The sequence below is a fragment of the Zalophus californianus genome, chromosome X, assembly GCF_009762305.2.
Source record: "Zalophus californianus isolate mZalCal1 chromosome X, mZalCal1.pri.v2, whole genome shotgun sequence".
In the NCBI taxonomy this organism is placed as follows: domain Eukaryota; kingdom Metazoa; phylum Chordata; class Mammalia; order Carnivora; family Otariidae; genus Zalophus; species Zalophus californianus.
In genome coordinates, this window is record NC_045612.1 from 55,904,394 (window position 1) to 55,976,482 (window position 72,089).

Genomic DNA, 72,089 nt, shown 5'->3' on the forward strand with positions numbered 1-72,089 from the left:
GAATAACAGCTGACCTGTCCACAGAGACCTGGCAAGCCAGCAAAGGCTGGCAGGACATAATCAGGGCACTAAATGAAAGGAACATGCAGCCAGAATACTTTACCCAGCAAGATCATCATTCAGAATGGATGGAGAGAAAAGGAGCTTTCAGGACAGGCAGAAACTGAAAGAATATGTGACAACCAAGCCAGCCCTACAAGAAATATTAAAGGGGATTCTGTAAACAAAGAGAAACCCCAAGAGTCACATAGACCAGACAGAAACAGAAAATCTATAGAAACAAGGACCTTACAGGAAATACAATGGCATTAAATTTATATATTTCAATAGTTACTCTCCATGGGAATGGGATGAATGCTCCCACCAAGAGACACAGGGTATCATATTGGATAAAAAAGTAGGACCCATGCATATGCTGTCTACAAGAGACTCATTTTGGAACTAAAGACAACACCAGATTGAAGATAAGGGGTAGAAATTTTCATATCAGACAAATTAGATTTTAAACCAAAAACTGTAGTAAGAGATGTAGAGGGACACTATATATTACTTAAAGGGTCCATCCAACAAAAGGAGCTAAGAATTGTAAATATCTAAGCCCCGAACATGGGAGAAGCCAATTATATAAACCAGTTAATAACCAAAAAAAAAAAAAAAAAAAACATTTGGATAATAATACATTAATAGTAGGAGACCTCAACACTTTACTCACAGCAATGGACAGATCATATAAGCAGAAGACAAAGAAACAAGAGCTTTGAATAACACATTGGACCAGATGGACTTCGTAGATATATACAGAACATTCTCTCCTAAAACAACAGTATATTCATTCTTCTCGAGTGCAAATGGAACTTTCTCCAGAAAAGACAAGATACTGGGTCATAAATAAGGTCTCAGCAGATACCAAAAGATTGAGATTATCCCCTGCATATTTTCAGACCACAATGCTGTGAAACTGGAACTCAACCACAAGAAGAAATTTGGAAGGAACGCAAACACGTGGAAGTTAAAGAGCATCTTGCTAAAGAATGATTGGGTCAACCAGGAAATTAAAGAACTTAAACAATTCATGGAAAATAATGAGAATGAAAACATGTTGAACCAAAACTTATGGGATACTGCAAAGGCAGTCCTAAGGGGGAAATACAGAGCCATCCAAGCCTCTTCCAAAAAATTAGAAAAATCCCAAATGCAGAAGCTTACCTTACACCTAAACAACCTGGAGAAAGAACAGCAAATAAAACCTAAACCAAGTAAGAGACGAGAAATAATAAAGATTAGGGCAGAAATAAATGAAATAGAAACCAGAAAAACAGTAGAACAGATCAACAAAACTAGAAGCTGGTTCTTCGAAGGACTTGATAAACTGCTGGCCAGATTATTCAAAAGAAAAGGGAAAGGACCCAAATTAATAAAAGCATGAATGAAAATGGAGAGATTACGACTAATACCAAGGAAATAGAAATAATTATAAGAAATTATTACCAGCAACTATATGCTAACAAATTAAACAATATAGAAGAAATGGACGCACTCCTGGAAACTTATAAACTACCAAGACTGAAACAGGAAGAAATAGACGATCTGAACAGACCAGGAAACAGCAAGGAAATTGAAGCAGTATGCAAAAACCTCCCAAAAAACAAGAGTCCAGGGCTGAATGGCTTCCCAGGAGAATTCTACCAAACATTTAAGGAAGAAATCATACCTATTCTCCTGAAGCTGTTTCAAAAAGTAGAAATAGAAGGAAAACTTCCAAACTCCTTCTATGAGGTCAGCATTACCCTGACACCAAAACCAGGCAAAGAACCCACAAAAAAGGAGAATTACAGACCAATATCTGTGACGAACATGGATGCCAAAATATTCAACAAGATTCTAGCTAATAGAATCCAACAGTACATAAAAATGATTATTAACCATGTCCAAGTGGGATTTATTCCTGGGATGAAAAGGTGGTTCAACATTCACAAATCAATCAACCTGATAGAATACATCAATAAAAGAAAAGACAAGAACCATATGATCCTCTCAATCGATGCAGAGAAAACATTTGACAAAATACAGCATTGTTTCCTGATTAAAACTCTTCAAAATACAGGGATAGAGGGAACATACCTCAATATCATAAAAGCCATCTATGTAAAGCTCCCAGCGAGTATCATTCTCAATGGGGAAAAGTTGCTTTTCCCTTAGGGTCAGGAACATGACAAGGATGCCCATTTTCAGCATTATTGTTCAACATAGTACTAGAAGTCCTAGCAACAGCAATCAGACAACAAAAAGTACTAGAAGTCCTAGCAACAGCAATCAGACAACAAAAAGAAATAAAAGGCATTCAAACTAGTAAAGAGGAAGTCAAACTCTCAAACATGATACTTTATGTGGAAAACCCCAAAAAAATTCCACCGCCAACTTATTAGAACTCATAGAGCAATTCAACAATGTGGCAGGATACAAAATCAAATGCACAGAAATCAGTTGCATTTCTATAAACTAACAATATCACTGAAGAAAGAGAAATTAAGGAATCAGTTCCATTTACAACAGCTCCAAAAACCATAAGATACCTAGGAATAAACCTAACCAAAGAGGTAAAGGAACTATACTCTAGAAACTACAGAATACTTAGGAAAGAAATTGAGGGAAGGGGGGAAGAGCAAGGTGGTGGAGGAATAGGAGACCTAAATTTCATGTGGTCCTAGGAATTCAGCTAGATAGTTATGAAACCATTAAGAACACCTACAAACTCAATAGGAGATCAAAGAAAAGAAGAGCAGAAATTCTAAGAACAGAAAAGTGACCACTTTCTGGAAGTTTCTGGTCTCTTCTGATTTGTTTAGCGTTTATTTTCCTGGGGTCGTCGTTACCCTGTTAGCATTTTGTTCTATCATTCATCTATTCTCCTCTGGACAAAATGACAAGACAGAAAAACTCATCTCAAAAGAAAAAAAAAAAGAACAAGAGGCAGTACCTACTACCAGGGACCTAATCAATATGAACATTAGTAAGATGTCAGAACTAGAGTTCAGAATGACCATTATAAAGATACTCGCTGTACTTGAAAAAAGCATGGAAGATATTAGAGAAACCCTTTCTGGAGAAATAAAAAAAACTAAAATCTAAACAAGTCAAAATCAAAAAGGCTATTAATGAGGTGCAATAAAAAATGGAGGCTCTAACGGCTAAGATAAATGAGGCAGAAGAGAGAATTGGTGATATAGAAGACCAAATGATGGGGAATTAAGAAGCTGAGAAAAAGAGAGATACACAACTACTGGATCATGAGGGGAGAATTTGGGAGGTAAGTGATGCCATGAAGCAAAACATTAGAATAATTGGGATCCCAGAAGAAGAAGAAGGAGAGAGAGGGGCAGAAGGTATATTGGAGCAAATTATAGCAGAGAACTTCACTAATGTGGGGAAGGAAAGAGGCATCAAAATCCAGGAGGCATAGAGAAGCCCCCTCAAAATCAATAAAAATAGGTCAACATCCGACATCTTATAGTAAAACTTACAAGTTTCAGAGACAAAGAGGAAATCCTGAAAGCAACTTGGGACAAGAGGTCCATAACCTACAATGGTAGAAACATTAGATTGGCAGCAGACATATCCACAGAAAACCAGCAGGTCAGAAAGGACTGGCATGATATATTCAGAGCACTAAATGAGAAAAATATGCAGACAAGAATACACTACCAAGCTAGGCTGTCATTGAAAATAGGAGCGATAAAAAGCTTCCAAGACAAACAAAAACTAAAACAATTTGCAAACTCAAAACCAGTCCTACAAGAAATATTGAAAGGGGTCCTCTAAGCAAAGAAAGACCCTAAATGTAACATAGACCAGAAAGGAACAGAGACAATATACAGTAACAGTCACCTCACAGGCAATACAATGGCATTAAATTCATATCTTTCATAGTTACCCTGAATGTAAATGTAAATGGGGTAAATGCCCCAATCAAAAGACACAGGCTATCAGATTGGATAAAAAAAAAAAAACAAAACAAAACACAAGACCCATCGATATGCTGTCTGCAATAGACTTTTTTTAGATGCAAAGACACTGCCAGATTTAGTGAGGGAGTGGAAAACGATTTAGCATGCTAATGGACATCAAAAGAAAGTTAGGGTGGCCATCCTTATATCGGACAAATTAGATTTTAAACCAAAGACTATAATTAAAGATGAGGAAGAACACTATATCATACTTAAAGGGTCTATCCAACAAGATGATCTAACAATTTTAAATATCTATGCCCCTAACATGGGAGCAGCCAATTATATAGGCCAATTAATAACAAAGTGAAAGAAACACATAGACAATAATACAATTATAGTAGGGGACATTAACACCCACCTCACTGAAATGGACAGATCATCTAAACAAAAGATCAACAAGGAAATAAAGACTTTAAATGACACACTGGACCAGATGGACTTCACAGATATATTCAGAACATTCCATCTCAAAGCAACAGGATACACATTCTTCTCTAGTGCCCATGGAACATTCTCTAGAATACATCACATCCTGGGTCACAAATCAGGTCTCAACTGGTAACAAAACATTGGGATCATTCCTTGCATATTTTCATACCACAATGCTTTGAAACTAGAACTCAATCATAGGAGGAAAGTTGGAAAGAACTCAAATACATGGAGGCTAAAGAGCATCCAACTAAAGAATGAATGGGTCAACTAGGAAATTAAAGAAGAATTAAAAAACTTCATGGAAACAAATGAAAATTAAAACACAACTGTTCAAAATCTTTGGGATACAGCAAAGGTGGTCCTAAGAGCAAAGTATATAGCAATACAAGCCTTTCTCAAGAAACAAGAAAGGTCTCAAGTACACAACCTAACCCTACACCTAAAGATGCTGGAGAAGAACAGCAAATAAAGCCTAAACCCAGCAGGAGAAGAGAAATTATAAAGATCAGAGCAGAAATCAATGAAATAGAAACCAAAAAAACAGTAGAACAGATCAACGAAATTAGGAGCTGGTTCTTTGAACTAATTACTAAGATTGATAAACCTCTGTCCAGACTTCTCAAAAAGAAAAGAGAAATGACCCAAATAAAATCATGAATGAAAGAGGAGAGATCACAACCAACACCAAAGAAATACAAACAATTATAAGAACATATTATGAGCAACTATATGCCAGCAAATTAGATAATCTGGAAGAAATGGATGAATTCCTAGAGATGTATCAACTACCAAAACTGAACCAAGAATAAATAGAAAACCTGAACGGACCCATAACCACTAAGGAAATTGAAACAGTAATCAAAAATCTCCCAAAAAACAAGAGCCCAGGGCCAGATGGCTTCCCAGGGGAATTCTACCAAACATTTAAAGAAGAATTAATACCTATTTTTCTGAAGCTGTTCCAAAAAATAGAAATGGAAGGAAAACATCCACACTCATTTTACAAGACCAGGATTACCTTGATCCCCAAACCAGACAAAGACCCCATCAAAAAGGTGAAATACAGACCAATATCCCCGATGAATATGGACTCAAAAATTCTCACCAAAATACTAGCCAATAGGATCCATCAGTACATTAAAAGAATTATTCACCACGACCAAGTGGGATTTATTCCAGGGCTGCAAGTTTGGTTCAACATCCGCAAATCAATCACTGTGATACAATACATTAATAAAAGAAAGAACAAGAACCATATGACCCTCTCAATAAATGCAGAAAAGGCATTTGACAAAGTACAGCATCCTTTCTTGAATAAAACTCTTCACAGTGTAGGGATAGAGGGTACATACCCCAATATCATAAAAGCCATCTATGAAAAACCTACAGCGAATATCATTCTCAATGGGAAAAAACTGAGAGCTTTCCCCCTAAGGTCAGGAATATGGCAGGGATGTCCATTATCACCACTGGTGGTCAACATAATACTAGAAGTCCTAGCCTCAGCAATCAGGCAACAAAAATACATAAAAGGCATCCGAATCAGAAAAGAAGAAGTGAAACTCTCTCTCTTTGCAAATGATATGATACTTTATGTGGAAAACCCAAAAAACTCCACCCTAAAACTGCTAGAACTCATAAAGGAATTCAGTAAAGTGGCAGGATGTAAAATCAATGGGCAGAAATCAGCTGCAAGTCTATACACCAACAACAAGACAGAAGAAAGAGAAATTAAGGACTTGATCCCATTTACAATTGCACCCAAAACCATAAGATACCTAGGAATAAATCTAACCAAAGAGGCCAAGTATTTGCACTCAGAAAACTATAGAATACTCATGAAAGAAATTGAAGAAGACACAAAATTGGAAAAACCTTCCATGCTCTTGGATTGGAAGAATAAATATTGTGAAAATATCTATGCTACCTAGAACAATCTACACATTTAATGTAATCCCTATCAAAATCACATCCACTTTTTTCAAAGAAATGGAACAAAAAATCCTAAAATTTGTGTGGAACCAGAAAAGACCCCAAATACCCAGAGGAATGTTGACAAAGAAAACCTAAGCTGGTGCCATCACAATTCTGGACTTCATGCTCTATTACAAAGCTCTAATCATCAAGACAGTAGGATACTTGTAGAAAAACAGACACATAAATCAATGGAACAGAATAGAGAGACCAGGAATGGACCCTCAACTCTATGGTCAGGTAATCTTTGAAAAAGTAGGAAAGAATATCCAATGGATAAAAGACAGTATCTTCAACAAATGGTGTTGGGAAAATTGGACAGGCACATGCAGAAGAATGAAACTGGGCAATTTCCTTACACCACACACACACAAAAAGACTCAAAATGGATGAAAGACCTAAGTGTGAGACAGGAACCCTTCAAAATCATAAAGGAGGACACAGGCAGCAACCTCTTCGACCTCAGCCGCAGCAACTTCCTCCTAGAAACATCATCAAAGGCAAGAAAAGCAAGGGCAAAAATGAACTATTGGGACTTCATCAAGATAAAGTTTTTGCACAGCAAAGGAAACTGTCAACAAAACTAATAGACAACCAACAGAATGGGAAAAGATATTTGCAAATGACACATCAGATAAAGGGTAGGATCCAAAATCTGTAAAGAAGTTGTTCAACTCAACACCCAAAGAACAAATAATCCAATCAAGAAATGGGCAGAAGATATGAACAGACATTTCTGCAAAGAACACATCCAAATGGTCAACAGACACATGAAAAAGTGCTCAAGAGCACTCGGCATCTGGAAAATCCAAATCGAAACCTCAGTGATTTACCACCTCACACCAGTCAGAATGGCCAAAATTAACAAGTCAGGAAATGACAGATGTTGGCGGGGATGCAGAGAAAGAGGAACCCTCCTACACTGTTGGTGGGAATGCAAGCTGGTGCAGCCACTCTGGAAAACAGTATAGGGGTTCATTAAAAAGTTGAAAATAGAGCTACCCTATGACCCAGCAATTGCACTATTGGGTATTTACTCCAAATATATAAATGTAGTTATCCAAAGGGGCAGAGGCACCCCAATGTTTACAGCAGCAATGTCCACAATAGCTAAACTATGAAAGGAGCCTAGATGTCCATCAACAGATGAGTGGATAAAAAGAAGTGGTATATATATAAAATGGAATATTATGCAGCCATCAAAAAGTGTAATCTTGCCATTTGCAATGGTGTGGAGGGAAGTAGAGGGTATTGTACTATGTGAAATAATTCAATCAGAGAAAGATAATTATCATATGATCTCACTGATATAAGGATTTTGAGAAACAAGACAGAGGATCATAGGGGAAGGGAGGGAATAATGAAACAAGACGAAACCAGAGATGGAGACATACCATAAGAGACTCTTAATCTCAGGAAACAAACTGAGGGTTGCTGGAGTGGAGGGGGTGGGAGGGATGGGGTGGCTGGGTGATGGACACTGGGGATGGTATATACTATGGTGAGCACTGTGAATTTTTTAAGACTGATGAATCATAGACCTGTACCCCTGAAACAAATAATATATTATATGTTAATAATAAAATTCACAAAAAGATTTAAAAAAGGGAGATAAATTGAGGAAGACACAAAGAGGTGGAAAAACTTTCCATGCTCATGGATTGGAAGAATAAACATTGTTAAAATGTCTATCCTGCTCAGAGCAATGTACACTTTCGATGCAATCCTTATGAAAATACCAATGGCATTTTTCAAAGTGCTGGAATAAAGAGTCCTAAAATTTTTATGGAACCAGAAAAGACCCCGAATTGCCAGGGGAATGTTGAATAAGAAAACAAAAGCTGGGGGCATCAGAATGCCTGAATTCATGCTATATTACAAAGCCATAGTCATCAAGAGAGTATGGTCTTGGCACAAAAACAGACACATAGATCAGTAGAACAGATTAGAAATCCCAGAAATGGACCCTCAACTCTATGGACATCTAATCTTTAACAAAGTAGGAAGGAATATCCAATGGAAAAACAACAGTCTTTTTAATAAATGGTGCTGGGAAAACTGGACAGCCACACAGAGAAGAATGAAACTAGACCGTTCTCTTACACCATACAAAAAGATAAATTCAAAATGGATGAATGACCTCAATGTGAGACAGGAATCCATCAAAATCCTGGAGGAGAACATCGGTGGTAACCTCTTCGACAACAGCCACAGCAACTTCTTTCAAGACACTTCTCTAAAGGCAAGGGAAACAAAAACCGAAATGAACTTTTGGGACTTCATAAAGATAAAAAGCTTTTGCACAGCAAGAAAATCAGTCAACAAAACCAAAAGATGACTGACTGAATAGGAGAAGATATTTGCAAATGACATATCAGATAAAGAGCTAGTATCCAAAATTCATAAAGAACTTAGCAAATCAATACCCAAAGAAGAAATAATCCAATCAAGAAATGGGCAGAACACATGAACAGACACTTGTCCAAAGAATACATACACATCACTAACAGACACATGAAAAAAATGTTCAACATCACTAGCCATCAGGGAAATCCAAATCAAAACCACAATGAGATACCACTTTACACCAGCTAGAATGGCAAAATTAACAATACAGGAAACAACAAGTGTTGGCGAGGTTGTGGAGAAGGCAGAACCCTCTTGTACTGTTGGTGGTAACGCAAGCTGGTGAAGCCAATCTGGAAAACTCTATGGAGGTTACTCAAGATGTTAAAAATAGAGCTACCCTATGACCCAGCGATTGCACTACTATATATTTACACCAAAGACACAGATATAGTAAAAAGAAGGGGCACATACACCCCAATGTTTATAGCAGCAATGTCCACAATAGCCAAACTGTGGAATAAACCGAGATGCCCTTTAACAGAGAGTGGTTAAAGAAGATGTGGTACACATATACAATGTTACATTACTCAGCCATCAGAAAGGATGAATATCCACAATTTGCATTGACATGGATGGAACTGGAGGGGATTATGCTAAGTGAAATAAGCCAAGCAGAGAAAGACAATTACCATATATGTTCACTCATATGTGGAACATAAAGAATAGAACAGAGGGCCACAGGGGAAGGGAGGGAAAACTGGGAAGAAATTAGAGTGGGAGACAAACCATGAGAGATTCTGGACTCTGGGAAACAAACTGAGAGTTACAGAAGGGAGGTGGGGGAAGAGATGGGTGACTGGTGATGGGTATTAATGTGAGCACGTGTTGGGATGAGCACTGGGTATTATACACAACTAATGAATCGTTGAACACTAAAAAATAATAAATAAATAAATAAAAAATAAAAAACAAACCCAGTGCTGGGAAAAGTAAAAACAATGTCAGTTATAATTTATTTTATTCAAAATGATAGAAACAGTCTGAATTTTGTTTAAAAAGGGGAATCAAATGTAAAAATCTGAATATATTTATTTTGCTATATACTGAAATAAACTATAGTTGTGAGTTTAAAAATTTGATAATCCATCACTTTAGTAAAGTTAGCAGTCAATTGGTTGTGTTTTGACTACTTTCTTTCTATGAAGCAATATTACCCTATCCTTCTGGGCACATGTTGTACACCTTCCATATCAGGGTGTGCGTGGAGTGGGTAGAGGGGGTGAGGGAATTCTGGAGTGGGAGAGGGATACAAGGTGGTTTGGGGTGAATGTGAGTCCAAGAGACCGCTTTTAATCTAGTTTTGACTAAGTTTTCTTACTGATTTAGAATTGGAAAAGCAAGAACAAGGGGATGGTGGCTTTGGGATGGGAAGAAGAGAATTTTTACCAACCAGTGGGATGATTTTTAATGTGGAGTCTTTTAGAACTGGTAATGGTGAGGAAAAATGGGTGAAGATTGCAAAACTATTTAGGGATCTATTTTATTCTCAAAAACCTGTGTTTTCAGGTGTTTTGCTTTGTTTTTGACTGAGATTAGTATTAGCTCATAACCCTTATTTCAGTGGGTCTAGGTTTAACTGGCCAAAAATTAAATGGATTAGGACTTGTTACAAAATAAAATGATGTGTTTTTTTTTACCAGCCATCTCCACCTTCCACGTCTTCAATCCCCACCCTTTTGGCCATTCTGCCTCTCCACCACACTCTGGGTTATAGGCTGGTTCTCAGGACATAGTTACAATCTCTAATTTGTCTTAAGATTTTTTGAAGAACTGTGTAAAGTCTTGAGATTTTACCCAGCTTGCAAGTTTACACATGAGACTGTCACAATGTAGTCTAGCATAATGACACAGACTCCTGGGTTATAAACAAGACATTATGAGTCATGGCCCAGCAGGCAGCTTCACTGACATCAGTCCCCTGGCCTCCAAGATCCAAGGTGAAGATATAGAGCAGACCAGGTGGGTGCTGCACACACAGTGGGTTTGTGTCACAGCTAAGTGACCCCAAACTTAGGAAACCCTCAGTATTTGAAAGGGGAATTCTAGAAAATCTCACCAACTTTGGCTCCAGAAATAGATATCATCTTTATTAATCTGTTAAGGAAACAAATCTACCCTCTGCCCTGAAGGGACCTCTATCTTTTAAGGCTGTTTGCAATACAAATGTCCTTGAAATGACAGTCCAGAACAAATATTGTCACAAAATGTGTAGAAAACCACAGAAAATTGCACCATGACAGTCTTAACTGCTTGAATCTATCTTGTTGTAAAAATAAAAATTAATTATGAATCAACTTTCCTTTTAGAACTAACATTCTATAATGTCCAGTCAGTGTAATAAGCAGATTTTTACCATCTGTACCTTTAAAAACCCTTTAATCTATTTTTTTAAGGATGGAGAGGGATTATAATTTCAAGTAAAAACCTAAAAACGTTAATGGTTAAAGGTTTTTTAAATTTTTTTATCAAAATAAGTTTTCAAATAGAGAGAAAAATGTTTTTTTGTACCAAAGGTAACATATCCCTCAAATATAAAATTTCCTTTTACTTGTATATTCAGGCAATGCTACCCAATAGGAATGTTATAGATCTGTACTATCCAATTCAATAGCTATTATCCAATAAAGTTAGTGACCACCCCAAATTTGGTGAGCGTGACCAGGCAACTGATTTTTTTATTTTCTTCAATTTTAATTAATTTTAAAGTATTAATTAAATTAAATTAATTGCATTAAAATAGTCACATATAGCCAGTGGCTGCTGTATCATAAAATCAGAGTTTAAGATGGGGAAAATATATATTTTTTGGTTATTAGTGTAATTCAGAGTCAATGACTTAGCTGATGTGGAAAAATTTACCATGGGACTTATCAGGACTAAGCCAAGAACCTGGAAAAGCAGAGAACTCCTGGAGTGAAGAGAATAGGGAAGTCTTAAAAGGTAAGTTATATTTTGGCTATTAGAAAACAGAGTATTTTGGTGACATAATGACATTTTGTCTTCTACCTTTCTTTTTTCTTTCCCTGATTGTTGATTGATTGATTGTTTTTTAATTATCAGAGTCTGTGTGGAAAAGGAATGAGAGTTTGAAGTAAACCCTGTGTTCTAATCCAGACCCAGTCACTCGTTATATGACCATAAACAAGTTACTTAATCTCTATGATCCTAAATGTACTAAATGAAAATATTACCTATAATACTTAGAGTTTAAAATTAAGATGATATATGAAAAACACCTAAACTGTACCATTTAATGCACATTTAATAATGGGAATTGTATTTTTTTTCATTTATTCTCTTCAGATAACTTTGTGCTAGACTGCCAGCAAGATGATTTGACTGGCCAAATCTATATTTTTGATAGTCTTAAAATGGCTGGGAGAGAAGGCAGGGACTAAGATAATTTGTGAATTAAATTGATTTGGGAATTTGTAAAAGGGTGCACTGACAAGGATGTCACACAAATTATCTAGCCCCAACTTTTTTAGAAATACACCTGCTGTTCACACCGTTCCACAGTATAAGTACACTGCGGGAGTTTGTGATCCTCAACAGCATCTTAATACACAGCCACAAGTTACCATGCAGCAGCCTGCTCTTCATGTACAAGGTCAGGAGCCTTTGACTGCTTCCATGTTGGCATCTGTCCCTTCTCAAGAGCAAAAGCAAATGTTGGGTGAACAGCTCTTTCATCTAATTCAAGCCATGCACCCTACTCTTGCTTGTAAAATCACTGGCATGTTGTTGGAGATTGATAATTCAGAACTTCTTCATATGCTTGAGTCTCCAGAGTCTCAGTTCTAAAGTTGTTGAAGCTGTAGCTGTATTACAAGCCCACCAAGCTAAAGAGGCTGCCCAGAAAGCAGTTAACAGTGCCACTGGTGTTCCAACTGTTTAAAATTGATCAATGACTATGAAAAGAAACTCGTGCTTCACCAAAGAAAAATATCTAAACATCAAAAAACTTAAACATTATGGAAAAAAATAACATTGCAAAATATAAAATAAATAAAAAAAGGAAAGGAAACTTTGAACCTTATGTACTGAGAAAATGGCAGGTCTAGCAAAAATAATGCTAGTCCTAGATTACTTATTGATTTAAAAACAACCACAAAAAAACCCCACAAAAAATAGTAAAATATAAAAACAAATTAATGTTTTATAGACCCTGGGAAAAAGAATTTTCAGCAAAGTACAAAAATTTAAAGCATTCCTTTCTTTAATTTTGTAATTCTTTACTGGGGAATAGCTCAGAATGTCACTTCTGTTTTAAATAACAGAATTGATAACTGAGCAAGGTAACGTAATTTGGATTATAAAATTCTTGCTTTAATAAAAATTCCCTAAACAGTGAAAAAAAAGAAATACACATAAACTGTAGAGTACACAAAAATCAACATGAAGGTTTTTTTAAAAAGTGGATTCTTGAGTTCTACCTCTAGAAGGGTCCAGTAATTTGCATTTGTAATAATCAAAAGTAATTTTAGGTGGATGGAAAATGAGCACCCTTTGATAAATCGTAAATTTCACTTCATTTTTTATTGAATTATTATTTATTAACAAAATAGGGTAACAATCTGTATTAATTCAGATTGCCAAGATTTAATGCATTTTGATTTAGTTGCCAGTGTACCTCTTCCCTGAGTTAATTTTTTTTGCATACAACTGTTTTGTTTAACTTTACTGTCAATATTCAAACCCATTTATGGTTATAGACATTGCTTACATACTTTATAGCTTTGCAGATATGAGAATTTGAGCTATTTGCCCTTGTTACAGATCACATGAAAGGCAATAATTAAGTGTAACCTTGGATTCATCAAATGATGAAAGCAATTAATGTTGAAATTATGAAAATTTCTGAGTGAGTTCTTGAAAAGAATATTGTCTTTCATTTAAAATATCAATTTGAATTCTCTTTATCCATCAATACTTACTATAGGAAGTACCATTTCTTTACTAAATCTGTGGACATGAGCAGGGATTTCCACACTATAGTAAGAAAAGTAGGGGCGCCTGGGTGGCTCAGTCGTTAAGCGTCTGCCTTCGGCTCAGGTCATGATCCCAGGGTCCTGGGATCGAGTCCCGCATCGGGCTCCCTGGTCAGCGGGAAGCCTGCTTCTCCCTCTCCCACTCCCCCTGCTTGTGTTCCCTCTCTCGCTGTCTCTCTATCTGTCAGATAAATAAATAAAATCTTAAAAAAAAAGAAAAGAAAAGTAAATATCTATTAAGCATGTCTTATTTGATAAGAATTTTTGTGAAGTGTTTTAATACATGTCTTCTCTATTCTTATTCACCTGGAGATACCAAAAGCCGCCCAATTTTGGAATAGTGATGAGAAGGTGGTGTGATTAATTATCCCTAAGTTGAACCTTGAGGGATGAGCGTATTTTATTAGTAGATATGGGACAGAAAAGCCATTGTGGATAGAAGGAATATAACACAAAGGTACAAAAGCATGAAAAGGTATATTGTGAATGTTTCCTCTATCCTTCTTGGTCTCTCTAACTCTTCTAATAATCAAATTAACATAAAACAGATTAATAGGAAAAAAAATTATTTACATACATACAAGGGCCCCATAAGAATAGACGTAAGGACAAGTTAGGAAATTGAGGCTTATGTGTAATTTTGAGCTAAGGAATGGTATAAAGGTGTAGGAGCTTCAAATGGGGTGGGGGAGGGTGAGTCACAGGAAGATAAGAAGAGCAGATGTTTGGTAATTAGATGTTTGTTCTGCCATAAATATAGGTCATTTAGATTTAAAAAAAAATGTTATCTCTTGGTAATAGTTCTCTTTCTGATCCAGTATCCCTATCTAAATTATTTTAGGTAATTAGGGCACCTAGGTGGCTCATTCATTAAGTGTCTGCCTTCGGCTCAGGTCATGATCTCAGAGTCCTGGGTTTGAGGCCCACATCTGGCCCTCTGCTCAGCAGGGAGCCTGCTTCTCCCTCTCCCACTCCCCCTGCTTGTGTTCCCTCTCTCACTGTGTCTTTCTCTGTCAAATGAATAAATAAAATATCTTTAAAAAATTATTTTAGGTAATTAAACAGAGGTAAAAGGTTTTCTTCAGTCTTCTGGGTCTTAATTGAATTCAGCTCAAAATAGACCATATGACAAAGTGGCACATTTTGGAAGAATTGTTTTGGACCCTGCAGTCCTGCCTTTGAAATTTCTCCAAGAAGCTTCACAGTCCAGAAGTTGGTAGATTATTCCATCTCATTAAACCAATCTCTTAGTACTGTGAATAGGTCAGTTCAGTTAAACAGGTGTATCTCATTTCAGGAGATGGTGATTCAGGTGGGCTCCCAAAGTTAGGCCTGTGATGCAAGCAATCAGATATTCAATAACAGGACACATTTTTAATGTTTTGAGGAAACTCCACTCTGTTTTCCAGAGTGGCTGTACCAGTATGCATTCCCACTAACAGTATAAGACTGTTCCCCTTTCTCCACAACCTTGCCAACATGTGTTGTTTCCTGTGTTGTTAATTTTAGCCATTCTGAAAGTTGTGAGGTGATACCACATTGTAGCTTTGATTTGTATTTCCCTGATTATGAGTGATGTTGAGTATCTTGTGTCTGTTAACCATCTGTATGTCTTCTTTGGAAAAAATGTCTATTCATGTCTTCTGTCCATTTCTTAACTGGATTATTTGTTTTGGGGTATTGAGTTTGATGAAATCTTTATAGATTTTGGATACTAACCCTTTATCAAGGTATGTAGTTTGCAAATATCTTCTCCCATTCCATAGATTGCCTTTTAGTGTTGTTGATTATTTCCTTCCCTGTGCAGAGCTTTTTATATTGATGAAATCCCAATAGTTCATTTTCGCTTTCGTTTCCCTTGATTTTGCAGATGTATCCATTAAGAAGTTGCTACATGTGATGTCAAAGAAGTTGCTGCCTGTATTCTCCTCTAGGATTTCGATGGTTGCCTATCTCATACTTAGGTCTTTCATCCATTTTGAATTTCTGTGTGTGTATAATGTAAGAAAGTGGTGAGAGTGGACATCCCTGTCTTGTTTCAGACATAGAGGAAAAGCTCTCAACTTTTCCCTATTGAGGATGATATTAGCTGTGGGTTTTGTATATGACCTTTATAATGTTGAGGTATATTCCATCTATCCTTACTTTGTTGAGGGATTTTATCAAGAATGGATGCTGTGTTTTGTGGAATGTTTTTTTCTGCATCTATTGAGAGGATCACATGGTTCTTATGTTTTTATTAATGTGGTGTTTCACGTTGATTGATTTGCAAATACTGAACCACTTTTTCAGCTCAGGAATAAATCCCACTTGATTGTGGTGAATAATTCCTTTAGTGTACTGTTGGATTCAATTTAATATTATTCTGTTGAGAATTTTTGCATCCATGTTCATCAGAGATATTGGCCTGTAATTTTATTTTTTAGTGGAATCTTTGGTTTTGGAATCAAGGTAATGTTGACCCTGTAGAATGAGTTTGGAAATTTTCCTTCCATTTCTATTTTTTGGAACAGCTTCAGCAGAATATTTATTAATTCTTTAAATGTGTGGTAGAATTCTTTGGGAGCCATTTGGCCCTGGACTTTTGTTTGTTGGAAGACTCTGGTTACTGCTTCAATTTCTTTGCTGCTTATCAGTCTGTTCAGATTTTCTATTTCTTCCTATTTCAGTTTTGGTAGTTTACATGTATCTAGGAATTCATCCATTTCTTCCAGATTGTCCAATTTTTTAGCATATATTTTTCCATAATATTTTCTGAGAATTATATTTCTCTGGTGTTGGTTGTGATCTCTCCCCTTTCATTCATGATCTTATATAAATAAAATAAATAAATATATAAATAAAATATATAATTTTATTTTTATATAAATAATATTTATACATAAATAAATAAACTATAAATAAAATAAATAAATAAAATGACCCAAATAATTGGGTCATTTCTCTTCACTTTTTGATATGTCTGGCTAGGGATTTATCAATTTTATTAATTCTTTCAAAGATCCAGCTCCTAGTTCCATAGATCGGTTCTACTATTTGTTGTTGCTGTTTCTACATGATTTATTTCCCCTTTAATTTTTGTTTTCCTTCCTTTGCAGACTTTAGACTTCATTTGTTGTTCTTTTTCTAGCTCCTTTAGGTATAATGTTAGGTTATGTATTTGATGTTGTTCTTGCTTCTTAAGGTAGGCCTGTATTGCTGTATAATTCTCTCTTATGACTGTTTTTACTGCATCCGTAGGTTTTGAACAGTCATGTTTTCATTTCCATTTGTTTCCTTGTATTTTTTTTTAATTTCTTCTTTAATTTCCTGTTTAACCCATTTGTTCATTAGTAGGATGTTCTTTTTAACCTCCACATATTTGTGCTATTTCCACATTTTTATTGTGGTTAACTTCAAGTTTAATAATGTTGTGGTCAGAAAATATACATGGTATGATCTTAATATTTTGTACTGTTGAGACCTGCCTGATTTGTGACCCAGTATGTGATCTATTCTGGAGAATGTCCCATGTGCACTTGAAAAGAATGTGTATACTGTTGCAGGGCTGGCTTGTTGGTTATGGAATCCTTTAGTTTTTGTTTGTCTGGGAAACAGTCTTATATCTCCTTCTATTCTGAATGGCAGCTTTGGTGGATAGGGTATTCTTGGCTGCATGTTTTTCCCATTAAGCTCATTGCATATATCATGCCACTGTCTTCTGGCCTGCCAAGATTCTGTGGAGAGATATGTTGCTAATCTTATGGATGTTCCCTTGTAAGTTAGGGATTTATTTTCTCTTGTTTATCTTAAGATATTTTCTTTATCTCTATATTTTGCAAATTTAACTATGATATGTGTTGACATTAGCCTGTTTTTGTTGTTTTTGATGGGAGTTCACTGTGCATTTGGGATTTGGATGTCTTCTTCCTTCCCCAGATTAGGGAAATTTTCAGCTGTAATTTCCTCAATTAAAGTTTCCTTTTTAAAGATTTTATTTATTTATTTGAGAAAGAGAGATAGAGTTTGAGTGGAGTGGAGGGGCAGAGGAAGAATGAGAAGCATACTCCCCGCTGAGCAGGGACCCTGACATAGGGTTCGATCCCAGGACCTGGAGATCATGACCTGAGCCAAAGGCAGCCGCTTAACTGACTGAACCACACAGACACCCCCTCAATTAAGGTTTCTGCCCCTTTTCTCTCCCTTCTTCTTCTGGGACTCCTATGATGTGAATGTTATTATTCTTTATGGAGTCACTGAGTTCCCTAAGTCTACATATGTGATTCAGTTTTTTCTTTCTCTCTTCTTCTCAGCTTCATTATTTTCCATTATTTATCTTCTATATCACTTTTTTTGTTCCTTTGTTTCTTCCATCTTTGTGGTCCTTTCATCCAGTTACATTCACATCTCAGTTATAGTATTTTTTATTTTGGCCTGAGTAGTTTTTTCTGTCTCTTATCTCTGTAGTAAGGGACTCCCTGGTGTCTTCTATGTTTTTCTCAAGTCCAGCAAGTATCCTTATGATTATTGCTTTAAATTCTGGATCAAAAATATTACTTATATTTGTTTCAATTAGATCCCTGACCATGACCTTTTCTTGTTCTTTCTCTTTGGATGAAATCCTATATCTTGTCATTTTGTCTAGGTCTCTGTCTTCTGTGTGTTAGGAAAGCCTGTTATATTTCCTGCTCTTAAAAGTAATGGCTTTATAAAGAAGAGGTCATATACTGTCCAGGGCCTGGCACTTCCGGAAGTGTTTCCTTTTTATGCTGTGTGCAATCTGCTGCTGTGTTTTGGCTGCTCATTCCCCCTGGTAAGTCCTCTGTAGAGTTTCTCCTTGTCTGCAATGGGGAATGTTTGGACCTTGGCCAGAATGTGGCGAGTTTTAACTAGGTGTGTTCTTGTATGCTTGTTAATGAGATGTGATGCTAGTTCCACTATAGCTGAAGATTTGCATAACTCTATGGTCAGTAGATGTGGTATGTGGGGAGTTGGTTTATGCTGTTCTTCTGGGGGAGGGGCCCACTGCACTGGTTCTCAGGACCACTTGTCTAAGAAAAACAGCACCTGCAGAGTTCTGAGTGGTAGGGTTTGTGTAAGTGGTTTACACCACAGTTGGTGCTGTGTTGCTTCCTGAAGTTAGTTTATGCTGAAGGGCAGGGGAGAGATATGGCTCACATCAGCTCCTTTGTCCCTGGAGAAGCAATGTTACCTCTTTCAGATGCACTCCAATAAGGGGAAATTGTCTCTCCATGCATCCCAGGGCATCCTCAGATTAAGTCACCTGTCCTCCAGGCTATCTGTCCTCCTTTTCCACAGGAACACTGCAGCACCTAGCAGGCTCCACACCTGCCCCGATGTGGACCTCTAAAACTAATTGTAAAAACTAATGAAAATCAGTCCCTTTCATTTCCCAGTCAATGGCTTTGGGGAAGTGCTTTACTTGTGTGATTCCCTGTGTACTCCTTTCTCTCCCTTTTCTCAGTGACCAAGGCTCCTTCCCCTCCATGGTACCCACAATCCACTTCTACCACAAATCACATCTCCCCACTTCCTGCCTTCCACAATGTTGCCTTTTCTTTCCCTCTAGTTGTGCAGTTTGTTCTGTTGGTCCTCAGGTCGATTTCTTGGGTATTGAATGATTTGATATTTATCTACCTGAGTTCAAGGAACCAGAAGAGCTTAGGGTCCTCTTACTACTATGTCATCTTAGCTCCTCAGAGAACAAATCTTTTGATATGTTCCAGGGACCCTCTGGAATATCTCTTATCTCAAAATTTATTTCTAAGTCCAAAAGATTTCATTTAGAATTTGAATTTGGGGGAGTTTATAAAAAATATTAAATGTGGCTCCTGGGTGGCTCAGGCGTTAGTCAGCTGCCTTCAGCTCAGATCATGATCCGGGGGTCCTGGGATGGAGCCCCACATTGGGCTCCCTGCTCAGTGGAAATCCTGCTTCTCCCTCTCCCACTCCCCCTCCTTGTGTTCCCTCTCTCGCTGTGTCTCTCTCTGTCAAATAAATAAAATCATTTAAAAAAGAGGTAGATAAATTTAGACTTATTTAGCAACTAAATTTTTGGTATTTTATCTTATTTTTTTAGATTTTATTTAAATTCAAGGTTGTTAACATATAGTGCATTATTAGTTTCAAGGGTAGAATTTAGTGATTCATCAGTTCCATATAAGACACACTGCTCAATACATCAAGTGCCTTCCTTAATGCCCATCACCCAATTACCCCATCACCCCCTCCTCCCCTCCAGCAGCCCTCACTTTATTCCCTATATTTAAGAGTCTCTAATGGCTTGCCTCTCTCTTTCTTTGTATATTATTTTATTATTCTTCCCTTTCTCTTATGTCATCAGTTTTGTTTCTTAAATTTCACATATAAGTGAAATCATATGGTATTTGTCTTTCTCTGACTTATTTTGCTTAGCATAATACCCTCTAGTTCCACCAACATCATTGCAAATGCAAGATTTCATTCTTTTTGGTGGCTGAGTAATATTCCATTGTATATACATACCTTATCTTCTCTATCCATTCATCTATTGATAGATATCTGGGCTCTTTCCATAGTTTGGCTAGTGTGAACATTGCTGCTATAAACATTGGGGTGAATGTGTCCCTTCAAATCACTATGTTTGTATCCTTTGCATAAATACCCAGTAGTGTTATTGCTGGGTCATAGGGTCACACTATTTTTAACTTTCTGAGGAGCCCACATACTGTTTTCCAGAGTGGCTGCACCAGTTTGCATTCCTACCAACAGTAGAAGAGTGTTCTCCTTTCTCTGCATTCTCACCAACATCTGTTGTTTCTTGACTTGTTAATTTTATCTATTCTGACTGGTGTGAGGTGGTATCACATTGCAGTTTGACTTTTATTTCCCTGATGCCTAGTGATGTTGAGCATTTTTTCATGTGTCTGTTAGCCACTTGCATGTCTTCTTTGGAGAAATGTCTCTTCATTTCTTCTGCCCATTCCTTGATTGGATTTTTCATTTATTGGATGTTGAGTTTGACAAGTTCTTTATAGGTTTTGGATACTTTATCAGTATATGTCAAATATCTTCTCACATTCCTTAGTTTGCCTTTTAGTTTTGTTGATTGTTTCCTTTGCTGTGCAAATGTTTTTTATCTTGATGAAGTTCCAATAGTTCATTTTTGCCTTCGTTTCCCTTGACTCTAGAGACATGTCTAGCAAAAAGATCCTGTGACCAAGTCAAAGAGGTTGCTGTCTGTGTTCTTCACTAGGAGTGTGATGGATTCCTGTCTTACATTTAGGTCTTTCATCCATTTTGATTCTATTTTTGTGTATGGTGTAAGGAAATGGTCCAGTTTCATTTTTCTGAATGTGTCTGTCCAATTTTCCCAACACTATTAGCTGAAGAGACTGTCTTTTTTTTTTTTTTTCCCATTGGATATTCTTTCCTGCTTTGTTGAAGATTAGTTGACCATAGAGTTGAGAGTCCATTTCTGGGTTCTCTATTTTGTTCCATTGATCCATGTGTCTGTTTTTGTGCCAGTACCACATTGTCTTCATCACTACAACTTTGTAAATTAGCTTGAAGTCCAGAATTGTGATGCCTCTGTCTTTAGTTTTCTTTTTCAACATTCCTTTGGTTGTTTAGGGTCTTTCTGGTTTCATACAAATTTTGTAATTGTTTGTTCCCTCTCTGTGAAAAATCCTGGTGTTATTTTGATCAGGATTGCATTGAATGTGGAGACTCCTTTGGGTAGCATAAATATTTTAACAATATTTATTTTTCCAATCTATGAGCATGGAATGTTTTTCCACTTATTTGTGTCTTCCTCAATTTCCTCCATCAGTGCTCTATATTTTTCAGAGTAAAGATCTTTTACCTCTTTGGTTAGGTTTATTCCTAGGTATCTTATTATTTTTGGTGCAATTGTAAATGGTATTGATCCATCAATTTATCTTTCTGCTGTGTCATCATTGGTGTATAGAAATGCGACAGGCTTCTGTGCACTGATTTTATATCCTGCAATTAAGCTGAATTCTTATACCAGTTCTAGCAATTTTTTGGTGGATCCTTGTGGCTTTTATACATAAAGTATCATGTTGTCTGTGAAGAGTGAAATTTTGATTTCTTCTTTTTTGCCTATTTGGATGCCTTTTATTTCTTTTTTTTTTTAAGATTTTATTTATTTATTTGACAGAGAGACACAGCGAGAGCAGGAACACAAGCAGGGGGAGTGGGAGAGGGAGAAGCAGGCTTCCCGCTGAGCAGGGAGCCCGATGTGGGACTCGATCCCAGGACCCTGGGATCATGACCTGAGCCGAAGGCAGACGTTTAATGACCGAGCCACCCAGGCGCCCAAGGATGCCTTTTATTTCTTTGTGTTGTCTGATTGCTACTTCTGTTGAATAACAGTGGTGAGAGTGGACATTCCTGTTGTGTTTCTGACCTTATGGCAAAAGCTGTCAGCTTTTCCCCACTGAAGATGATATTAGCTGTGGATCTTTCATATATGTCCCTTATGATGTGGAATATTCCCTCTATCCCTACTTTGTTGATGGTTTTTATCAAGAAAAAATGCTGTAGCTTTTTCACAATGGGTTTGCCACCAGAACACACGTGTCATGAAAACCACCATTAAACCTAAACCAGAATGGGAAAGGAAAAGACTCACACCAACATTGTCATCATTGGACACATAGATTCAGGCAAGTCTAATACTACGGGTCATCTGATCTACAAATATGGTGGGATTGACAAAAGAACTACCAAAAAATTTGAGAAGGAGCCTGCTGAGATGGGATGGGAAATGGTTCCTTCAAGTATGCCTGGGTCTTGGATAAACTGAAAGCTGAACATGAATGTGGTATCACCATTGATATCTCCCTATGGAAATTTGAGACCAACAAGTATGATGCAATCATCATTGATGCCCCAGGACACAGAGACTTTATCAAAAACATGATTACAGGCACATCTCAGGCTGACTGTGCTGTTCTGATTGTTGCTGCTGGTGTTGGTGAATTTGAAGCAGGTATCTCCAAGAATGGGCAGACCCATGAGAATTCCCTTCTAGCTTACACACTGGGTGTAAAAAAAATAATTGTTAGTGTTAATAAAATGGATTCCACTGAGCCACCCTACAGCCAGATGAGATATGAGGAAATCATTAAGGAAGTCAGCAAAAATTGGCTACAACTCTGACACAGTAGTATTTATGCAAATTTCTGATCAGAATGGTGGCAACATGCTGGAGCCAAGTGCTAACATACCTTGGTTCAAGGGATGGAAAGTCACCCATAAAGATGGGAATGCCAGTGGAACCACACTGCTTGAAGTTCTCGAGTGCATTCTGCCACCAGCTCATCCAACTGACAAGCCCTTGCATCTGCCTCTCCAGGACGTCTACAAAATTGGTGGTATTGGTACTGTCCCTGTGGGCTGAGTGGAGACTGGTGTTCTTAAACCTGGCATGGTGGTCACCTTTGCTCCACTCAATGTTATAGCTGAAGTCAAGTCTGTTGAAATGCACCATGAAGCTTTGAGTGAGGCTCTTCCTGCAGACAATGTGGGCTTAAATGTCAAGAACTTATCTGTCAAAGATGTTCATTGTGGCAATGTGGCTAGTGACAGCAAAAATGACCCACGAATGGAAGCAGCTGGCTTCACAGCTCAGGTGATTATCCTAAACCTTCCAGGCCAAATCAGTGCTGGATCTGCCTCTGTGCTGGACTGTTACACAGCTCACATTGCTTGCAAGTTTGCTGAGCTGAAGGAGAAAATAGATCGTCATTCTGGGAAAAAGCTGGAAGATGGTCCCAAGTTCTTGAAATCTTGTGATGCTGCCATTGTTGATATGGTTCCTGGCAAGCCTATGTGTGTTGAGAACTTCTCTATCCTCTGGGTCATTATGCTGTTTGTGACATGAAGCAGACTGTTGCTGTGGGTGTCATCAAAGCAGTGAACAAGAAGGCAGCTGGATCTGGTAAGGTCACCAAATCTGCCCAGAAAACTCAGAAGGCTAAATGAATGTTATCTACAATATCTGCCACCCCAGTATTAATCAGGGGTGGAAAAGCAGTCTCATAACTGTTTGTTTCAGTTGGCCTTTTAAGTTTAATAGTAAAAGATGTGTTAATGATAACAATGCATCATAAAGACTTCAGAAGGAAAGGAGTATGTTTTGTGGACCATTTGTTTTTGTTTTGTTTTGTTTTGTTTTGTTTTGTGCGTGTGGCAGTTTTAAGTTATTAGTTTTTAAAATCAGTACTTCTTAATGGAAACACTTGACCAAAAATCTGTCACAGAATTTTGAGAAAGAAGTTTAATGAGAAAAAAAAAAAGAATACTGTATTTTGTCAAATACATTTTCTGCATCTATTGAGAGGATCATATGGTTTTTATCCTTTCTTTTATTAATGTGGTTTATCATGTTGATTTATTTGTGGATGTTGAATGAGTCCTGCAGTCCAGGAATAAACTCCACCCAATTGTGATGAATTTTAATGTGCTATTGGATATGATTAGCCAGTATTTTTTGAGAATTTTTCATCCATTTTCATCAGGGATATTGGTCTGTAAGTCTCCTTTTTGATGGGGTCTTTGGTTTGGGGATCAAGGTAATGTTGACCTCATAGAATGAGTATGCAAGTTTTCCTTCCACTTATATTTTATGGAAAAGTTTCAGAAGAATAAGTATTAATTCTTCTTTAAATGTTTGGTAGAATTCCCCTGGGAAGCCATCCAGTGCTGGACTCGTGTTTTTGGGGAGATTTTTGATCACTGATTCAATATCTTGCTGGTTATGAGTCTGTTCAGATTTTCTATTTCTTCCTGTTTTAGTTTTGGTAGTTTATATGTTTCCTTGAATTTAACCGTTTCTTCCAGATTGTCTAATTTGTTGGCATATAATTACTAATAATATTCTCTTATAATTGTTTGTATTTCTATGTTCTTGTTTGTGATCTCTCATCTTTCATTTGTGATTGTAATTATTTGGGTCCTTTTTCTTTTTGATAAGTCTGTCTAGGGGTTTATCAATTTTGTTTATTCTTTCAAAGAACCGGTTCCTAGTTTCATTGATCCGTTGTAATGTTATTTTTTTTATTTCTATATCATTGATTCCTGTTCTAATCTTTATTATTTCCCTTCTGCTGGATTTAGGCTTTATTTGCTGCTCTTTTTCCAGCTACTTTAGATGAAAGGTTAGGTGTTGTATTTGAGACTTTTCTTGCTTCTTGAGGAAGACCTGTATTGCTATATACTTCTTTCTTAGAGCTGCCTTTGCTGTATCCCAAAGTTTGTGGACTGTCATGTTTTCATTTTCATTTGCTTCCATGTATTTTTTTTTAATTCTTCTTTAATTTCCTGGGTGACCCATTCATTCTTTAGTAAGTTGTTCTTTAACCTCTTTGCATTTGTGGTCCTTCCAATTTTTTTCTTGTGTTTTATCTTAATTTTCAGAACATTGTGGTCTGAATATTTGCATGGTATGATCTCAATCTTTTTGTACTGGTTGAATCCAGATTTGTGATCCAGTATATAATCTATTCTGGAGAATGTTCCATGCACACTCAAAAAGACTGTATATTTGGGTCACCTGGGTGGTTCAGTCTGTTAAGCATCTGCCTTAGGCTCAGATAATGATCTCAGGGTCATGGGATAGAGCCCTGTGTCAGGCTGCTGTTCAGCAGGGAGTCTGCTTGTCCCTCTCCCTCTCCATTTGCCCCTCCCTGTCCCATTTATTTGGTAAAAATTATCCTAGATCACATGAATTGGGTTAGTTCTATTATATGTTTTAAATTTAGAAATGCTTAATTTATAAGTTCTTAATTTATGCCAATTAAATACAGTTCTTTTACAATCTACTTTTGGCAATACTATCTCTGAAGTTGAAACATATCATATCCATTATAGACATACATAAATGCACAGAGATCTTACAACTATTAATATTTGTGGAGAGGAATTTTCATGCTCCAAATTTCCAAATATTTTCTCTTTCATTTTTTTTTCCTTTTGATGAAAACCTCTCCTTACAATGTAGATTTTGAAGAATGGCTCTCAGGTCCTAGAGAAGATGGGTGTAGAAAATCTATATCACAAAGGCAAGGAGAAAGTATCCAGGTTCCTCCAAGAAGGATTTTGGTTTCTTAAGGACAATATGTGCAAGCCTTCTGAAATATGAGGGAAGGTTTTGGGATTGGTAGAAAGAACAGGTTGACTTTTACTTGTTCTGGGGCTGGATTTCTAGTTTTTTTTTTCAAAGATTTAGAAGATAAAAACAGTTTTTTAATCCCTTAAGAAATCAGTTTGCAAGATATACCACATTAAAAATGGATAAAAATCATATGATTATGAAAAATCATGATTATTTCAACAGACTCAGAAAAAGTATTTGACAAAATTCAATATTTGTTCATAAGAAAAACTCTCAGCAAAGTGGGCTGAGAGTGAATGACCCTCAACACAATAAAGACCATATATGAAAAACCCATAGATAACATCATGCTCAGTGGTGAAAAAGTGAGAGATTTCCCTCTAAGATCAGGGACAAGACAAAACAAAGTAAACTCTCATCACTTTTATTCAACATAGTACTGGAAGTCCAAGCCATAGCAATCAAACAAGAAAAAGAAGTAATAGGCATCCATATTGGTAAGGGAGAAGTTAAACTGTCACTATTTGTGGATGACATGATACTATACATAGAAAACCTAAAGACATGACCAAAAACTATCAGAAGTAATAAATTAATTCCATAAAGTTGCAGGAGACAAAAATAAAGCCCAGAAGTCAGTAGCTTTTCTATATCTTAATAATAAAATAGAAAGAGAAATTAAGAAAGCAGTTTGATATACTATTGTACCAAATAGACTAAAATACTTAAGAATAAATTTTACCAAAGAGGTGAAAGACCAGTACTCTGAAAAGTATTAAAACACTTAAGAAAGAAATTAAAGATGACACAAACAAATGGAAACTATTCCATTCTCATAGATTGGAAGAACACATATTGTTAAAATATCCATACAACGCAAAGAAATCTACAGATTCAATGCAATCCTTATCAAAATACCATCAGCATTTTTCACAAAACTAAAACAAATAATAATAACATATGTATGGAACGACAAAAGACCCCAAATAGATAAAGCAATTTTAAGAAAGAAGAACAAACCTGGAGGTATCACAATTCTAGATTTCAAGGTACACTACAAAGCTGTAGTAATCAAAATAGTATGGTACGAGTTAAAAACAGAAAAATAGATTAATAGAACAGAATAGACAGCCCAGAAATAAATCCTTTACTTACATGGTCAACTAATCTATCATAAGGGAGGCAAAAATATAAAATGGAGAAGGAAATTTTTCAACAAATGGTGCTGAAAAAATTGGACAGCTACATGAAAAATAATGAAATCAGACCACTTTCTTACACCATACACAAAAATAAATTCAAAATGGATTTAAGACCTAAATGAGAGGCCTGAAACCATAAAAATCCTAGAAGGAAACACAGGCAGTATTCTTTTGGCATTGGCCTTAGCAACATTTTTCTAGAAATGTCTCCTAAAGCAAGGAAAACAAAAGCACAAATAATCTATTGGGACTACATCAAAATAGAAATCTTTTGCATAGCAAAAGAAACCACCAACAAAACAAAAAGGCAACCTACAGAATGGGAGAAGATATTTACAAATGACCTATCCAATAAGGGGTTAATATCCAAACTATACAAAGAACTTACTCAACACCAAATAACAAACAGCTCTATTAAAAAAAAAAAAAATGGGCAGAGGATGTGAATAGAGATTTTTCCAAAGAAGACATACAGATGGCAAACAGACATGTGAAAAGATTCTCAGCATCATTAATCTTAAGGGAAGTGTGAAACAAAATCCCCTGTCAAAATGGCTAAAATCAAAAAGACAAAAAATTACAAGTGTTGACAAAAAGGTGGAGAAAAAGGAACTCTCATGCAACGTTCATGGAAATTCAAATTTGTGCAGCCACTAAGGAAAACAATATGGAGGTTCCTCAAAAAGTAAACATAGCAATACCCATACGATTAAAAAATTCTACTCCTGGGTATTTACCCAAAGAAAACAAAAACATTAATTCAAAAAGATATATACACCCTTATGTTTATTTCAGTTTTATTTACAATAGCCAAAATATAGAAGTAATCTAAGTATGCATCAATAGGTGAATGGATAAATAAAATGTAATGAAATATTATGTTGTCATTAAAAAGATGAGATCTTGCCATTTGTGACAACAAAGATGGATCTAGAGTTTTATGTTAAGTGAAAAAAGTCAGACTGAGGAAGACAAATTCCATATGATTTCACTCATATGTAGAATCTAAAAAACAAACAAAATGAATAAACAAACAAAAAGTTGAATCAGACCTATAAATATAGAGAACAGACTGACAGTTTCCAGAGTGCAGGGGGTGGGGAATGGGCAAAATGAGTGAAGGTGAGTGGGAGATACAGGTTTCTAGTTATGGAATGAATAAGTTATGGGAATAAAAGGTTCAGCACAGGGAATATAGTCAATGTTATTATAACAGTGTTGTAGGGTGTCAGATAGTAGCTACACTTGTGGTGAGCAAAGCATAGCATATAGAGATGTTTTGAGTCACTATGTGGTAGACCTGAAACTAATGTAACAGTGTGTATCAACTATACTCAAATAATTCGATTTGCAACTTAAGTGACATCATAAATCTATCTTCTCATCTAACTACAATTAGCTTCTTTTCATCCAGGTACATAATTTTATTGTAGCTCAGGGGAGAAGGCCTAAAAATAATTCCTATCAGGTTCTGAATATCAGCTTCCAATTTGGTAAATTTTTTACTACAAAGTTTCTTTAAAAAGTTATTTTAAATATTTTGTCAGTTTTCAGCTGGAACAAACAGCAAACATTTTCATGGTTTAATGCAGTACGTCTTTGTAAAGTCTGTATAAAGCATTTTAACAGAGGACTTTTTTCTTCTTTCAAGACTTTATTTAAATTCAAGTTAGTTAACATATAGTGTAGAATTAGTTTCAGGGGTAGATTTTAGTGATTCATCACTCACATATAACACCCATGGCTCATTATAAAATCATGAGTGAAAGAGGAGAGATCACAACCAACACTGCAGAAATGCCAAAAAAAAATAAGAGAATATTATGAAAATTATATGCCAACAAATTAGGCAATCTGGAAGAAACGGATAAATTCCTAGAAGCATATAAACTATCAAAACTGAATCAGGATGGGACACCTGGGTGGCTCAGTCAGTTAAGCATCTGTCTTCAGCTCAGGTCATGGTCCCAGGGTCCTGGGATCCCATCCCGCATCAGGCTCCTTGCTCAATGGGGAGCCTGTTTCGCTTTCTGTCTGCTGCTCCCTGTGCTTGTGTTCTCTCTCTCTGAGAGAGAGAATGAGAGAGAGAGAGAGAGAGCACATGAGAGGGGGTTGGGTCAGAGGGAGAAGCAGACTCCCTGCTGAGCAGGGAGCCCGATGTGGGACTCGATCCTGGTACTCCAGGATCGTGACTTGAGCCGAAGGCAGTCACTTAACCAACTGAGCCACCCAGGCGCCCAATAAATAAAATCTTAAAAAAAAAAAAAAACTTGGGGGTACCTGGATGGCTCAGTCATTAAGCATCTGCCTTCAGCTCAGGTCATGATCCCAGGGTCCTAGGATTGAGCCCTGCATTTGTTCCCTGCTCCTTATCCCACTCCCCCTGCTTGTGTTCCCTCTCTAGCTGTGTCTTTCTCTTGTCTAATAAATAAAACCTTAAAAAAACTGAATCAGGAAGAAATAGAAAATCTGAACAGACCCATAACCAGCAAAGAAATTGGATCAGTCATCAAAAATCTCCAAACAAACAAGAGTCCAGGGCCGGATGGCTTCCTGGGGGAATTCTACCAAACATTTAAAGAAAAATTAATACCTATTCTGCTGAATATTTTTCATAAAATAAAAATGGAAGGAAAATTTCCAAACCCATTCTATAAAGCCAGCATTACCTCAATCCCCAAACCAGACAAAGACCCCACTAAAAAGGAAAATTCCAGGCCAATATCCCTAATGAACATGGATGGAAAACTTCTCAAGATACCAGCTAATCAAATACAACAAAGACTTTCTTTCTAAGTGTGCAAATTCGACTTTGGATTTATTGTCCTTAGGAGGAAAAGCCTCTCTATCTGCCTCTGAATATTGGCCTTCAACTGACTATTTGTAGGAGAATCTAGGAGAAATTCTGGTATTACTTCCTCTGTGGATGGGGGGTAGTTTGGAAAGGGCCATTCTCTCTTGTCTGATAACTACAATATAAAAATGGATGAGATGAATATCCCTTAGAAGACAAACAAGTTCCTGTGAGTGGGGTTGTAAATAGCCATTAATCTTTTTAATTCCTCTTTAAATTTGGTAGGATCCACTGAAACTGGAGGTAAAAGGACTTAAGAATTTAAAGGATCTTCTGCTGTACAAGGGATATGAATTTTTGGGGTATGGATATAGGATATATTTGCAAGGGACATTACAAAGGAAGACCTGAGACTGGCAGAGCCCAGAAAATAAGGTGTATTGCTTGTTCAAGGTGCTTCTGCTAAATTCACTTCCTGGCTTTCAGCATTTACACAAGTAAGCTGTATATTCTGGGCCAGGAGATCAGGCCAAAGTGCTTTCTGTAAATCTTGTAGGGAAAGGGAAGTTAAAGCAGGAAGATGGGGCTGGAATTTGAGAGAGGGAATTTACATTGGATATAATCTTTTCCTAAGTCAAGCTTCCATTTTTTTTTTCATCATGTTAGGGGAGTCCCTAACTCCCCAACTAAATGGCTAAGGGTAGCCATTACATTTCTTTGTGTATTCTTCTTAACTTTGTTTTTCTATAGGTAATAAGAAGACAATTGTTTAGGATAAGAGCTTTCTAAAATTTTTCTTTCAAGTATGGTCCATTCAAAGCATCTATCATCTGAATATTGATAAGTAGGATCTTATTAATCTCAATAGCAACTCAAACGAATATGTTCTGTATGGTTTACCCAAGGGCAAGAGAGGCATCCTGCAAAAGAGTGCAAAATATATATTCCTCACAAGACAGAAAAAGTTTACTTCCAAAGATAGTCTAAGAAAGCAAAAGCCTTTGTTTCAGATGATGTAAGGATGGTGTAGTGAAAACAGTCTCTTATTTCCCACAAGAATATGAGATACCATCATTCACAAACTCACTAATCTGTGACAATCAGGAGGCACTACTTGAATGGGACTTTTCTAGCACTAACAAAGCAACAAAGGTTGAGACAACAAAGGTCCCTTATAGACTAGAACCCTTTATGATAAACACCCCTGAGAACTGGAATGGCTGGATAAAGAGAAAGCAGCTTGTGATTTCATGTCTCAGAACCCCAGTCTACTTGACTGGTAACCAAGATGCACCCCAGTGAGTACACCTTCTGGATGGTAGGGGCCAGAGAGAATACTTTTACTGTTCACAAATCCAAGTCCTCAGGATAGAGGACAAGACAAAAGAAAACCTTATCTGTTTTGTGTATTTTTTTTTCTAAGAGACACACAATAGTTTGAGAACCATAAACTCACCAGTCTGTTGGTCTGGCTCAAATAACAGGCTTACAGGGCCTATGCCTACATTATTTTCTATGGTTATTCCTCCTTATGATAAATTACATGATGGACAGGGACAAAGAAAAACAACGACCATCTCTGGGAGGGAAAGAATCCATAATAACTAAGAGTACTCATAACAAATATTTATCAGAGTCAGTATACCCAAGGAACTAGCTCCACAAATATTTTCTCCAGCTATTCTAAATTTAGAAATAGAAAAAAGACTCTCACCACTCCTGATTCCACCAAACTCTGCAGGCAGAGATCTGGGAGACTGACATAAGAATTCTTAACTTCTCTCAGTGTTTATCAGAGGACCCAAGGTTTCCCTACTACAGTAACCTCAAAGCAAACAATGTCCAGCCAGTGAAGTATCCTGTCATCTCTGCCAACTATTGGGGAGGAAATAGTTTTCCTTACCCTTCTTGATTTTTTTGGCTAGTCTAATAATCAAATTAACAAAAGACATATGAACAAGAGAAAAATTAATTTAATTACATACATACAGAAACCCTAGAAGAATATCAGACTTAAGGACAAGCTGGGCAATTGAGGCTTAGGTGTGATTTGGGACTAAGAAAGGGGATACGGGCCTGGGACCTCAAAGCGGAGGAAGGCAATTTCATGGGATAATAAGAGATGTTTGGTAATTAGATGTTTGTCCTGCCATATGGGTAGGTCATTCAAATTGAAAAAAAAAAATCTTTTGGAAATAGCTCTCTTTCTATGTCAGGTCCCCTTTTAAATTCCGTTGGGTAGTTTAACAGACATAAAAGGTTTTATTGAGTTTGCTGGGTATTGATCAACTTTGGATCAAAATAGACCATATTCCAAAGTGGCATATTTTGGGGAGACTTGTTCTGAACCCCTTCATAAATAAGAAATGGCTTTTGTTCACATTCAATATGATTATACCACAAATTACTGAAGAGGCAGTCAGAGGCCTGAATGTGGATGGTCTTATATGCCATGCTCAAGATAAGTTTAGACTTCATCCAAAAGTGACAAAAAATAATTAATTAATTTGAACTGGGGAACAATATGGTCAGATTTACATGTTAGAAAAATTCTGAGGGCTGAAGGGAAATCAGATTGCAATGGTCAGATTAAATACATAGACAGCATAGGAAGGTATTTTGAGAATCCAGATGAGAAATGACAAGGATCTAAATGAAAGAAGTGTTAATAAAGACACAGAGGACAGGAAAGATAGGAAAGATTGTTTTAAATACAGAATAGACAAAATTAGGATATTGGTTTCATGGTAGGGTGAGGGAGGCATGAGAAAGTTATCTAAAACATTACTTCTAAAAATGAAGTCCCAGGACCCTCATGTCCTGGAGACCTTCCAGGCGGGTCCTCATTTTTCTAACTATATGTCTGTGTGAGGCCAGATTTTCTTCACATACTTCAACCTAAACAATATTTAACAACACCTTGCATGCAGAAGCAGATGTGAGAATCCCACTGTCTTCATTAAGCTAGAAAAGAGGTTTGAAAGCATATAAAAATGCCATTTCTCGCAAATTTATCTTAAACTTCAACTTAAAATTTCAATTTAAAAAACTTACTTTTAAAAACATAGGTTAACATAAAATGTGTTATTTTATAATAGTTTTGAAGTGTCTCATTTAAATTTTTATTTATTTCATATTTTGTTTTTTATTATGTTATGTTAATCACCATACAGTACATCATTAGTTTTTGATGTAGTGTTCCATGATTCATTGTTTGCATATAACACCCAATGCTCATGCAACACGTTCCCTCCTTAACACCCATCACTGGGCTAACCCATCCCCCAAACTCCCTCCCTTCGAAAACCCTCAGATTGTTTCCCAGAATCCATAGTCTTTCATGGTTCTTCTCCCCCTCCTTCATTTTTCCTTTCCTTCTCCTAATGTCCTCCATGCTATTATTTATGTTCCACAAATAAGTGAAACCATATAATTGTCTTTCTCTTGACTTATTTCCCTTAGCATAATCTCCTCCAGTTCCATCGCATGTTGATGCAAATGTTGAGTATTCATTCTTGCTGATGCTGAGTAATATTCCATTGTACATATGGACCACATCTTCTTTACCCATTCATCAGTTGAAGGGCATTTCAGCTCCTTCCACAGTTTGGCTATTGGGGACATTGTTGCTATGAACACTGGGGTGCATGTAGCACTTCTTTTCACTACATCTGTGTCTCTGGGGTAAATACTCCGTAGTGCAATTGCTGGGTCATAGGGTAGCTCTATTTTTAATTTTTTTGAGGAACCTCCACACTGTTTTCCAAAGTGACTGTACCAACTTGCATTCTCACCAACAGTGTAAAAGGATTCCCCTTTCTCCATAACAGCTCCAACATTTGTTATTTCTTGCCATGTCCATTTTTGCCATTCTAACTGGTGTAAGGTGGTATCTCAATGTAGTTTTGATTTGAATTTCCCTGATGGCTAATGATGAACATTTTTTCATGAGTCTGTTAGCCATTTGTAGGTCTTCTTTGGAGAAGTGTCTGTTCATATCTTCTGCCCATTTCTTGACTTGATTATTTGCTTTTTGGGGGTTAAGTTTGAGAAGTTGTTTATAGATCTTACCAGCCCTTTATCTGTGGTGTCATTTGCAAATATCTTCCATTCTGTGGGTTGCCTCTTTGTTTTGTTGACTGTTTCCTTTGCTGTGCAGAAGCTTTTTATCTTGATGAAGTCCCAAAAGTTCATTTTTGCTTTTGTTCCCCTTGCCTTTGGAGATGTGTCTTGAAAGAAGTTGCTGTGACTGATGTTGAAGAGGTTACTGCCTATGTTCTCCTCTAGGATTTTGATAGATTCCTGTCTCACATTGAGGTCTTTCATCCATTTTGAGCTTATCCTAACCAAAGAGGTAAAGGATCTATACTCTAGGAACTACAGAACACTCATGAAAGAAATTGAAGAGGACACAAAAAGATGGAGAAACATTCCAAGCTCATGGGTCGGAAGAATAAACTTTGTTAAAATGTCTATACTTCCCAGAGCAATCTATACTTTCAACACCATCCCAATCAAGATACAAATGGCATTTTTCAAAGCACTGGAACAAACAATCCTAAAATTTGTATGGAACCAGAAAGACCTCAAATCGCCAAGGAAATGCTGAAAAAGAATAACAAAGCTGGGGGCATCACGTTGCCTGGTCTCAAGCTATATTACAAAGTGTGATCACCAAGACAGCATGGTACTGGCACAAAAACAGACACATAGATCAGTGGAACAGAACAGAGAGCCCATATATGGACCCTCAACTCTATGGTCAAATAATCTTCAACAAAGCTGGAAAAAATATGCAATGGAAAAAAGACAGTCTCTTCAATAAATGATGCTGGGAAAATTGGACAGCTATATACAGAAGAATGAAACTCAACCATTTTCTTACATCATTTAAATTTTTAATATGTAAATATTAATACATATGAATCATTTAAATAAAATCTGTTTAGGTTGAAATGTAGCAAAATGTACACCACAAAAGATGCCACTTTGGTATGTGGAGCAGAAGGCAGTCAATACCCAACAGAATTAAGAAAAGTTTTTTACCTCCCCCTTGACTGACAAAAAGAAATTATAATAGGGGGCCTGTATTAGGAAGAGAGCTATTATAAGAGATAATTTTTTATATCTGAGAACCTTTCTTCATGAAAGGGCAAACATTTTGTTTACCAAACATTTCCTCCTCTCATCTTCCTGTGAATTGCCTTCCTCTCCTATGATGTGCCAGACTCCTATCTTTCCTTAGCTATCTCTTTTCTTATGATGGCATATAAGTTTCCATTTTCTGGCTGCCTTTTGATCTCACATCTTTTAGGGGGCTTCATAAGTTTGAAATTAATTTTTTTCTCCTATAACCTTTTTTATTACAGAGAGAGAGAGAGGAAAAAAGATAAGGAGGAGAAGAATCATCTGACAGAGTAAGGTCCTAGAAGAAGCAGGAGGCGTAGGTCCAAGGCCTACCTAAAGGTCAATGATCTGGAATGATAGAGGGAAAATCATTCTCCCCTTGCCCACAGGGTCATCAATAATCCTGAGGAGTATAAAAGGGTCTTGAGGCCAAAAATTTGGAGAAGCACTGATCTTGAATGAATTTCACATTTCCAAACTGGTCAACTAGAAGAAAGCTCCCTTTTACCAAGAAAGTGACACAAAAGGGTAACAAGTTTGCAGAAGGTAGATGAGTTTAGTTGAGTTGGCTATGTTGAGTGAGTTGATATATTCATGAGGCATTAAATGATTCCCCTATTGACCAGATTATTGGGTACGAGGCCTAGGAAATAAGCTTAGGCTGAGCATTTTTTAACATGTTTTCTTACTTTATTAAATCTTACTAGTATTCTTTTTTTTTTCAAAAAGATTTTATTTATTTGAGAGAGGGAATGGGATAGAGCATGAGAGGGGGGAGGGTCAGAGGGAGAAGCAGACTCCCTGCTGAGCAGGGTGGCTGATGCGGGACTCGATCCCGGGACTCCAGGATCATGACCTGAGCCGAAGGCAGTCACTTAACCAACTGAGCCACCCAGGCGCCCTCTTACTAGTATTCTTTAAGGGAAAAACACATAGATGAGTAGGCTATATTGAAGAAACCTTAGTTTTATAAGAGAGTTAAGAAGCCTTTAAGATACTTCCAGGTATTATCTTCAATGATGCTTATTATCTTTATTCTGGGACTCCAGATAATATTCAGCTCCCACAGCTCCCACAAATGCAGTAAATCCCCATTTGAATCCTTTTAATAATGTACCAAAAAAGGAAACATGGTTTACAAAACCACCCATGTATTTCCAAGCTTCATTGCAGCCCAGTGGAATGCTTAGCCCTTGTGTAGCCAGCTTTTCCTGGACACTTTTTAACTTTAGGTACTGGTGTAACAGGACCTGGACTGGTCTTCTGAGGGAGATTCTCACTGCACTGAGACTGATGCAGGTTTGACCCAAAAAGGCAGTTGTGCAAGAGTGCAGGGGCATGGGATTTGGAGAAAAGTAGGCTAAACCATCAGGGTCTGTGTTATCCACCCTCAGCAGCTATCTCTGCACCTATGTTGTAGGGGTGGATTTTGTGCCCACTGGCTCTTTTGTCTCTGGAGAGATATCTCTGCAAATGCCGCCCCTCATAGATGTGCTACGAGAAGAGTGAACAGTCTCTCCCCTAGTGCCTTAGACAATCCTCAGATGCCACTGTCTGTACCCCCTGCTCCCCCCAGGGTTGCTTTTCTGCCCTCTCTCCATAAGTAGGGCAGCACCCTCAGGGCTCTATCCCAGCCAAACCTTCTGACCTTTAAAACTCCAATCTTCGAACCCTGCTTATTGCAAAAACTCAAGAAAATCTCCCCTCTTGTTTTCCCAGCCAATGGCTTTGAGGAAGTGTTCTCCTTGTGCATAACTCCGTGCACTCCACTCTCTCACCTTTCTCCATGACCAGGGCTTCTTCTCCTCTGCAGTACCTGTGATCTGTTTCTCCCCCAAACCATGTCTCTGTACTTTCTACCTTCCTTGATGCTGTCTTTTCTTTACCTCTAGCTGTGCAGTTGTTCTATCAGTCTTCAGGGCAATTTCTTGGGTACTCAGAATGATTTGATAGTTATCTAGCTGTGTTCAAAGGATGAGGAAACCCTAGGGTCCTCTTAACTATGTTGCCATCTCAGCTCCCTCTATCTCCTGAAATACTAGTAAAAAAACAAACAAAAAATTGATGACATCTTAATAAAGTCTGTAGTTTAGTTAATATTGGTGTACTAATTCTAATCTCTTAGTTTTGATAAAGAAGACATTGGTTTTGTAAGACGTTAAGTAAAAGGAAGTTGAGGGAAGGGTATATGGAACACTCTGTATTATGTTTTCAACACTTGGTAACCTAAAATCGTTCCAGAAAAATGATAAATTTTGTTTTATTGATAAAATAAGCTGCAATCTTAGCTTTTCCTCTTTTTATTTTTTTTTAATTTTTTTTCTTTAAAAATTTTTCTTTCTTTAGAAAGTCATGGTTTAAAAGAGCAGAGGCCATATAGAAGAGCCAGACCTAGGGGTGCCTGAGTGGCTCAGTTGGTTAAGCATCTGCCTTCAGCTCAAGTCATGCTCCTGGGGCCCTGGGATGAGCCCTGGGATAAGCCTTGCATCAGGCTCCCTGCTCAGTGGGGAGTCTGCTTCTCCCTCTCCCTCTGCCCCTAGCTCCACTGCTAATGCTCTCTCTCTCTCTCTCTCTCTCTCTCTCTCAAATAAATAAATTAAAAAAAAGAGCCAGACTTAGAACTCTACTAAATGACTCTGGGGCTTCTGGAACACTCTCGGTAAAAGAGGTTGATGTACATGGTTTGTGCTCCACTTACCTTCTTGAAAACACCAGTGATCCATCTGGTTGCCCTAACTGTCCTGTTGCCTCAGTGATCCTAGGGCCCATAGCCCACATCAGTGCTAACTGTCCCAACAAGGCAGCCACAGGGTGGTGCACACTGGGACAATCCTGGTTAGAGCTCACTATAACCCCAGCCTTCATGACAAGGTGACACAGGTACAAAGCGACCCAGAACATTCCAGGCCCATACTACTTCAACTTTAGATGGCTTGCTAGGGCAACACTGGTGCAGAGTGCTCCTGAACCTTTCAGCTGACATCTGCTTCAGATCCAACTGCCCTCCAAGCATGCCCACTGCTTGGAGTACCCACCCCCTAAAATCTCAGCCTGTTCTTGCATTGGTTCCAGCCATTCTGACAGGGCAACCCCCTATGCTAAGCACCTTGGGACATTCCTGGTTGCACCCAATTCAGGAACATCCCAGCCCATACCCTGCTTCAGCCCCAGCCACACTGCCAGGGCATCTTCTGCACAGAGTGACCCAAGGGATCCTGACTTGCACCCATTTCAGCTTCAGCTGTTTCACGAAGGTGTTTTCAACACAAAGAACCCCAGGACACCCCAGCCTGCATCCACGTCAACTTTAATTGTCCTGGCATTGCACCCACTGTTGGGAAAGCCCCAGGACCGCCAACCCACCCCAGCCATATAGTTCGAGCCAGCAAGCAAAAGTCAGCAACCACACACAGTCTAATTAGGTACAACCACAAATGTGACCATTCCTTCAAGTTTAGGAGAAGTAGCTGTTCCACCTAATCCATAGAAACAAACAGAAAGTCAAGCAAAATGAAGAGACAGAGGAATAGTCTCCAAAAGAAAGAACAAGAAATAATCTGGGGAAAAGAACTAAATGAAATGGAGATTAACAATATGCCTGATAAGGAATTTAAAGTAATGGTCATACAGATGCTCACCAGTATGGAGAGAAAATCGGAAGAATTCAGTGAGACCTTCAATAAAGACCTAGAAAATACAAATAAAAAAAAACAATTAAAAAGTTAAAGAGTTAAACAGGATTCTTTTCCGGGAGAGAAACCAGCTGAAAAGAGAAAGAAAAAGCAAAGACCAGGGGAAGGCACTGGATTCATCAAAGTGTAAGGATTAAAATGCTGCTTTAGTGGCAGGTTAGAGGCAAGAGCCAAAGAGGAAGCTCATATCAAGCGTGCACCTTGCCTGGATTGTGGTTGATATTTTTGACTGTACATCCCTTCAACCAAAACTCAACAGAATGACTAAGAGGAACTCCCAACAAAGAAAATACCCAGAGACAATGGTTTCTCCCACAGACTTAATGGACATTGATATAAGCAAGATGTCAGAAATAGACTTCAGGGTAACAGTTATGTAGACAATAGCTAGGCTGGAGAAAAACATTAATGGCAACATAGATTCTCTAAGGGTAGAAAGAAGGAAGAGGAGAAAACCTGGAACAAATAGCTTAAAATCCATCAAAAGAGAATTAGAGAAATAAATGATGCCATGAAATGTCCGGTGTCAGAATTATTAGGATACCTGAGGGGGTGGAGAGAGAGGACTAGATGATATATCTGAGCAAATTGTAGCTGAGAATTTCCCTAATCTGGGGAATGAAACAAGCATTCATGTCCTAGAGACAGAGAGGACCCCTCCCAAGATCAAGGAAAACAGACCAATGCCCCAGCATGTAATAGTAAAACTCACAAATCTTAGAACCAAGGAAACCATTTTAAGGGCAATTAGGGGGAAGAGATTCCTTACGTAGAGAGGGAGGAACATCCAAATAATGTCAGACCTATCCACAGATACTTGGTAAGCCAGAAAGGGCTGGCAAGACATATTCAGGGTACTAAATGAGAAGAACATGCACCAAAGAATATTTTATCCATCAAGGCTGTCACTTAGAATGGATGGAGAGATACAGAGATTTCCAGGACCAGCAGAAACTGAAAGAATATGTGACCAATAAGCCGGCCCTGCAAGAAACATTAAGGGGGGGTTCTATAAAAGGATAAAGACCCCAAGAATGATATACAACAGAAATTTACAGAGACAATCTATAAAAGCAAGGACTTCACAGGCAACAGGATGAAAATAAAATCATATATTTCAATGATCACTCTCAATGTGAACAGCTTAAATGCTCCCATAAAATGGCACAAGGTTGCAGATTGGATAAAACGACAGGACCCACCCATATGCTGTCTACAAGAGACTCATTTGGAACCTAAAGATACATCTAGACTGAGAGTGAAGTAATGGAAAACCATCTTTCACACCAACGGACCTCAAAAGAAAGCTGGGGACCAATTCTCGTATCAGAAAAATAGATTTTAAGCTAAAGACTGTAGTTAGAGACACAGAAGGACACTTAAAGGGTCTATCCAACAAGAAGATCTAATAATTATAAATATTTATGCCCCCAACGTGGGAGCAGCCAACTACATAAGCCAACTGTTAACCAAAATAAAGAGACAAATTGATAATAATACATTAATAGTAGGATACCTTAACACTCCACTCTCAGCAAAAGACAGATCATCTAAGAAGAATATCAAAAAAGAAACAAGAGCTCTGAATGACACACTGGACCAGCTGGACCTCATAGATATATACACAACATTCCACCCTAAAGCAACAGAATACACATTCTTCTTGAGTGCACATGGAACTTTCTCCAGAATAGACCAAATACTGGGTCACAAATCAGGTCTCAACTGATACCAAAAGATTGAGATTATTCCCTGCATATTCTCAGACTAAAAGGCTTTGAAACCGGAACTCAATCAGCAGAAAAACTTTGGAAGAAATTCAAACACTTGGAAACTAAAGAATATCCTGCTCAAGAATGTATGGGTCAACCAGGAAATCAAATAAAAGCTTAAACAATTCATGGCAACCAATGAGAACAAAACACATCAGTCAAAAACCTATGGGATCCTGCAAAGGTGGTCCTAAGGGGAAAATACATAGCCATCCAAACGTCACTCAAGAAAATAAAAAACTATCTTTACACCTTAAAGAACTGGAGAATCAACAACAAACTAAGCCTAACCCACACACAAGGAGGAAAATAATTAAGATTAGAGCAGATATCAATGAATTAGAAACCAGAAATACAGTAGATCCAATCAACAAAACTAGAAGCTAGTTCTTTGAAAGAATTAACAAGATGGATAAAAAACTGCCCAGAATTATCCAAAAGAAAAGAGAAAGGACCCAAATTAATAAAATTATGAATGAAAGGTGAGAGATCATGACTAACACCAAGGAAATAGAAACAATGATTGGAAATTATTATCAACAAATATATGACAATAAATTAAGCGACCTGGAAGAAATGAATGCCTTCCTAGAAACCTATAAACTACCAAGACTGAAACAGGAAGAGATTGATAGCCTGAATACACTAATAACCAGTAACGAGATTGAAGCAGTGATCAAAACCTCCCAAAAAACAAAAGCCCAGGGCCTGATGGATTCCCTGGGGAATTCTACCAAACATTCAAAGAAGAAATAATACCTATTCTCCTGAAGCTGTTTCAAGAAATAGAAACAGAAGGAAAGCTTCCAGACTCATTTTATGAGGCCAGCATTACCTTAATCCCCAGACCACACAGAGACCCCATCAAAAAGGAGAATTTCAGACCAATATTCCTGATGAATATGGACGCCAAAATTCTCAACAAGATCCTAGCTAATAGGATCCAACAGTACATTAAAAGAGTCATCTACCAAGACCAAGTGGGATTTATCCCTGGGATGCAAGGGTGGTTCAACATCTGCAAATCAATCAATGTGATAGAACATATTAATAAGAGGAGAGAGAAGAACCATATGGTCCTCTCAGTTGATGCAGAAAAAACATTTGACAAAATTTAGCATCCTTTCCTGATTAAAACTTTTCAGAGGATAGGGATAGAGGGAACATTCCTCAATTTCAAAAAATCCATCTATGAAAAACTCACAGTGAATACATTCACTATGGGGAAAAGCTGAGAGCCTTTCCATAAGATCAGAAACACAAGGATGCCCACTCTTGCCACTATTGTTCAACATAGTACAAAAGTCCTAGCCACAGTAATCAGACAACAAAAAGAAATAAACTGTATTCAAATTTGCAAAGAAGTCAAACTCTCTCTCTTCGAAGATGATGTGATACTTTATGTGGAAAGCCCAAAAGACGACACCCTCAAATTACCAGAACTCATACAGCAATTCAGTAATGTGGCAGGATACAAAATCAATGCACAGAAATCAGTTGCTTTCTTATACACTAACAATGTAACTGCAGAAAGAGAAGTTAGAGAATCAATTCCATTTACAAGAGCACCAAAAACCATAAGATACCTTGGAATAAACCTAACCAAAGAGGTAAATGGTCTATACTCTAGGAACTACAGAACACTTGTGAAATAAATTGAAGAAGAGAGAAAAATATGGAAAAATATTCCATGCTCATGGATCAGAAGGATAAACATTGTTAAAATATCTATGCTGCCCAGAGCAATCTATACTTTCAATGCCACCCTGATCAAAATACCAATGACAATTTTCAAAGTGCTGGAACAAGCAATCCTGAAATTTGTATGGAACCAGAAAAGACCCCAAATTGCCAAGGAAATGTTGAAAAAGAAAAACAAAGCTGGGGGCATCACGCTGCCTGATCTAAAGCTATACTACAAACCTGTGATCACCAAGACAGCATGGTACTGGAACAAAAACAGACACATAGATCAATGAAACAGAATAGAGAGCCTAGATATGGACCCTCAACTCTATGGTCAAATATTCTTCAACAAAGCAGGAAAAATATGCAACGGAAAAAAGACAGTCTCTTCAATAAATGGTGCTGGGAAAATTAGACAGCTATATACAGAAGAATGAAAATCAACCATTCTTTTACACCATACACAATGATAAACTCAAAATGGGTCAAAGACCTCAGCATGAGAAAGGAAAATATCAAAGCCCTAGAGGAGAATATAGGCAGTAACATCTTCTGACATTGGCCACAGCAACTTCTTTCAAGACATGTCTCCAAAGGCAAGGGAAACAAAAGCAAAAATGTACTTTTGGGACTTCATCAAGATAAAAAGCTTCTGCACAGCAAAGGAAACAGTCAACAAAACAAAGAGGCAACCCACAGAATGGGAGAAGATATTTGCATATGATACTACAGATAAAGGGCTGATATCCAAGATCTATAAACAACTTCTCAAACTCAACCCCCCCAAAACAAATAATCCAGTCAAGAAATGGGCAGAAGACATGAACAGACACTTCTCCAAAGAAGACATACAAATTGTTCATCATCATTAGCCATCATGGAAATTCAAAACAAAACCACATTGAGATACCAACTTACATCATTTAGAATGGCATAATTTGACATGGCAAGAAAGAGCAAATGGTGGAGAGGTTGTGGAGAAAGTGGAACCCTCTTACACTGTTGTTGGGAATGCAAGTTGGTACATCCACTTTGGAAAAGTGTGGAGGTTCCTCAAAAAATTAAAAATATAAGCTACTCTATGACCCAGCAATTGCATTACTGGGTATTTACCCCAAAGATACTGATGTAGTGAAAAGAAGGGCCATATACACCCCAATGTTCATTTAGCAATGTCCACAATAGCCATATAGTTGAAAGAGCCAAGATGCCTTTCAATAGACAAATGGATAAGGAAGATGTGGTCCATATATACAATGGAATATTACTCAGCCATAAGAAAGGATGAATACTCAACTTTTGCATCAACATGGATGGGACTGGAGGAGATTATACTAAGTTAAATAAGTCAAGCAAAGAAAGTCAATTATCATATGTTTTCACTTATTTGTGGAACATAAGGAATAGCTTGGAGGACATTATGAGAAGGAAGTAAAAAATGAATGGAGGGAAATTGGAGGGGGAGACAAACCATAGGAGATTATGGACTCTGAGAAACAAACCGAGGGTTTTAGATGGGAGGTAGTGGGGGGATGTGTTAGCCTGGTGATGGGTGTTAAGGAGGGCACGTACTGCATGGAGCACTGAGTGTTATATGCCAAAAATGAATCATGGAACACTACATCAAATCTAATGGTGTACTGTATGGTTGCTAACATAACATAATAAAAAAAATAAAAAGTTAAAGAGTTAAAGAATATAATAACTGACATTAAAAACACACTAGCAAGACCCAACAGCATACTAGCAGATGCAGAAAACATGTCAGCAATCTGTAAGACATTGTAATTTTAAACACCCAAGCTGAACAGCAAAAAGAGAAAAGATTTTTTCAAAAAATGAAGATTGTGGGGCACCTGGGTGGCTCACTCTTTTAAGGCTCAGACCTTTGACTCAGGTCATGATCTCCAGATCCTGGGATTGAGCCCCACATCAGGCTCCCTGCTCAGCAGGGAGTCTGCTTCTCTTTCCCTCTGTTCCTCCTTCCTGCTCATTCTCTCTCTCAAATAAATTAATAAAATATTTAAATAAATAAATAAATAAATTGAGGATAGTTTAAGAGATGTCTTGGGCTACATCATGAAAACAAACATTCACATTATAGCGGTTCCAGAAGAAAAAGAAGAAAGAGAAGAGGGTAGAAAACATATTTGAAATAATAATACATGAAAACTTCCCTAATGTAGGGAAGAAAATAGACATCAAGATCAAAGAAGCACAAAGAGTTCCAAAAAAAAAAAAATGAAATCAAAGATGTCCACACCACAGCACAGTATAATTAAAATCTCAAAATCTAAAGAGATATTTTTTAAAAGCAACAAGAGGGAAGCAAAAAGTTACATATAAGAAAAAATGTGTAAGGCTATCTGCTGATTTTTCAGCAGAAACTTTGCAATCCCAAAGGGACATAAAGGCATAAAGAAGAGAGTGGCATAATTTATTCAAAATGTGGGAAGGAAAATACCTACAGCGAAGAGTACTCTACTGGAAACTTTGTCATTTAGATTTAAATGAGTTATTAAGAGTTTACCAGACAAACAAAAGATAAAATGCTTTATCACCACTAAACCAGTGGTGCCTTTCAAGAAATGGTAAAGGCACCTCTTTAAGTGGAAAAGAAATAGCTGTAATTAGACATAAGAAAATTACGAATAACATAACTAAAATATGACAACATATATATATAATGTGGAAAAATGTGGAAGAGGGAGAAAGAAGAAGTTTATTTTTAAGAATGTGTTTGAACTTAAATGACCATCAAATTAATATATACTTCTATATAGTTATGATGTTATATAAGAACTTCATGGTAACCATCAGCCCAAATCCTACTGAAGATGTGCACAAAGAAGAAAGCCAAACAAAACACTACAGAAATTCTTCAATCACAAAGAAAGAAACCAAGAGAAGAAAGGAGCAGAGAAGAACCACAAAAACAACCAGAAAACAGATAACACAATGACAAGTACATACCCATCAGTAATTACTTTAAATGTAAATGGCCTAAATACTCCAATCAAAAGCCATAGAGTGGCAGAATGGATTTAAGCCAAACCTAAACAAACAAAAAACAAAACAAAACAAAAAACAAGACCCATCTATATACTGCTTATGAGAAATTCATCTCAGACCTAAAGACAGATACAGACTGAAAGTGCAGGAATAGAATACCATTTATTGTGCACTTGGAAGCAAAGAAAAAAACCACAGTAGCAAAACTTATATCAGACAAAGTAGACTTTAAAACAAAGACTGTAACACCAAAGAAAAGCATTACATAATGATAAAGTTATCTATCCAACAAGAGGATATAACAATGGTAAATATCTATGCAAACAACACTGGAGCACCTGAGTATATAGAGCAAATATTAATGAACATAAATAAAGAAATTTATGGTGCTATGATAATAGTAGAAGACTTTAAAACTCCACTTACATCAATGAATAGATCGTCCAGGCAGAAAATCAATAAGGAAACAGTGTCTTTGAATGACACATTAGACCAGATGGACATAACAGATATATACAGAACATTTCATCCAAAAACCACAGAACATGCATTATTTTTGAGTGCATATGGAGCATTATCCAGAATAGGTCACATGTTAGGCCACAAAACAAGACTTAACAAATTTTAGAAGATTGAAATTATACCACGCATTTTTTCCAATCACAATGGTATAAATCTAGAAATCAATCATAAGAAAAAAAGACTAAAATACCCCCACAAACATGTGGAGGCTAAACCACATGATCCTAAACAATCAATGTGTCAACAAAGAAATCAAAGAAAAAATTTTTAAAAAACTACTTAAAGACAATAAAAATGAAAATGCAACAGGTCAAAATCTTTGGGATACAGCAAAAGTAGTTCTAAGATGGAAATACATAGTGATACAGGCCTACCTTAAGGAACAAATTAAAAGCTCAAATAAATAGTTTTACCTTATACCTAAGGGGGCTAGAAAAAGAACAAACAAACCCAAGGTGAGTAAAAGGAAGGAAATAATAAAGATCAGAGCAGAACAAAATGACATAGAGACTAAAAAAAAAAAGAAAGAAAAAAAATCAATGCTGCTTCTTTGAAAAGATAAAATTAATAACCATAACCAGACTCATCAAGAAAAAAAAGGTACCCAAATACATAAAATCAGAAAGAAGAGAGGAGAAAAAAATATTTTTATTGCAGCATTATTTACAATAGCCAAGATATGGAAGTAATCTAAGTGTCCATCAATAGATAACTGGAAAAGGAAGAAGTGGTATACACACACACACACACACACAAACACATACACATACATAATGGAATATTACACAGCCATAAAAAGGATGAGATCATTCCATTTCCAACAACATGGATGGAGGTTAATATGCTAAGTGAAATATGTCAGACAGAGAAAGACAAATACCATATGATTTCATTTATATGTGAAATCTAAAAACAAAAAAATGAATAAACAAAAAGCAGAATCAGACCTGTAAATACAGAGAACAAACTGATGGTTGCCAGAGGGGAGGTGACTAGGGGAATGGGAAAATGGGTAAAGGGGAGTGGAAGATACAGGCTTCTAGTTATGGAATGAATAAGTCACAGTTATAAACAGAGAATAAAAAATATCGTCAATGATATTGTAAGTGTTGTATGGTGACTGATGGTAACTACACTTGTGGTGAACATAACATCATCTATAAACTTGTTGAATCACTATTTGTACACTACACTTGAAACTAATATGTATTGTGTGTCAAGTGCACTCGAATGCAAAAATAAAACATTAACATTTATTTGGCACTGTAAAAGAATTAAAACAAACCCCAGTTTTCCTTGCTTCTACATTTGCCTTCTTTCTTTTTTCTCTTTTTCTCTTCTACTATTTTTTCACTTTTTATCTCACCTTCCTCTGAACTTCAACTGGCATTAGAAAGTTAACAGATAGCCTTCACATCTTATAAAGAGAGCTCTCTATAGAATTGTTCTTACAGCTGCAAAAGTGAGATTGTACCAACAATCCCTAGCAGGCAGCATGAAAAACTGTACATCTCCTCTCCAACAATTCAAGCTGCAAGTTTTGTAGAAGTTACAGATAAAACAAAACAAAACAAAACAAACAAAAGCAAAAGGAAAACAAAACAAACAAACTAAAAACTAAAACCTTGGGCAAGATTACAATCACTGTGGCAGACATACTCTCAGGTGAATTCCAGTGATGTACTCCCTTATATAATCTTCTTTTGATTGCAGACAGAATCCTTGATTTGTTTTTAACCAATAAAAATTATGACAAAAGGTTATGGTATATTTCTCCCTTGATTATATTATAGAAGACTCCGTTTTCACAAAATGGAGCAAGAGGCTTTCTTGCTGACCTTGAAGAAGCAAGCTGACATAAAAGGAAAGGTATATATGGCCGGGACCTCAGGACAACCTCTAGAAGCTTAAAGCCTCAGTTCTACAATCACAAGGAACTGAATTCTGCCAGCAATCATGTGAGATGGAGGATCTCAATCTTCAGAAAAGAATGTAGATTAGCTGACTCCTTAATTGCAGTCTTGTGAGACCCTGAATGGAAAAACCCAGCTAAGCCATGCTCAGAATCCTGACCCACAGAATCTGTGAGATGATAAATATGTGTTGTCTTAAGTTGCTAAGTCTTAATTTGTGGTAGTTTGTTACACAGTAATAGAGAACAAATTCATTCACACACCTCTTTCTTCTCACCCAATAAAAATTCCAATTCTGCTTTGGTTCAGAGTCACCAGGTCTTAAGTTGCTTTCTGATGTGTATCACTTTAAATAAAGTCTTTAACATCTATTTAAGTTACTTTGACTATTTTTTTCTTGACAATCTTGTTCTGTGATGCAGAGCCAGTCTGAATGAACCCTTGTCCTGCTGAGGTTTCACACTAGAACAGTATGCATTCAAGGATCTCAGGCTTCCTCCCTTTTCTGGAACTATAGGTAAGTTGGGTGTTAAGGCTTCCTCTTACTCCTGTGTTTAAATTTGTCCCACAACACAGACATTGTGGCTTTGAATCTTTGAAAAGGTTAATCTACTGTCTGATTAAAGGCACTACCTCTGTTTCTTTTAATCTTTCTGGAATATCTAGCCAAGCAGAGAATTAGATAATTGTCCTAAGGTACAAAAAGGCCTTTCTCCCTTCTTCTACCTGCAATTTTTTATCATGGGCTAAGTAGTGACCTCAGGGAAGATAAACTTGAACTTGGTGGCTCCTTTCATGGTGCCATAAAATGAAAAGAAAATAAGATAGCCAACTAACAATGGGCAACTTTCTTTAACTAGTACAAAGAAGCTGAGAAAAGATAACAATTCAAGAGATTCCAGTCTATTGTGGCCTCTTTTAAAACAACTTCAGCCTCTGTCTCCCCCAAGACCTGCTCCTAACTCTGTTTCTGTGCCTTATAGTGCCACTCTGCTAGTCTCTGGGAGAGGCTGTTCCTCAACCTCCATTACTTTTCTTCTCCTTCTTCCCTTTCCCAGGTCCTTTTAACCTTTAGAGTAGAACCTTTATCATTTCTACTTCAAATAAGTGAAAGCACTGGGGATACAAGAAAGTTTTTTAAAGGCAATTCCTGGGAATTTCCCCTCAAATTGACTGGGGAATAATCCAACTCTGTCAACAAATCAATCTGTCTCTTGATTTTAAGCATTAACTGGAAACCACATTTAGGAAATATTCAGGGTTTGGCATTCACATTAACACTGCCACAGGCAATCTTCACCTTTTTGTTAATGGCCTTTAGCCTAAAATATATGCTATTTTGAAGCATAATATAGGCTGGAAGACCATACGGCCCAGTGTTTTGAGGATAGCATAATAAACATAGAGAAAACCACACACTGCAAAATCATAGCACTGTCATTTTAGAGCAGACACAATGCTGGTAAGGATCAATACTTGAAGATACTACAAATAAAAAGGCTACTGGGTCCATAGTTGTCTTTCTTTGGCCAGGAAACAAGCCACCCAGGAGGCTGCTTAATCAGAAACAGAACAATTCCTCTGTGAGAAAGGCTTCCTTCTGTGTCCTGTCTCTGTATTAGTAAAAAACAAAAAACAAAAAACAAAAAAAAAACTATATTAGTAAACGACTATCCAATCTTGTTTTTAGTAGACATTAGAGCCACACTATCCACCAATAATGTCTCCTAATTTCCTACCACCCTTCCTCAGCAATAAAAAGGTCTTGGTGTTGGGACTTACCAAACATATTTTTTCTTTCTCATTTCTCTGTCCACTCCCACACTGCCTATCTCCTTGCAAACCTTAACTTCTCCAGATGACTTTTTTCTAAGTCTTTCTAACTCTACTAATTTATTAAAATTAGATAAATGGGTAAAATTTGCTCAATGGTTACCTACTATTAGGTGCACAAAGGACTTTTTCTTGATTCCCCAGACTTTGATAGTTAAATATACCATATTATGTGGTTCCACTTGACTACTCTGGACTCTTGTGTCTGTAACTCTTTTTTACTCTAGAATTACCTAAAATTTCTGATTTGCTTGCCTTAATACCTAATGTCCTCTAGGCTACCTCATCTACAGATGTGGGAAAAATACAGAACTTTAATGAGTCATTATACAAACCACAAAATCTCTTCTTTTATTACCCTAGGAACCTTAAATCCCAAAACATTAGGGGTACTATCCATTTGATTTTTCATCCCCCCCAAAAGGGGTGGGTGGTTTGAAATTAGTACACCCCTAACATTATTCAACAAAATCCCAGGCTTGGGCACCAGTCCTATAAATGTCCCTACCAGGCTCTTTCCCTCTCTCCTTCTGGATATCAGAGGGTCCTATAACTGGTTGTCACTCTTGCCCAGGGATTCCCCTTACTTTGCCAATTCCTGAAAGAGTAATAAACCTTTGAATCACTTACAGTCAGCAGTTCCTGTGTGAAATGTTTGACATCTGATACCATTTAATGGAAAAGAACAGCAGATCCAACAAAGGGCCAAGGTGAATCATAACACATCCATAGTTGTCATACCCTTAATCCATCTACCTATCTTTTTCCCCTCTTCCAGAGAAAGTAATAGTTTAACATTAACACAAAAATTTTCCCCACCTCACTCTGAACTCCTCTGTTAGGCTCATAATTCTTCGTAGTTGGGTCACATCTTAAGAATGAACAGAATGTTTTCAAGTTAGATATACTGTTATCACTTTCCAAGAATTTATTGAATAATCCCTTTTCTGAAGTCAAATCAGCACAACTAGATAAAGTACCTTGACTAGATCCTGTCAGCTAGCAAAGGATGAAATGGCTAACATAAATAGACAGCATATGTTTTGGGTGTGTTTCCAAATGTTATGGAAGCAACGTGGTTTCTCAACTGCTGATGGTGCACCCATTAAGCACAGTGAGCAAGTTTGAGTTTTATTAAATGCCTTGTTTCTCCCTAAAAAATTGGTTGTAATTAACATTGAAGCTCATACTAGAGAATAAACTTGTGAAGGAAAATGAAATATCTCAGACCAGTATGTTAACCAAGTTACTCTCACCCAGGTTTAATGAAGTCAGCAAATTAAAGTTGATCTGGTTAATCCAGATCACTTCATGAAGTTTATGAGCAAACTGAAATCACAATGATCAGACTGTGAAAAAAGACAATTGGAGAAACCTGGGTGTGCTCTCTAATCCGACCAGTTATAGAGGTAGCAAGATGACTGGTTAGTCTCTCCAGGCACTCTGAAATGGATCTTGGGGAAAAAATGCACACATTATGACCCATCACAGTAAAGAAAACATAAAAACTCTTCTGGAACAACATTAAAGGGGAAGATTTAATTTTATAGCAGATAAGGGTCTCCAATGTATGTCTTACCTACCAGACTCATAACTGTAGAAAACTTTGTAAAGGTGGTACATAGATAGGAACCACAAGGGAGCCTTTGAATATTCTCAAATGGACTTTATACAACACCCTACATCACAAGACTTTGAATATGTGCTTATTATTGTCTTATTCACCATTTCAAATGGTGAAAGGCTTTCTAAACTTGCTGAAAGGGAGCTATTTTTATTGTGGCTGAAAAATGATTAGATTTTGTTTTCCTACTTAACTTTCTAGTAAAGAGCTACTCATTTTACCAGGACCATAATTAAGGAATTTTGTAATGTGTTGCCTGCTGGCCAAAAATTATACTGTCCTCACCATGCTCAATTCTCAGGAAAAATAGAAAGAGCTAATACTTTAAAATCAAAACTCTCTAAGCTTTCTGAAGACATAAACCTACTTTGGCCCAAGTTTGTCCCGTTGACCCTAATAGCAAACGTAGATTATGAACTTATGTGTTTGTCACAGGCAGACCAAAGAGATTAGGAACTACACTCTTATTTTAAGCTCTACTTTGTTGCAGGAAAATATTACCCAATAATGTAAAGGGCTAATGCAATATACTCAGACTTATCATCAACAGGGTCAATTTATCTTTCTAAAGAAGCCACCCTATTTTCTGGATTTACAATCAGAACACTTAGTCTACTGGAAAAGACACCAACAAAAAACTGCTCTGGAACCCCACTGGAAAGACCTCTACCAGGTCCTCCTTATCACTGACAGGACAGCAAATCTACAAGGGATACATCTTTGGTTCCTTGTGTTGCAGCTAAAGAAATATGTACCTCTTATCAACTTGACTTCTACTTTAACCAGAGTCCCTAAACTAAGGCTTCTCAAAACTTCTCTGAAGTACATGATGATATAAAGGAGACAGCTATTTCATAAAAATTGGAATAAGCAGATGTCAGATAGTGAGCAACTTCTGCTCAAAACAATGGAACAAAAACTTGCCTCAAATTTAGTATTTCCCTTTTTATCTTAACCTTGAATTTGTGCATCTCTAGAATTATATCCAAGTGCTGATTATAGAAATGCTTCCTATTATTTCTACTCTGTCCTGCCTTTTCTCTTCTTTTTCTCAAGTCTAAAATCTTTGGCATTTTTTGGGCTGACATGTCTATTAAACTATTATCACCTATGATTGTTGCTTCTGCTTACTCTTTCCCATTACCTCCTTCCCTCCTTTACAAATATCAATTCCTTATCCAAGAAGATATCTCTGCCATTACCACTGCCATTTGGCATATAGTCCCATCCAATTTAGGTCTCTGACAAATCTCTGGAGTTAGTACGTCTTACCCAGTATATCCCCAAAAAGAAGAAGAAGTTTTTCTTGAAAGAAAATACTTGTTTTCAGCAGCCACATGAAAAAATATTCATCATCATTAGCCATCAGGGAAATTCAAATCAAAATCACATTGAGATACCACCTTACACCAGTTAGAAAGGCAAAAATGGACAGGGAAAGAAACAACAAATTTTGGAGAGGTTGTGGAGAAAAGGAAACCCTCTTACACTGTTGGTGGGAATACAAGTTGGTACAGCCCCTTTGGAAACAGTGTGGAGGTTCCTCAAAAAATTAAAAATAGAGCTACCCTATGACCCAGCAATTGCACTCCTGGGTATGCACCCCAAAGACAGATGTAGTGAAAAGAAGGGCCATATGCACCCCAATGTTCATAGCAGCAATGTCCACAATAGCCAAACTGTGGAAAGAGCCGAGATGCCCTTCAACAGATGAATGGATAAAGAAGATGTGGTCCATATATACAATGGAATATTACTCAGCCATCAGAAAGGATGAATGCCCAACTTTTACATCAACATGGATGGGACTGAAGGAGATTATGCTAAGTGAAATAAGTCAAGCAGAGAAAGTCAATTATCATATGGTTTCACTTATTTGTGGAACATAAGGAACAGCATGGAGGACATTAGGAGAAGGAAGGGAAAAATGAAGGGGGTGAAATGGGAGGGAGCAAAGAACCATGAGAGACTATGGACTCTGAGAAACAAACAGGGTTTTAGAGAGGAGGGGGGCAGGGGGATAGGTTAGCCTGGTGATGGTTATTAAGGAGGGCACGGACTGCATGGAGCACTGGGTGTTATATGAAAACAATGGATCGTAGATCACCACATTAAAAACTAATGAGGTATTTTATGGTGACTAACAACATAATAAAATTAAAAAAAAAAGGAAAAAAGATGACCTATAGAATGGGAGAAAATACTTAGAACATATTATAAAGGACTAGTCTCAAAAATATTTAACAGACTCTTAAAATGCAGCAATAAAAATACAAATAACCCAACTTAAAAAAATGACTTATTAAATATTTCATTTCTTTACACAATTTTTAACTAAACAACTGCTTTATGAAAAATCCCGAAATTTTATCTTTTATACAGAATGGCAATTTTTACTACAAATTTTTAGTATGAAATCTAAAACTCCCCTCTGTCAATAAAATAATGTATTTAACTTTAAAACAAAAAAAAATATAAATCTTTATAGATGGCATTATTTTTTCTGACCCATTTTTCTTGTCTTTGGTTAACAGTTTGGATTTAGTATAATAATAAAAAAGGAAATTTTGCTTTAAAAATTTACATGTTATTGTCTCTGTTCTTATTCCTTTAGTCTCTTTAGTTTGTTTTCTAAAAAAAAAATGCCTTATTTTAGGTCAATACTCTGTATTTATATATACTGCATTTCTCTTCAGAATTTTCCATTTTATATTGTAATATTTTGTGAAGCTACTCATGAAATTGTTGTAGCTATTGGAATCTTTCATATTTTTACCCTCTATTAAACTTTTACTAAAAATGTTAAAACTCAAATTACATTTCCTTTTGGAATTATTGCATAATTACCAAGTAAAGTCCAAATACCACATTCTAGAATGTAAAGTACTGGTGTCATTTTATACTACTTATAGGTAAGAAAAATATTAAAAATAAAAACTGATTTATTGTTTTCTGTGTAATTTTGCCATAGTCCTTCTACATCTTTTGAAAATACTGCATTTTAATTCTTTTTAAGATTTTATTTATTTATTTGACAGAGAGAGAGAGTTAGCAAGAGCAGGAACACAAGCGGGGGAGTGGGAGAGGGAGAAGCGGGCTTCCCGCCGAGCAGGGAGCCCGATGTGGGGCTCAATCCCAGGACCCTGGGATCATGACCCGAGCCAAAGGCAGATGCTTAACGACTGAGCCACCCAGGTGCCTCTGCATTTTAATTTTTTTTCTTTCCTCTTTCTCTCTTTTTAAAAAATTTCCTATTCTTATATTCTGTATTTACTTTTATTATTTTAAAAAATTTAAAAGATCTTATTTAATTATTTGAGAATGGGAGCATAAGTAGAGGGAAGTGGCAGAGGGAGAGGGAGAAGCAGGCTCCCCACTGAAGAGGGAGCCCAAATCAGGGCTTGATCCCAGGATCCCGGGATCATGACCTGAGCCAAAGGCAAATACTTAACCAACTGAGCCACCCAGGCACCCCTCTATATTTACTTTTAAACCCTGAATAATCAAATACCAGTAATGAAACTTGACATTTGCTTGGTGAAGTATAAATTTATTTTTCTTAAAAATTTGTTTTTATTCTCATCATTTTCTCCAATATTTATGTTTTTCATTGTTTGGAAATTTCATTTCTCCAAGCAGAAATTTCATTTTACATAAATTCGATACTGGGAGTGCTGTTAGTAGCTTTCAGGGCAATATCTTAAGCTTGGTTGGACTGCAGAATAAGGATCACTTCATTAATCTTGGCACAGAGAAACTCAGGATATTTGAGCATATAAAGAATTTCAGCATCATCCATCTCAAACAGTATTCCAGAGATTTTTCCAGCCAGAGTTGGGTGAATGGATTGAACCAGAGGTACCAGCTTTTCACCCAAGATATTCTTCTGAGTAGTAGCTGATGCCAACACAGACACATTTGGAATACCATGACCAGTGGGGATAGGCTTCTGGTTGGATGCTGGCCTTCCTGCTTTAAATTTAAGAGGCCTGCGGACATTTGCAACAGCTGTAACTTTTTTGAATCTTTGGTTTGCAGGTGGTCTTAAAGCAGAAGTTTGAGGGTAAAGAGCCATTTTTGGGGTTGTCATATTGGTGGTTTGATAGGTTGACTTGACCCCTGGCACTTGTGGCTGTATGCAAGTGCTGACTGATGGCTTAGGTGCTGCTACTGAGTGGATAGCATAATGTACATTCTGAGATGGATGTTATTTGGCCCTTACCACAGGCTTGTAAAAATGTACATTGCTACATTGAGACTGAGGAAGATTTGGTATGAAGTTATTGGATGATGGTATCTTTCGATAGTTGAGTATAGAATCATCTCCATCTCTCACAGCTGAGATTCTTTCCATATAGTTCTTGGTGAGGAAAGCCTGGCGCTCATCCTTACTTTGTGCAATAGCCACATACAGTGGTTTGGTGATCACAATTTTTCCATTCATTGCCATGACAGCTTTATTAGCTTCCTCAGGAGATGTATAGCAAACAAAACCAAAGCCTTTGCTGTGGCCTGCCTCCATCATGACCCTGGCACTAGAGATTGTGCCAAAGAGGGAGAATTCTCCTCTCAGTCGTTTGTCATCAATATCATCTTCAAGATTTTTCACATAAAGGTTAGCACCCTTGCACTTGGTGAGTTTACCCTGTTTTATTTGTTCAAATTTATGTTTTAGTTCAGATTGTCTCTTTAGGTTTTCTGGGCTCTACCAACATAAATTTGATTTCCATTAAGGACTTTTCCATTTCATCCTTTCAATGGCTTTCTTGGCATCTTCAAAATTCTCAAAATTCACAAATCCAAAGCCTTTGGATTTTCCACTTTCATCAGTCATAACTCTTACACTTAATACAGAATCAAACTCACCAAAAACCTCTTTAAGACATTCATCATCTACATCATCTCCAAAATTCTTGATGTAAACATTGGTAAATATGTTTGCTTTAGCTCTCAGCTCTGCTTCCCTTTCTTTGTGAGGTTTAAATTGCCCAACAAAAACTTGGCTACCTTTCAGCAGAATATCATTCATCTTTGCAATGGCCCTTTTAGCAGCTTCTGAGTTCTCAAAATGCACAAATCCAAAACCTTTTGATCCATTTTCATCGGTTACTACTTTACAAGAAAGAATGTTTCCGAAGACAGAAAATGTATCATAAAGGGACTTATTATCAATAGACTTATGAAGATTTTTGATGAATATATTGCCCACTCCACTCTTACGAAGTGATGGGTCACACTTGGACCACATAATATGCAGTGGCTTGCCATTGATAATATCAAAGTTCATAGTGTGCAGAGCCCACTCAGTATCAGCCCGCAGCAAGAAGTTCACGTAAGCGTAGCCCAGAGAGCAGCGCGTTACCAGGTCACTGCACACCTGAATGGAAAGGATTGGCCCAGCAGAGTTGAATTTCGCATACACCATTGCCTCATTCACTTCAGGTTGCAGGTTTCCGACATAGAGTGTGGACATTTCAAAGTGGGGAACTGAAGCACTCATCTTAAGTTAGGTCTTGAGCGAAATCTTGAGGGAGGTCTCAAGCAGGTGCCACGACAGGATCTCTTTCAGTGGAACAGTCAATGAAAGGAGGAATGGAGGCCAGGAACACTCTGGCCCCAGCCACAGTCCCAGCGGGGAGCTCAGCCCTCGGAAACTGAGCCTATAGACACCAGGTTATGGTGAGTCACGAACATTGCCAGTAGATACCCAGCATCCCAGATTGTGATGCAGTCTGCTTCTTTGACGTCACATGCGTAGGTGCCACGTGCGGAGGGCAGCCTTTGATCACGTCTTTTGTCTGGTCCCTAAACCCAGAAGTTCCTTGCTTCAGGTGGCCGAGGGCAGCAGCCATAACTGTTGCTCAGTGGGCTGCTTGGAGACAAGAAATATGCCTCCAGGAAGTAAAGCAGGTAATTCAGTGGTCTTTTTCTGACTTTACTTTTTTTTTTTTAATCTCTAACTCACCACCTCTACTCCCCCCACCCCCACTCCTCCCCTCTCTTCACCTTCTCTCTTCTACCTTTCCCCACCTTCCGTGTGTGTCTGTGTGTGCACGAGTGCATGCACACATGTCTGTGCTTTTTCTTTGAAAGCTTTTTTGGGGCAAGCCCGAGAGGGAGGGGGGATGTTTAAAAAAAAATCTCCAAGTGGATACACTGCTGTAACAGCTTGGTTGGGCTTAGGTTTTAAGGTGTTGTGTGTTTTTTTTAACTATTTAAAAAACTGTTCATTATTTCCTGTGGTAATGTCAAAATTCTTTAGGCTTGTTATTGCTTATTTTTGGTATTAAAATTTTACTTTAGAATAAATACCAGCAGCTTAAACCTTAGATGTTCCTGGCATGTCTGAGGTATGCTAAATTTTGAGGCTAATAAAATTTTCAAGAATTGAACTATCAGTAGGAAAATGTCACATTTAGAGCAAAATGAAAGAGCACTCGATTATTGTTCTGTCTTGAATTGACTGATGGAAGTTTGCTGATGTACTGTTAATTTTTTACATATAAAAATTAGTAAGAATTAGGGGTTATTAAAAAGAATTGAGATGAATTCTCCAAATTACTCACTGTTCATCCTGTTTGGGGAATTCTTATACATATGTATCAATGGAGAATGAACCCTGGACCCAAATTTAGGAAATCAACAATAATTCCCCAATTTTCTAATAATTCTTTAAACTGTAAAAGAGTATTATGTCCTTTTCTGGTTGTTCCCAGAAATAATCTACATGTGACAAAATATTTTTTTTCTCACTATATAGGTCTTCTTGTATCTTGTTTTGTTTTATTCTAAGAGGTTTATGTAAAAGAATATTTGCAAATTGTCCTTAGAGCAGAGCAGTAAAATAAAACAAACATTTACTGAGCAACTTGATGTGTTACTTCATTGGGTCTATATAACCTTATGAAATTGGTACTTTCATTGCCATTTTACATATAAAGAAACTGAGATACGGGAATATTAACTTGCATAAACTGGTAAGTGTCAAAACTAGAATTTAAACATATGCAACCTGGCACTCATTCTTTGTTTCTACTCCACATTTCCTTCCTGTAATAGGGAAAAAATTTTGCTTTTTTCTCTATGTGATCCATCACTATAGATTTCAAACTAACCTCTGTAGGACCTGAAATAATAGTACCACAGATTCTGAAAGAAATCTAAGGTTTTAAGAAAATCTAGAGTTCATTAACACTATTAATATACTTGGCACAGTCTAAAACTTTGGAACTGTATTCAAATATATCTATTATACATGGTTGAGCAGATTATTCACACTTAAATTCTTGGACATTTGTTAAGATTAGACATTTTCTGATCAGTTGTACAAATGCTGAGCTTTGAGTTTTTTGAACCCCAAACCCAGTAAATACATGTGGTAAGATGTTATACCTTCTGCATTTAAACCAAATGTGTACAGAAACTTCGTGTATTTTAATTTTAGATTTAGCTCTATTGTCTTTTTAAAATTCATATTGTCTCAAAATGAATTTAAAAATTTAAAAATCTTCATAATATGTAAAAATAATCTTTTATTCCTGGTTATTTTCTATGCCAAGATAATACCCTCATTTAGAGTTTATACTGTGATTATCCATGAAATTATATTATTAATAAGGGTTAGCAATGTAATGAAAAATGAACACTGACCTTTTCATTAAGAGTTCTATAAACACACATGTATGAATAATAGTAGTGGCACTACTATTACTTGGCAAATTTAAGTGGCACTACTATTACTTGGCAAATTTAAGTTACTTAAATATCATCCATATGATGTCATCCACACCATTAAAAATTTACTAAGGTTTAGGAATTCAGTAAGTAAAAACACACTGCAAATTTTAATATGTTTAGGATCAGTAACTTCACTGTGTCAATTTGTTAAAAGGCCAAATAGTGATTTTACAAACAATTAGACTTTAACAGGAAGAAATGAATTTATGTCCTTCTTGCTTTTAAGATGCATATAATGATAGATGTACTGTCATGCAAGCTCTTGTTTTTAGGTACACAACATCTCTTAATGTCCTCAAGAAAATGAAATATTACATATCAATTACTGATAAGTGTATAAAATGCATTAGTGGCTTTTCTTCTTTTAGTTACTTTTAATTTTTTTTTTTATTCATGAGAGTCAGAGAGAGAGAGAGAGAGAGGCAGAGGCAGAGGGAGAAGCAGGTTCCCCGCCTAGCAGGGAGCCCGATGCGGGACTCGATCCCAGGACCCCGGGATCATGACCTGAGCTGAAGGCAGACGCTTAACCATCTGAGCCACCCAGGTGCCCCTCTTTTAGTTACTTTTAATTAAAGCTCATTCATCATAGCTTAGAAAGATGGAATGTTTTCAGGCTGTTTTTATTGGAAAATGGCAGTGAGCCTTTAAAGTCAAAAGTACATGACAAGAGTTTCAGATCAATAAAATTGTTTTCATAGTACTTAAGATTTATATAAACTTGGGTTGATTCCTCTCCATTTCTTCTAAATATGTTCCTTAAGACAAATTTGGAGGGGCGCCTGGATGGCTCAGTCAGTTAAGTGTCTGCCTTCAGCTAAGGTCATGATCCCAGGGTCCTGGGATCGAGCCCCACATTGGGCTCCCCACTCAGCAAAAAGCCTGCTTCTTCCTCTCTCTCTGCTTGCTGCTCCCCGTGCTGTGCTCTCTGTCAAATAAATAAATAAAATCTTAAAAAAACAAATTTGGAAAATATTTTTTAATAATATCAGGTTTCATGTGTTTTTGTAATGCCACACTATGATATCATGGCCTAATGAGAAATACCTATAGGGAAAGAAACAAATTTTAGTTCTACCCTTCAAAATCTTCTAGCTGGTTTAAGATTTAAATTGGCATGAGGCAGATTAAGAGGAGAAAAAAAATACAAAGTCTTATTATATGTGCACAGAGGTCTAATAATGAAATCGAGACCCAGATTAATGACCATGGCAGGTAATTTTTATACTTTTTAGGCAAAGGGAATAAATCTGTGAGGAATTGACAGGAAAATGGAAACTCTGGGAGCTTCAATTAGTAAAGAATTCTAAACAGAATTTGACCTGGAGTAATAAATTGGTAAAAAGTAATTAAGGTTTTTTATACAGGCTTCTCTGCTCTAAATTTCCCATCTCTAGTGATAAGGATGTCTCTTTACTTTCTGGTATGGAGAGGGTACCTTTTATATGGGAGATTTATTTCTTGCTTTCCGGAGACAAGGAGGGGGAGTCAGAGTGGTTTTTTTGTTTGTTTTGTTTTGTTTTTTTTGCTTGCATTGTCTATCTTTTATGTAACTTTTATTTAGAATAATCAATATGCCAAAGTTGTACACTTTGGAGTGGCCTGTCCTTGTTCCCTACATACTTCTTTGATTTTTTTTAAATAATTCCTACTGGGCTGCTCTGTGTTATGGCCATCAATTTTTACATATTGCAAACAAATCTCTATAAAAGGATTAAAATTAATGACATTCAAGGCCTGATGCAAGATAAGTTCCAAAGTGAGGAAAATAACAGAATAACCTTCTCTCAAATCTTTATGCTGAGAATGATAAATTAATAGTTTTAATTAGAAAAAAAGCTAATTGCTGAAATACATTTATACATTTTTAATTCACATTTTTAGCTAAAGTTATAAAATCTAATGTACTTTTTTGAGGATATAAAGATTCCTTTCAAGTTCTGAATGTGAATGAGCACCTCTGAATGAGATAAGGTTTTTCTGGAGAGGTGTTCAGGTCTACTGGGCTGGAAGCTAGAAATATAATTTCCTGATTCTCCTCTAACTTGTAAAGATAATTACTTATCCTCTCTGTGCCTACTATAAGGATGTTATTAGAATGACTGAGAATACTGAGGCATTGTTAAGATTTTTTATGGCTAAATGGAGAAAAATGGTGACAAACTTCATGTTACCTTACAGATGGTACTTTACCTTTCCTTTTTTCTTTCAAACAAAGGCTATTTGACAAATCAAGGTTGGTTTTTAAAATTAATATCCTCATATGACATGAAATCCTTGAGAATTTTACCTTCACATTACTTATGAATTGCAAGTTTCAAATTTAAAAAATGTTAGCAAAATGATGTTTTTTATTGAATAAACACTTATTAAAATAGTAACTTTTTATTCTAAATTTTAGGACAATATTGGGAGACTCCTCTTTTCCAGGAGTCAGTGAGTGAAAGGTTCACAACCAAGGTAGATATCAATCAAAATTTTTTCAGTAGATTTTCTTTAGTTTCTACCAGAGGTAAGATGAAGAAATGATCAGATATTACCTGGATGGGTTTCTTGGCCCTTCAGTAGTAAAGTTTCTCTATTTAACTCTTGAACTTTCTGTTAGGGCTTTCCAGAGAACACAATGACAACAACAACAAAATAGGATGTAGATAAGACATGTGTATACCTATATCTATGTATCTATCTATCTACCTAACTATCTGTTATCTATCTGCCTGCCTATCTACTTATCTATTTATAGAAAGAGACAGGAAAAGGGAGAGGGAAAGAGGGAGAGAAAGGGGTGAAGGGAGAGACAGTGAAAGAAGGCGAGGCAGAGATTTATTTTAAGGAATTGGCTCATGTAATTGAGGGGCCTGGGAAATCCAAATTCTGCAGGGCAGGCTTAAAGGCTGGTGATACAGGGTGGCGTGTTGATGTTGAAAGCAATCTGGAAGCAGAATTCCTTGCTTTTTGAGGGACCTCAGTCTTCCTTCACTAAGGCCTTGAACTAATTGGATGAGCCCACCCACATTATGTAGGATAATTTGCTTTACACAGAGTCCACTGATTTAAATTTTAAACTTATCTAAAAAATATCTTCACCCCAATATCTAGACTGGTGTTTGGTCAAAGATGTGGGTACCCTGACTTAACTGATTTAACACATAAAAATCACCACCACGTCTATTTTGCTCACCCACCTCTTCTCTGGCAACCACCAGTTTGTTTTCTGTATTTAAGAGTCTGTTTTTTTGTTTAATTTTATTTATTATTTTAAAAATAATTTATTTATTTGAGGGAGAGAGCAAGGACAGGAGTGGGGGATGGGCAGAAAAGGGAGGGAGAAGCAGACTGCCCACTGAGCATGGAGCCCAAATGCAGGGCTCAGTCCTGGGATTCCAGGATCATGACCCGAGCTGAAGGCAGATACTTAACTGACTGAGCCACCCGGGTGTCCCTGGTTTTTTTTTTTTTTAGATTTGCCTTTTTCTGTCTAACTTATTTAAATTAGCATAATACCGAGAGACTATGGACTCTGAAAAACAAACCGAGGGTTCTGGAGCGGAGGGGAGGGGGAGGATGGGTTAGCCTGGTGATGGGTACTAAAGAGGGCACGTTCTGCATGGAGCACTGTGTGGTTATACGCAAATAATGAATCATGGAACACTACATCAAAAACTAATGATGTAATGTATGTTGATTAACATAACATAATAAAAAAATTAAAAAAAAGGCAATATGAACAAATTAAAAAATAAAAATAATAAATTAGCATAATACCCTTTATTTTTTTTCAAAGATTTTATTTATTTATTTGACAGAGGGAGACACAGTGAGAGAGGGAACACAAGCAGGGGGAGTGGGAAAGAGAGAAGCAGACTTCCCACAGAGCAGGGAACCTGATGTGGGGCTCAATCCCAGAACCCTGGGATCACGACCTGAGCTGAAGGCAGACGCTTAATGACTAAGCCACCCAGGCGCCCCAGCATAATACCCTTTAGATCCATCCATGTTGTCACAAATGGCAAGATGTCATTCTTGTTTATGGCTAATATTCAATTGTGTGTGTCTTTGTGTGTAACATCTTCTTAGCCCATTTATCTATTGATGGACTCTTGCATTGCTTCCATATCTTAGCTATTGTAAATAATGCTGCAATAAACATAGGCATGCATATAACTTTTCAAGTTAGTATTTTCATATTTTTGTTTGGCAAATCCCCAATAGTGGAATTACTGGATTATATGGTATTTTTATTTTTAATTTTTTGAGGAAGCTCCATATTATTTTCCACAGTGGTTGCACCAATTTACATTTCTACTGACAGTGCACAAATGTTCCCTTTTCTTCACATCCTTGCCAACACTTGTTATTTCTTGTCTTTTTGATACTAACCATTCTGACTGGTGTGAGATGATATATCATTGTGGTTATTTGTATTTCCCTGATGATGACTGATACTGAGCATCTTTCCATGTGACTGTCATCTGTATGTCTTCTTTGAAAAAAAAATGTTTACTCAGATTTTCTGCCCATTTTTAAATCAGATTTTTTTTATGGTATTGAGGGGTTTATGAGGTACAAACTTCCAGTTTAAAAAAAAATGGAGATGAAAACTACAGCATAAAGAATATAGTCAATAATATGTCATAATATATGGTGACAGATAGTGACCATGCTTATTGTATTGAACATTGAGTAATGTATAAAATTGTCTAAACAGGGGCGCCTGGGTGGCTCAGTTGCTTAAGCGACTGCCTTCGGCTCAGGTCATGATCCTGGAGTCCCGGGATTGAGTCCCACATTGGGCTCCCTGCTCAGCAGGGAGTCTGCTTCTCCTTCTGACTCTCTTCCCTCTCGTGCTATTTCTCATTCTCTCTCTCTCAAATAAATAAATAAAATCTTTAAAAAATAAAAATAATAAAATTTTCTAAACAATATGTTGTACAACTGAAACTAATACAGCATTGTCAATTATACTTCAAAATGAAACAAAAAGTAACCATCACAAACTTTCAGTTTTAAGCAGAGATTCAAGGCCACATTGCCACTTTCTTGAGGAATAGAGAACAAGAGTGTTGCCCACAGTTAAGCACAATGGACAAGACCTTTTCTCTGTTGAGGTGAGCAATTTTATATAATGTTATCAATTGTTCAGGTCCTAGGAATTATTTAGAAAATATAGTGTTTTGTGCAAGGAAAATAATGGATGGCCAAGGCAGCTTACCCCCTCATTAAAACATTATATCTACAGTATATTGTACTCCCCACATAGAGTCACCCTTGTGCTAATTTCCTCTACCCATTCTTTGCCAGGGATGCTATATAATTCAATCCATTCAGAGTGTAAGCTATGACTACCCTATCCGTGCTTCTTAGAACTGGGGATGTCTGGGGCTCTAATCCCTGGGCATTGGCACATCCAGTTTGAATCAGGGATCTTGAAGGTTGGGCCACAAATATCTTATAGCCCATTTGATAATTGAGTTGACTTTGAAGCAGGACATAAAACACATAAAATTATCTAACAGAACAGAACAACAGATTCAACATTGGGTCACTTCTGTATCCTTGTTACCACGTTTTGCCCATCTTGTTACAAGATGTCTGTGAGGTGGATAATATCCCCATTTTACAAACAGGAAAACTGAGGTGCAAAAGTTGATAATTTACTCATTTTCACATAGTTCTGAAATATAAGAATCTCGATTTGAATTCAGGTTTTTCCAACTAAAGTATATAGTGATGAGCAAACAGGCATGGACTTATTCTTCTGGAGAAATGCTTGTTTTATTTTATTACTGTTTTAGTACATGCTATAATCAAAGTCACAAAGATAAAAATATTAGATTTATGAAAGAACTGTGTATATTAATTTCTTTCTCAGCAAATCAAAATCAAAACCTGTGTAATCAACAAGACTTTTTTCCACTCTGTCCTTTTAATCTTCCAGATAGATACAAGGGATGAGAGATAGTGCATATCTTATTTTTACTAAATAAAAGTCTCTTGTCATATTTGGCCTCCTAAACTAAGAAGCTTAGTGTCATTCAGCTTTCTTTTCAGCAGAACTGATTACCAGTAATGTGCGTAAGTAGTAATCTGATTCATGCAGCTTGTTGCTTGACACTTCATAAGTGAAATGTTTAATACATCTTTAACTATAGTAATAGTGTCAGAACTCATGGTTCCATAGTTAAATATCTGTCAGAATTTCCATTTTATAACTTATTTTCTCTGGTTTATATATACAAAACCTGGGTGTAATGAAACTTGAATTACATAAGCTCATTCAGTGAGGAGTTAAAATACAGGAAATTAGTTACACTTCTTCATTATCAATATCTTCCTATGTAAGGCAGAGGGAGGTTCATGAAAAGATATAGGTAAAATAAACAGTGGATAACTTGGTCTCCACTACTGAATAGAAAAAAACAGTGGGATGTACTGATAAAATGGGTAATATAGCCCTACAGATTGCAATTTCAGGCAGAGAAAAAGTCAGCTTGAGATTGTGGCTCTAAAACAATTACCATTTGAGTCACAGTCTGTATAAGCTCAGTTTGCCATGACAAAGTACAATAGACTGAGTGGCTTAAACAACAGAAAATTCTTTTCTCACAGTTCTGGAAGCTGGCAATCTGAGATCAGGGTGCCAGTATGGCTGGGTTCTGGTGAGAGCTCTCTTCCTAGCTTGCAGATGGGTCACTGTGTCCTTACATGGCAGAGAGAAGAGGGGAGAGGGATAGGTAAAGAAAGCTAGAGAGAGAGGTTGTTGGGGAGAGGAAGGGGGAAAGATAGGGGGTAGGAGGAGGAAAAATATATATATATATATCTTCCTTTTCTTATAAGGCCACCAATCTTATGAGATTAAGACTCTATTCTTTGACCTCATTTAAACTTAATTATCTCCGAAAAGCCCTATCTTCAAATATAGTGCTATTGGGGGTTAGAACTTCAATACATGAATTTGGAGGAGATACAATTCAGTTCATAGCATGATCTTAGGAAATAAATTCCTTTATACCTCTACTCCCACCCCACCATCATATCCTCTCTAGGGCACCTGAACTCTTCTTCCCCCTTCCCTAAATGGCTCTGTATTTCTATAAACAAATGAATTAGAATAGACAAAAGGGTAGTTGCATAGTTGGATGGACCAACAGATGAACAGAGGGTGAAGGAATGTATAAATATGTAAGTAGTGAATGCCTGCATATATAAACACACAAATATTTGTGTTCATGTTTAAAAGGAGAAGGAGGTGTGCTACACTGAAGAGCCTTAGTAGAACACTCTTTGTATCACATTCTAAAATACAATTAAGTTTTAATCATTTGATCATTTGGGGAATTGTGAGACATTCTGACCTGGTTATTGAACTGACCTGTGAAAATTATACTATGCATGAAGTTCATCTGTAGTTTTCAGCACAACCTTCTGCATGTATCCTGAACTCTTTTCAGACCTTCTTATTTTAGGTGCTTACTGGCCCCATTCCCATCTCTAGTTGTTCTCCCCACTCTAATCAGAATTTACCAGATGGTACTTTATTTACTTTCTCAACGTCTTCTTTCTCTTACCTGTCAATGTGATGTTATAAATTAATCAAAGTTTTGGCTATTATTCAGCTTAACTAGAGGTTCAGCTGATAGACGATTACCAAGAATTGAATGGGATACTGAAAGGTCAATAATATTCAACTACTTAGATAATAAAAGTAACAAAGTGGTTTTGGTCAGTCTAACTCATTTTAACAGCTAGATGGAAGAGACCATCTGGAAATTTATTCCCTGCTGTGACAATTTACATTATGGCAAATAAATAATAAATAAGAAAAAGCTTAATGATAACATGTTACTAAAAATATTATTTACATTGTTCCAAATTAAATTTAACATTTATTTTCTATATATGTTAGAACCAGTATTTCTGAACAATATTCAAATTATGTTTCTATAGTTTATGTGAAACTATATTACTTATTCTCAAATATGGAGTTCTTTATACATTGAATCAAGTAACACTAAATTAGGAATGTTAATGTTTACTGCTTAGGTTGCTTATGAAAAGTTGTTATGGATAGGGAGAACTAAGATGGCAGCATATTAGGAGGACCCTAGGCAAGTGTTATCCCTCAAACACAACTTAATAACTATAAAATAATTCTAAATACCCCAAAAATCAACCTGAAGACTGACAGAACAAACTCCACAACTAAAAGGAGAGAAGAAGCCACATTAAAGAAGTAGGAAGTGCAGAGTTGGTTTAAGGGAGAAATGGGTGGCAGGTGCTGTGGAAAGGAGGGAGCTATGGTCACAGAGATAGAGAGGAGCACATGTCATGTCGGGGGGTGGGGGTGAAGCACAAGGAGAACATTTCCTCAAAGCAATTGGGGAAGTGAGAGGGGCAGATTTTAGCGAGGTTTTGCAACCTGCAGGGCTTACAGACTAGAGTTTTAAAGGTCAGTAGGCAAGACTGGAATAGAGCACTGAGGGCGCTTCCCTGCTCCTGGAGAGAAGGCAGGCAAGCAAGCCATGGGTAGGCAATATGGTAACAGCAGTCGGAAGAATCTCTGTGGCACACATGGGGGAGATTATTCTTTCTTGATGGAGTGCATTCCTGAGAGGTAGTGTTCACAGAGACTCCTCTCTTGGGACAGAAGAGACAGCTGGTGCCATTTCCCTCCCTTGCCCCTCAGCATAAATGCAGAGCCCCCTGTAGAAAGCAGCTCAACTCAACCACAATACTGGCTACCTAACCCACTTACACCAAGTCCCACACTTATGTGCTCTGGTGTGTCTGCCCTTCCTGGTCAAGGCTGCCTCAGTCCCCACACTGCGAGACCCTCCTCCAGAAGAATAGCTCAGGCTTATGCCCACACTGCATACCTAAAGCCTGAAGTTTTAAAACTTAGCAGCTTGGCTGGGATAGAGCACTGGAGGGCATTGTGCTGTTCCTGGAGAGAAGGCAGGCAAACAACCTGGAGGCAAACCATGTGGAACAGTGATCTGAAAAATGCCTGGGACACACATGGGGGATATTATTTGCTCTTCTCAGATTCCCTGAGAGACAACATTCACAGAGACTCCTATCTAGGGACAAAGGAGCTGACTGACAACATTTCCTTCCTCAGCCCCTCTGCACCAACACAAAACCACCTAAGGTAAACAGCATAGAGCCAACACTGGCTGCCTAATCTACTTACACCAAGACCCACACATGTGTGCTCTGGCAGTACTGCCCTTCTCAGTCAAGGATGCCTCAGTCCCAGTGCAATGGGCTCTTCCCTAGAAGACCAACAGAAAACCCTGCCCACACCATGTCTCCTGACTAGAGAGAATTGCAAGGCCTCAGTTCTCCTGGAAATAATATCAGGTCTCATTTGAAAAGCAGATCAGAGCACACCTGATTAAAATTTGCCACATTCTGGCCAAGGACCAAGCACTGCCAACTGTACACAAGGAGAGACTCTGCAGATGACTGGCCTGAAGATACAGCAGCCAAAACAACAACAGAGTGAAAGCAGCACACAACAGAGAACTTCCTGAAGTGCCAGGCCCTAACAGTATATGACCTCTTCATAAAATCAATACTCTTGGGAGTAGGAAACATAAGGAGATTTTCTAACACAGAGAAGAAAACAGAAACTTAGACAAAACACCAAGATGGAGGAATTCATCCCAAGTGAAAGAACAAGACAAAGTCATGGACAGAGACCTAAGTGAAACAGAGATAAGTAATATACCTGATGGAGATTTTTTTTTTTGAGAGAAAGAATGCACAAGACGGGGGGTAGGAGCAGAGGGAGAGGGAGAGAGACACTCTTAAGCAGGCTCTACACTGAGTGTGGAGCGCAATACAGGGCTCCATCTCATGACCCTGAGATCATGACCTGAGCCAAAATCAAGAGTCAGATGCTTAACCAACTGAGCCACCTAGGTGCTCCAACTGATGGAGAATTTAAAACAACCATCAAAAGGATACTAGCTGGGCTTGAGAAAAGAATGGAAGATTTCAGGGAGGCCCTTACCACAGAGATAAAAGAGTTAAAAAAATCAGTTAGAAATGAAAAATACATTGAGATTTGAAAAGGACTTGATGCAATGAATAAGAGTATGGGCGAAGCAAGGGAGAAATAAGTGATAGGGGAAAATAAGGAAGATGAACAAAAGAGAGAAAGAAAAATTATGTAACATGAGAATAGATTTAGGGAACTCAGTGACACCATCAAATGTAATAACATTCACATTATAGGAGTCTCAAAAGAAGAGAGAGAAAAAAGGGATAGAAAATTTATTTAAGGAAATAACAGAAAACTTTCCTAATCTGAGGAAGGAAACAGACATCCAGATCCAGGAGGCACAGAGAACTCCCACCAAAATCAACAAAAGCAGGCCAACACCAAGACATATTTTAGTTAAATTTGGTAAATATAGTGGTAAGGAAAAATAAATCCTAAAAGCAGCAAGAGAAAAGAAGTCCCTAACTTACAAGGGAAGACCCATAAACCTAGTGGCATATCTCTCCACAGAAACTTGGCAAGCTAGAAGAGAAAAACATGATATATTCAATGTGCTGAATGGGAAAGATCAGTAGCCCAGAATATTCTAGCCAGCAAGGCTATCATTCAGAATAGAAGGAGAGATAAAGAGTTTCCCAGACAAACAAAAACTAAAGGAGTTCATGACCACTAAACAACCCCTGCAAGATATAATAAAGGGGACTCTTTGACGGACAAGGAAAAGCCAAAAGTGACAAAGACTAGAAAGGAACAGAGAAAATCTCAAGAACCAACAAAACAGTAATAAAATGGCAATAAATACATATTTGCCAATAATTATTCTGAATATAAATGGACTAAATGCTCCAATCAAATGACACAGGGTGACAGGATGGATTAAAAAAAAAAAAGACTCATCTAAATGCTGCCCACAAGACACTCATTTCAGACCTAAAGACACCTGCAGATTGCAAATGAGGGGATGGAGAAATGTTTATCATACCAATGAACATCAAAAGAAAGCTGAGTAGCAATACCTATATCAGAAAAATGAGATTTTAAACCAAAAACTGTAACAAGAGATGAAGAAGGGCACTGTATCATAATAAAGGAGACTATCCAACAAGAATATGTAACAATTGTAAATATGTATGCCCTCAATGTGGGAGGACCCAAATATAGAAAATAATTTATAACAAATATAAAGAAACTCATTGATAATACAATAAAACAGGGGACTTTAATACCACACTTACATCAATTGACAGATTATCTAAGAAGAAATGCTATAAGAAAACAATGGCTTTGAATGGCACACTGGACCAGATGGCCTTAACAATATATACATTTCATTCTAAAGCAGCAGAATGCATATTCAAATGCACATGGGGCATTCTCCATAATAGATCACATACTAAGGCATAAATTAGTCCTCAAGAAGTATAAAAAAGATTAAGATCATGCCATCCATATTTTCTGACCACAAAGCTATGAATCTCATCCACAAGAAAAAGTTTGGAAAGACTTCAAATACATGGAGATTAAAGAACATCCTACTAAAGAATAAATGGGTTAACCAGGAAATTAAAGAAGAAAATTAAAAAAAATAAAACATAGAAGCAAATAAAATGAAAGCACAATGTCTAAAAACTTTGAGATGCAGAAAAAGCGGTCATAAGAGGGAAGTATATAGCAATACAGGTCTACCTCAAGAAGCAAGAAAAATCTCAAATACACAACCTAACAACTTGAAGAGCTAGAAAAGGAACAGCAAATAAAGCCTAAAGCCAGCAGAAGAAGGGAAAATATAAAAGCAGAAATAAATGATATAGAAACAAAAAAACCCAGTATAACAGATCAACAAAACTAAGAGCTGGTTCATTGAAAAAATTAATAAAACTTCTAAACCTCTGGCCAGACTTATCAAAAAGAAATGAGAAAGGACTCAAATTTAAAAATATCACAAATGGGGGCACCTTGGTGGCTTAGTAGGTTAAGTGACTGCCTTCAGCTCAGGTCATGATCCTGGGATTCTGGAATCGAGCCACACTTCGGGCTCCTTAGTCAGCAGGGATTCTACTTCTGTCTCTCCCCCTGCTCCTCTACCCTGCTTGTGCTCTCTCTCTCACTCACTCTTTCAAATAAATACATAAAATCTTTAAAAAATAAATATAAATATCAAAAATGAAAGGGGAAAATTCACAACCAACACCACAGAAATACAAACAATTATAGGAGAATATTATGAAACATTATATGCCAACAAACTGGGCAATCTGGAAAAACGAACAAATTCCTAGAAACCTACAAACTAGCAAAAGTGAAACAGGAAGAATTACAAAATTTTAATAGATCCATAACCAGCAAAGAAGTTGAATCAGTAATCAAAAATCTCCCAATAAAAGTCTATCACCAGATATCTTCCCAGGGAATTCTACCAGACATTTATTTATTTATTAAGATTTATTTATTTTAGAGAGAGAAACCGTAGGGGGGAGGGGCAGAGGGAGAGAGAGAGAAGAATATCAAGAAGACTCCTTCCTGAGCATGGAGCCCAGCATGGGGCTTGATCCCACAACTCTGAGATCATGACCTCAGCTGAAACCAGGACTCAGATGCTTAACCAACTGAGCAACCCAGGCACCCCACTACCACATATTTAAAGAAGAGTTAATAATTATTCTTCTAAAATGTTCCTCCCCCCAAAAATGGAAGAAAAACTTTCAAACTCATTCTATGAGGCCAGAATTACCTTGATTCCAAAACCAGACAAACACCCCACTAAAAAAGAGAATTACAGGCCAATACCCCAGATGAACAAGGATGCAAAAATTCTCAACATGTTACAAAGAAATCAAATCCTACATACATTGATAGAATTATTCACCACAATCAAGTGGGATTTGCTCTTGAACTGCAGAGTTGGTTCAATATTTGCAAAGTAATCAATGTGATAAACCACATTAATAAAAGAAAGGTTAAGAACCATATGATCCTCTCAATAGATGCAAAAAAAAAAAGTGTTTGACAAAATACAGCATCCACTCTTGATAAAAAAAAAAAAAAACCTCAACAAAGTAGGGATTGATGGAACATACCTTAACATCATAAAGGTCATATACAAAAAACTACAGCTAATATCATTCTCAGTGGAGAAAAACTGAGAAATTTTCCTCTATGGTCAGGAATAAAAAAGGGATATGTACTCTCACCATTTGTTTTAACATAGTACTGTAAGTCTTAGCCTCAGGAATCA

At 37.1% G+C, this 72,089-nt stretch overlaps 1 protein-coding gene and 2 pseudogenes across 1 annotated transcript; 2 read left to right on the plus strand and 1 right to left on the minus strand.

Annotated features, from left to right (window-relative positions):
- Nucleotides 1-12,275: 12,275 nt before the first annotated feature.
- On the plus strand, nucleotides 12,276-12,720 carry LOC113930439 (annotated as a pseudogene).
- Nucleotides 12,721-22,427: 9,707 nt separating this feature from the next.
- On the plus strand, nucleotides 22,428-23,803 carry LOC113930316 (annotated as a pseudogene).
- Nucleotides 23,804-55,090: 31,287 nt separating this feature from the next.
- On the minus strand, nucleotides 55,091-56,611 carry LOC113930317 (polyadenylate-binding protein 1-like). The gene is given in 3 exon segments (XM_035725481.1): nucleotides 55,091-55,806; nucleotides 55,809-55,857; nucleotides 55,859-56,611. Coding segments are annotated over 3 exon segments (1,290 nt in total). The 3' UTR covers nucleotides 55,091-55,318.
- Nucleotides 56,612-72,089: the final 15,478 nt, after the last annotated feature.